Raw genomic sequence first — 64,616 nt, forward strand, 5'->3', positions numbered from 1 at the left:
TCGTTATTCCCGGAACGGGCTAAACGTGAAAATACGAAACGGGAAGGACGTTTTGTACCGGGTTGAAGCGGCACGGAACAAACGAGAAGGTTGAAATGGGAACGGGTTCAAATGGGAACAGGCGAAATGGGAAAGGGCGAAAAGGGAAGGTCGTTTTGCGCCGGGTTGAAACGGGAGGGAACAAGCGGGAAGGATGAAATGGGAATGGGTTCAAACGGGAACCTCCCCCTTTCCTGAGGTACGCGAGCTCCTGCTCCCACTGTAGCAGAAACTAAGCTTCCACACCCGCCATGGATTCCGGTAAAGCGCCGTTGCCTCCGGTTGCTCTAATTTTTTTATTTAGGGAACTGCAGAAGCTACATTCATATTGAAAGGCAGATTCGAGGCAGCCTTTTATTTAGGCGATCGGGGCCGAAGAACACCAAATCACACGATGATGATGATAATATACAAAATGAGGAAGTGGCCGAGGCCGCTGCGTGATGATTAGGATTTACAGGTGATGCATAGAAATGCGCCCTTGTGAGAAGATTAGCCCTCACCCTAGTTCGTCCCTCCTAGTGAAGCAGCCGCCCGTCGCCATCAGTCCTCACCATATTTACAAAGATGGGTTGTAACGGCACAGATCTTCCCCCGCCGGAATGCACATTCCTACAACATGCACTAGAGTCTTCGCCGCGTGGAACACAAGACCCCCTGGATGGCAACAGAACTGCCTGCTCTCCGCACTGCATCGCAGCCCATCCTCACGCAGCCAGTGGAGGCTTGAACCATTTTTCCCGGACTCTAGTGCTGCCTTCCAGATCTGGATGTTGTTTTACTATAGTCAGCTCGCGCATGGCATCAACACCTTGCACAAGAAGGCATTAAATCTGTGCCGCACAATTGTCGTTGCTTCCGGCCCAATGCAGAATGATAGGCAACGTCGAGGCCGACCGAGCAGCCCTCTCGGTCCCCAACAACTCACTCGTCACACCAGTGCCTCTTACAAGACGACACGCCGCGACTCCCCCGACTGAGGCTTGCTGCAGTCGATTTGAACGATCCCAGACGGCGCTTACTAACCTGTGTACGCCATTGACCTTGACTGCACGTGCGGATGCCGGGCGGCATTTGCAAGATAGACGAAGGTGTTCTACATCGCATATATTTCAAACTAGCTGATACATACCCCTCACCGTTTAAAATAGGAAAGGCCTCCGTCCCTCTGTGGCCCAAGTGCTCAGGTCGCGAGGAAACTGAGCATGTCTCATGTGTGTGCCCCGTCATACGATTCCGAAAGCCGGCAAAGACAGCTTTCTTGCGTCTGCACTCTAACATAGCAAAAACACTTTCTTGGCCCGTGAACATTATCTGATATGGCGTCACGAGCAAAGAAAAAAAAAACTATGCTTTTTAGTTGGCAGTCGCCTTGTGAAGCTCCCGTAGATTCCAAGAGAAAGGTTGATTCTAATCAACGTTCGTTCTCGCTGTATTTTCTGATAGGCACCAAGGCATATAGGGTTGTTTTTATTAAACGTTTGTGAGAGAATTATTTTTACTGTTATTTTATAGCGCGACCATTCCGTCATCACCACCCCCCAAATGGTGTTTGAAAAAGTGAGGCAGCCGTCCCTATACCGTGTCATCGCTATACCTTTCTGGGCACGGAGGTATTGCGTCTTAACATAAAGGCAATGAAAAGGTTATTTTCATTCTGAATAGAAGGAATGATTACAGGGCGTGGAAATTCACTGAATCCGCCATCGTCGACGTTAGCATCAGAGCGCAAAATCTAAACGGGTGAGAATTGCTAACTAGAGTATTATTAAAAGTTTCCGCTCAAGAATTGGATTTTCTTACCAGCTGCGTTTCATGCAGCGTAGACGGGAGCCGATAAATTTCCGTGCACTCAAACATTTCATGGCTGGTCGTAGCTTTAAGTGCATTTGGTTGGAAAGGGGAGACCATATAGTTTGAACTTGGCTACTGGAGACGGTATATAACTTGCCCATGGGCATACGGCAAGTTGATAGACATACACTAGCGCACCTTAGCTTCTCACGCACGCCAGCTCATCCAATCTGGGCTACCGTGAAACGAGCTTGGGTTCGCAATTATGAAACTGCAATCATTTAGGTGCGCCTGGGAGCTGCTATCACAGGATCAGCAGCCAGATTACGCGAAAGGTAACCAAAGACACAGTTTTTAATACAGCCACTTTATTGGATCCCCTCATGACCCCGTAGATTCTTCAGTTACCAGTTCTGAAAGGGACGACAAAGCAAATAATGGTTAGACAGTTAAACATACGCTTTACCATTACGTTTGTCAAATGGGGGAGCTCTGTTCTTCGCTTTATATTACTGCACGGGGATTATATGGGGAACATGATGAGTGAGCCTGTTTACGAGCTTTTTCTAACCAAAATATTTCCGCAAGGTCCTACGCATTCTGCCGTCTTCACAGAGTCATTATGGAATTCGAAGCCTCCCGGAAAAGAAATGAGAGAAATAAGGAGGATGCGAAGGCGTGCAGAAAATCGTAGGCGAAATAATAATTCTTGCGCAATAAAAACTATTTTTAAAGTGGTCTCAGTACGGCATAGCCTATCTGGCCCGCCATTAGTGGCGTTGCTCAACAAAGAGCATGACAAAGAGAGGAAAACGAGCACGAGGAGAACAGATGGATAGACAGATAGATAATAAAAGGTGAACGCAACAGACAGCAGTGAAGAATGAACAGGCCCAGATATTAGCCCGCTGCTACGCCGACAAATTAGACTTCCATTGCGAACTCACACCAGTCATCCAGACAACATGCCTGCACGTCAAAGCCCCATCGGGAGGGTCGGTGGTTGACACAAAGCAGTGAGGAAACTAGACGCGTGTGTGTAACTTTTGCGGTGGACAGCCAACGCCCTTCTTGTCGTTTATTGACCTTGTCGAAAGTTCTTTTATTTTTAAAAATAACGGCGGGCAGAAACTAGCCTCAGGCATTACGCTTGTACGGCTCTCTGGTTCTCTGACGGGAACGTATCGTTTTTTGTAAATGCTCATCACATTTCTTGCCGAGCAGGGAGGTGTAGGTGAGACCGCCGAGTCCGTATCCGTAGCTGAGGCCGTAGGCTCCAAGTCCGTAGTCGTAATGGGGATATCCGTAGCTGCCATAGCTGTAGCCGAAGGTTTGGGCGTCTTGGCTAACAGCAGACACGGATGCCACGGGAGCGGCGTGGTAGGCGGAGTAGATGGGAGACCCCACGGAGTAGGGGTGCGGGTAGCCGAGATTTCCAGCGAACGCGCAGGCGGCCAAGGCAAGGAGGACGCAGATGCGGATCTTCGGGGAGACGGGAATGCCAACAAAATAATGTTTTCGCACTATGTTGCGTTTTGTATCTACAAGCTAATAAACGTTCCCACAACTCTTGCTATTCAACAGTCGTAAGTTGGGAATGTTAACGTGATCTATAACCCTGCGCCCTATAATGTTTTGAGCAAAAATTGTCGAATATCAAATATAGATGGATAATTACAGAAATAACCGAACTAAATAAAGAGGCTGCTGTTGAAACATCAAACCTACTATCCCTTGGGTCTCAGGCCTGCATTCCTGCGAAATGTTTCACGAGGCAAAGTGGCAGTAGTACTCATGTGACACACACGAGGGGGCAAAGGTACTCACTAGGTTAGCAAAAAATGTGCTACTATGCCCCTTTTTGGCACAATTGTCGTCATTATGTACAGCTCTGAATGAGCACAATATATGTTCTTTCCAACTGCAAAAAAAAAAAAAAAAACTCGAGATATAAAAGTGAGGCTGGTGCTAAGTAGAACATAATTCCTGATATTTCAAGGAGACGTTTAACGTGTGTCCAGATTTTGTATTTATTAAATATTTTTATACCCTTCATGCTCCCTCAGTTGCTCGTTAGAATGGTGCTTTTTCCGGGCCCTTCTATGTTTTGAATCTCGGCCCTGTTTCGCACAAAGAAAGTAGTTAATAAAACCTCACTTTAGAAAGTTACATGGTATACATGGCAAATAATTATGCATTGTGATATATTTACGCGGAAATAGTGTATGGATTATGTTTATAATTAAAACTGAAGATTATGGTGAAAGGGGCAAGGACGGAGCAAAAATAATATGACGGGCCACCGAACAAACGCGTTTGAGAGAAAGCTGCCAATCATCATATGTGTAACATAAGTATGAATACACGAAACCATAGAGTGGTAACTATTAAGTTTTGAAGCAAAGTAACTTAACACTTGGTCGATTTGTATAAATGCGCAAAACCTTTCTGGAGGGGGCGTTAACTGTAGAATCCGGCATGGGAAAGCCGTTTGACGGGTGTTTCACGGTTATTACTCGAGTAAATTTGGCTAATGTCGCCTCAGCCACCTAAAGCGCAGGCTGCCAACATCTAAAAGTCCTAGATCCACCGTAAAACAAGTTCTCCGTCTCTGCTTCGTTTACCTGCTTTTTAACTGTAGTGCATACCCCACCTTCCCCTACCGAGTTTTCGTACCACTTGGTCAGCTGTCTGGTCCTCCATCTCCACCGCGTGTCCATGCTCCTCCTATACAGGTGCCTAAAGGCGGATGGCATATACGGATTCACCTGCCATCTAGCGACAGCAAGTTGAACGAAGAGACGAGGCACTGCGATAATTAACAGGTTACGCTTTACCAGATCGCCTAAAATGAATTAACCATCAAACTGGAAGCCTTTTCATTGGAAAAAAATTGTGTCGGAAGATGCATCCATTAATTTATATCTAGTGGCTACATATTTATTTCATTCGCCACGGGTAGACGTCCTCGTACACAATGACGATACCATGATTTGCGAAGTACGTTTCGCGCATGCCGATAGCACATTTAGATGAGGAGTTCACGAGAGAGATATTTTACAATAAAAACCGAAGCCTTGCCGAAGCCCTGCTCACGGCAAGGCTTGCTGCGCCTGGTTGGGATTATTATAGTTGTGTGGAGTGATTGTGGGGACAGCAGGGGGATAAGAAACAAGAACATATTAAAATAATATACAGGAAATTACCCAAAACAAAATTCGCATAGGAAATGACAGAAAGTAAATAAACAATACAGAATGAGAACACATCAGAAATAGCGGAGAATAACAAACCGCCCCGACAACGCGAGCGAGTATACATCTGAGGTCCCTTTCGAGACCTGTGTCCAGCAGAAGGCTCATCAAAGGTTCATTCTAAAAGATGAATCGGAACTCTCAACCCAGTGAGCAACCAAGTGGCACCGTTGAAGCCTACCTTCATGTCGTTCACAAGGCAAGTAATTAGCTACTTTTGCTCGCACAACGGCAAATCGAAGACTTATGCACAGACGACATTCAATGTTCTCGTGCGCAGCGCACATCGAGCACAGTTGTAAATCTTTCGACACAACATATTAAACTTGAACCTTCGGGTATACGCCACGTTCAGGCAGCGCCTGTGCAGCCTTCTTTCAGCCCTTTTGATGACACCTTCCGGGAAGCAGAATTCACGGTGCATGAAATGGAATGCAGAGGTGTGTATCTGCGGTGAGGGTCCAGCTATCCAGTCCCAGCGACAAGTGCAGTGCTGCCCTTTCGAGAGAAAAAAGCTGGATCGTGTTGCACTGTGCAGACTGCGGCTGTAAACCATGCTTCACAGACATAAAAGGGCTTTTAAAGACGATAGTCTTTCTTGGGCTACCTAAACCCAGAAACTTTGGTCTGTCTGTCAGTCTGTGACATGATTCAGCCACCCAGCCAAAGAAAAACAATGCCTGCGCCATAGCCTTATATAGTCACAGCTAAATCTACCCTTCTAAATCCGGTGTAATGGTCATACTTGTCAACATTGTTAAAGAAGAAGACAATACGCAAATATAAGACAATAAATTAATACATAAGTGATATTTGCAGTGTTCCTTCGCCGTAACGTTGAAGTAGGGCGCTTCGATTCACGCGCTTCTCCGCCGTATAGGCCTCCTGCGCTGCCCAGGGGGCGCTCCGTAAGCGGCTTCCGGGCAGTACTTCCGGGTAGTACAAAGCTGCGCGGGTCCCATATGATCCCGTGTTGACAGAAGAAAAATGAAGTCGATGCTCCCGATTGTTTTGCGGCATGGTCAGAAGGTCATCCCCGACGCGTCCGATCACCTCCGGCGACCAACAGGAAAAAAAAGCTTTGCAGCGCTAAATACGTTTACAGCGCCGACGAAAGTGCCGGGATGGTGACGGCGCTCTGCCACTCGCAGGTTCACCGATCGATGGTCGTATGAAGAGAAATTTGAACTGAAACTTCTAGTTTAAACTAATACTCTAGGTGACAAGGACTTTTCAACAACAGCCGATCAAAAAAGATGTGACGCAGTCGGCGATGACCGCGCTTTAAAATGCCAGGCGCGCCGCTGTTTTGCGTACCTGCGCACTATCCGTGCACTTTCATTAAACAGTGCTTGTTTGCGTCACCGTTACGAATACATGGTGCAGCGTTAGCTGGCTGTTTTGTTGTGTGTCTCAGTGACAAAATGCAGCGAGCGTCAGAAGGGTGAAATCTGTTTGTGTGGGGCAGCAGTTGCTGTGCTAGAAATCGGCCGCGTTGATGCTTTTGTGCATTTTTATTTTTGCCAGCTTCCGGCACATCTGAATTATTTTGAGCTGTATCCCCCACAATTTTGCAACACATGGGGACAAAGAGAACAACTTTCTTAAGAGCATCGGTCAGAAGATCATGTGTAACTCGTTCTTTCTAGCTTATTTGCGAGGTCAAGCACTCAGAGCTCTTCGACGATTATGCAAAATGTGTCGGCCTCTTCAGAGTATTTTTGAGATTGTCTTATCAAGACACAACAGTCGAATGATGCCTACCAAGCAGCGAGCCTCTAACGCGCATTGCACAGCAGGAAATAAAGCGGCTGTCTTTTCTTTGTTTCGTTGTTGTTGGCTTGTATCAGATGAATGCTTTTTTTTTTTCTGTGCCCAACGTATTATTTTCCTGCACCGTCCCAAACGTCTTATTACTAGGTTTGGGCGGCTCACAAAGATCGTGTGGACATTCTCTTCACGCTGTATGGCATACATTGCCTTCTTCACAAATTGGCTTTCGTTATGGCTGCGTGCAAGAAGGTGCATATCCGTAGAGTACGTTGTCTACAACACCGCGATCGCGCCCCAGGCAACATTGTCCAGAGTACTCGAAGGCGGCTTTTGTGCTCCGAGTTTTTATCGTAACCATCGTTATTATAACGAACTGACTGTCAACCCAAACAATTATGACATGATTATGGTATTGAATGTGTGATATATTCGCTAACGAACGCAATAAATGGTATGCCTGCATATATTACAAGAATCGATCCCGATTAATATTGCAAACGGCTCTTTATTGTTTTTCAACCTTTCCAGGCGTAAAGAACAAATCCATGACTACTCGGAATGGCGTTCTATGACTTGAAGAAATTACTCTTACTCTCTTGTCTTGGACTGAGGACCCGGCCCACTAATCAGCTCGATTTTACTGTTAAATAAAGTTTTTTCCCTCCTTTTCCTCCTCTTCTGTACAGTTTTTCTATAACGCATATCTGCAATATTGGGAAGATATGGCTGTGGGTAATGTACCGAAATATCCCTCCAGATCTGAACAAACACAGTGCTACTGTATCTTTAACGTAAACGTGGCTCATTTTGCTTAATACACCTCCATACTGCTTAGAAGCCTGGTTTACACCCAGCACGTGCCTATAAACACAGTGGGTTATTTGGAAGTCAACTTACAGTTCTTGCAGCCCATAGTGAATGTTGGCATACTTTCATGCCATGACGACATATGTGATACAATACTTTTGATCGTTCGGCAAAGTTGCAAAAACTGTTTTACCTTGCATAATATTATGCCTTGAATCGTAGTGCCTTTTGCCAAATCCGACAGCCCCGTAGGCCTGGTATTTCTTTTGGTCTTGCATTCTTGCTGTTGGCGGTTATTAGCAAGTGGCTGCTGCCTTTGTTCTAAAGATTGCTGAACACTGAAGCTGGCGCTTACTCCGACTCTTTGCGCTCCGCAAAGGACCGGCTTCGCAAGGAATTGGGCGACACCGGCAATGTTTCTTCCGGAGCGGTATCAAAAACTATACTTTAACTGACGCCTTGAGCTAGTGTATGTGATTTTAAGTGTTCTATTGTGTTAAAAAGTTACCCACGCGCAAAATCTGGTGCGGACAAGCATCAAATGTCAACCGAGCGCAAAGAAACAGCGGGGAGAGTGAGCCAGAGTAAAGCAGACGACAAATGCCAGAGTCCCTAAGCCGATGTCACGGGGGCGTGCTTCACAGCGCCGCCCGTGGTCGCGCTCACCGCCAATACGGCAGCGTTGGCATCGAGGCAACCGGCCTGGAGCAGTGGAACGCGGTAAATTTAAAATGATTTAAGCAAACCTTTCATGTGTTTACCTTGGGAAGACAGTGACGCAAGAGGAATAACATGAGAGGTGAGCGGGAAAGCGAAGGGATGCATTTACTTGGCAAAAGTCGATAAAGACTATCGTCTTTTGTCGACATTTGCAACGATAGGAGCAGATACGCGGCCAATTTTTTAAACACAGAGGAGACCGTGCTACCAGAGAACTTGCCGAAGCCTTCCATATCCGGATTAGGGGTTCGGATTGTATAAGTCAACCGTTACTGAGCATTTTAGATAAGGGCCGTATTTCCGACTGCACAAATTGCCGGCAATTATGGAAATTTGCCGGAAGTCTTTTCTGATTGGCTTTCAATTTTGGTCACGTGCTTCCGGTTGACAAAGCAGTTGTGTGCTGTCGTCATTTTGACGTTTCAAGTCGTTTACGGACATCAGTTCTAAAGTTTGCCTTATTTCTCGTTACTAAAGGCGCATAATTATTGGCCAGCAATGAAAAACCAGACTAAATGCAGCGGACATGACAACGTAAGCCTGTCTTTGCTATTCAACAACAATACTGCTTGTAATACACACCCCGTCTGTGATCAGCTGAGAAGGCGTGACGTAATTTAAACAGTTGGCGGGAACGATTACGTCATGAATTGGCAACTTCAGCCTGCGTAAAAGTCACGTAATGTTACATAACAGCTTGAAAATGGCGGCTGTTTTTGTTGCAAAATACAAGCGAAATAGGGCAAAAAACTGCCCCCGGCTTACGGCGCCGCGAAATGTGCGGCAATTTGCAGCAGGCGCAGTTTCGTACGCGCGCAGTTTAAAGCATGTTTCCTACCGAAACAAATTATAGTTTTAACTGCTTCCAAGTCAGCGATCATGGAACATACAAATAACGTGCAGTATTTTGCTTTTATGTTTGGCAATAAAATAAAAATTATTTGTTTGGCGTAACCGCAACTTAAGAGGGCAGTACAAGCCTCTCTTGTCCATACTCGTCCTAGTAAGCTGCTGGGTCACATGATCGAACTCAAGAGAAAATTAACAAAGAAAATTGACTACTTGGTTCATTACAGCGCTGATTGAAGTCGAGCTTGACGAATGAGTGAATCGGCGACATCGGTGCGCTCCGCGGTTATCAGGCGTAGCGCTTCGCTGCTCTTATGTGTCATAGCAGCGATGGTCCCCGCCGTCTTTTTCTGTGATCACGCCATAAACTTTTAACATAGCAGAAGACGATGGCGTGGTGGCCGTGGTGGCAGGGTAGGTGATAACCCAACAAAGCTTGCATTGTAGCAGAGAGCTGAGCTATGTTACTAAAAGCGATTGAAATTAAGAAATAAATAGATACGGTAAAAAATTGTGTGATGTTCTTTAGCTCGACATCCGCCTTTCGCTCGCTTTTGGATCAACGTTACTCGATCGCCTTGTGGTGTTGACGCCTAATTTGACCTCCAGAAATGTGTTTTTTTTTGTCAGCCTCAGTTACCGTCTTAATTTTTATAGTACATGCCAAGTGTTTTCATATCTTCCTTGCACAATATTTGGTACCTTGGTTGTGATCTTTATGAGTGACTCGTCAAATTACACTGCATGTCGTCATAGCTATAGGTGCAGCACGTCACTGATTGCTTACGTCGTGCTTACGCAAAAAAAAAAAAAAAACATGGGCGAATTGCCGGCAATTTGTGCAGTCCAGAATAGGGCCCAAAGTGTTACTTCTTAAGAGGAGGGGTTGGAAAAAAAAGGAAACGAGAACAAAGGGAAGGGGGGGGGGGGTTCCACATGTATGGCCGTACGCATGTGCGACGATCACACGGGCTTGATTGTTGGGTCTTGGCAGGGTATATATGCGCTTTCGATTTTAATAAAACTTTCAGTTGGTAGTAAGCGCTGGTTTCGTTTCCCTTTCTCGTCCCTGTATCAGTTTGCGCTTAAGTTTCACTCATGCACATGGAATCCGGGCCTGAGCAGGCGACTCGTCAGAAGCGATATTGCAATTTATAGTTCCAATTTGCAACTGATCGCTTCTATCTTTGTAGTCCGTCTGGATTCGAAACATGAATGGCTGTAGAATGACTGCTGTTATATTTGTAATCCGTCTACAAGGGAAAAACGAATGGCAGTAGATTGACTTTCTTGTGTGGGGTGCGTTAGTTCATGCCTGCTTTGTTGCTCACTGACATCAATCATTTGTGTGTTTAGAGGCTCATTTATTCGAACTGTGTATTTAGGTGCAGTACACGCCTTCGTTTTATGCTGTCTAGTGCTCGACCGATTGCATGTCTGTCTGAAAGTATGTCATATACCTTACTGGAATTTTTGTTTGCGCTTTTTGGCGTTGTGGTTCAGTCGCTGACACCCCTTTTGCATTAAATAGCTTATTAGTACAGTGTATACAGACCTTTGTGCTTTCAATATGAAATCTTCCTCCCATATATGGCATATGCACAGTAAATTCATCCTTATTCAATGCGTGTACGTTCAAGATTGTACGTTCAACTCTGACTAGGCCTTATCGCCAGAAATCACGACGGACGTACTGGGATTTGTCTTGCAAGCATATTAAACCACCGCGACTGTAACTGGCCAGTCGTACTTGCACACTGCGTACTTCTCTTCCATCTTTTTTTTTAGCACAAAATATCTCAGCGCGTTCTTAAAACCATTATGTAGTGCCGCAATGTTTGTTTTCTCAAACGCCTTTACAGTAAGAATGCTTTGAATACACAGGTTTAGGACGCGTAACAGCACGAAAAAAAAAAAGTATTTGTGTGGATTTCTTCAGAGGGCGACTTTCGTCTCGCTCTCCGCGCCTTCCCGTTCTCTGCTATGCAGCTGTAGTGAGCCCCTCAAGCCCCCTTGCTGCCACCTAGGGCCCGCTTCTGCCGGTACACTCGTTATCCAACGCCTCGCGCTGCTACTTAGCATACGTCTTAGCATGCTGCGGGGTGTGTCACGAAGACAACTTACGGCCAGTCTGTCTCTCATTTAATTGCCTAAATCCGGTTCAACGCCAGACACGGCGCCACCGCCTCAGCAAGCGCGCGATTGCTCCTGCCACAGGCGCTTCTCCGGCGCCCAAACAGCGCGCGCCGTGTGGCAAGAGAGCGACTTACAATCTTTGAATACACTTATACACTGCACGCTTCGCCCCTTCGCTGGTTTCCCGTTAGTGGAGATGACCCGATAATTTTTTTTCGCGCCCCTTCACCGCCGAGTGGCATGATCTTGTCAAAGTTCCGGCTAATATATCGGCTTTCTCCTCTACTAGAGAGCTACATGCCATTTCCAACATAACATTCTCATTCCGTTTCTCCGATGCTCTGTGGCAGTACATCCCCATTCCATTCCGCGGTCGTGAAAAAGTGTACTGAATCCATGAATCCGGAGTCATTCCAATTCCGTGGTGGTGACTACGGAACTCTGGTTGCTACACATTTTGTGTTTTATTTTGATGAGCGGCTCGGGTCGCCGTTTTCTCCTTCATTCCTGCTGCAGTGTGGTCCTTGCAGATGCATCATTTCAAGGGCAAAAGCCTTGAGTGACTACTGTGCGAGAAACCTGAGTTGCTGTTGCTGTTGTGTTAGGTGTTGTACTGTACCGAAGAAGGACACCACATCAAAGAGTAAATAAATAACGCATTTGATTTCATGTGCAAACTGAATCCGGTTCTCAAGAATATGAGTCAGGTGCGCTACCAGAGTGTTACCACTGCACGTTGTAATCCGCGGGACAAGGACTAGCCTCGCGCATGCAGCAGGACAGCTGAACGTGACGGCCTGTGACTACAACAGGTGGAAAGATGTGGAAAAATTCGGGGAAAGATGTGGCGTGAAGTGTTTCCAGTCAGCCTGTCGAAGTAATTCGCTCCAAAAGACGAAGCAACAAAAGCGAAGAAAGAGACACAAACACGCTGCAGCAGTGAAGAAGTGATAAGTATCGTCAGCCTTTCGCTTTCAAAGCTCGTACGAAGATTTTAGTACCCCGAGGAATTTTTTGCACCATGTACCACATAATCTGGGAGTGTCAGCGAACCTCATCTCTTACCACCAATCCTCACCTAACTTAGGAGCACTGGGTTAGCCAGCTGGCCAGAATCGACCTCTGAATCCTGCGTGGCGTGGTCGAGAGGGCCAGGGCAGAAAGTGCAGGGCGGGATTCCCGGTCTACAGGAGGCCCCCACCGTGCCACTGCCCAACCATCCGCAGCTGAAGCTTGACCCAATAAAGTTTAATTAAAGTTTAATTCTTTGCCGAGCACCCCCACAGCCAGGACCGGGCAACGCCCTGCATTTCCACCAAAATTCGGAGTTTACGAAAGTTCTGACTTGAATAATTGTAATATCGTAAATGGAGATAATTGGTCCGATAGAATTTATGACACCAAAAAATAAGTAACAGAAAAAAAAATAGAGAACAGTGACGAGCCGCCTAACGCCCTGCTTTTCCACAAAAATGCAAACTTGGTAGTGAAGTTTCACCTGCAATCGTTATCACAGCGTAAATGAAGATAATTGGTGGAACGAAATTGTGAAAAAAAAAAAGAATGGTAGAAAAAAATAGCGAAACGTTGGGAACCGTGTAACGCCGTGCATTTCCACAGAAATGCACATCTGGAAGAAAAGTTCCACCTGTAATAGTTATAATAGCATAAAGAGAGATAATTTGTCGAACAGCATTTTCAAAAACCAAAGGAATGTGGCTGTAAAGACACTCCAGACAGGCAGCATAAGGATGCTACACATTAGTGGACAATTCTCTGAATTACCGCACATTTCTTCACTCACTGACGCACTTGCTGCCCTGTGGGGGCGTTAGTTCCACGCGCGGCTGGCGAACATGACAATCGAATGGCCCGGAATCACACTAATGACCTAGGTATGCGCTCGCGTTAATGAGTGTTTTGGTTTTCGCGTGTGGGCATTCCGTCATTTGCTTCCTCTGGCATCGCCAACGCTGCACTTTTAGTAAGGCACAAGAGCGACGCAGGGAATCTTCCCACCAATGGGCACCCCTTTCTTTTCGAGGTCAGGTGGATGTACGTATCGCATTAACAAAAAATGCGAAGCCTTAATAGCTTAGACGCTTCTCAAATACTTGGAGAGTAGAGAGTAGTCGGTGACCCGCTCTTCTGCCAGTCGCAAAAATGAAGTGCGTTCAGGGTGTATGTTTCTAAATCAGTGACCATATTTGAATGGGCATAGCTTTTAACCTTTGCCGTATAAAGTGGCCAACCCAGGTTGGAAGGTTTAGTCAAATATTTCGACAACAACACAAACACGCACTATGAAGGAGAGCTACCCCCTCAGACATTCACGAGGATTTGGGTATAAGTGTACGCCGGTCTATGTATGAGTTATAGCATCCTCGATTAACCGCACCGGTGCACACCGGTGCGCCTTTTCATCCTCGATAAACCGCACCGGTGTGCAGCGTCCGTCCTCGATAAACCGGGGCGCACCGTGGCGGGGCAATTTTTCGTTGCACCGCCGCGCACCAAGAGAGTCCACGGTGCGCCGGGGCGCAATCCCGAGATGCATCGCGGACGACGCCGGCGAAGGGGCTTCCTTTGCCGTCTGCTGCAGCGACGGCGCATCGCCGCACTCGTGTCAAGGCGAGAGGAGCTGTGTATTGTTGCTGACAAGGATGGCGTGCTTGTGAATTCATCGGGCAACGATGCGACAGGCTCCTAACGGGCGGTAACAACGGCCAGAGATTGTAAATGAGGACGCGAACTTCGTGTACTTCAAAGACGGCTGCATGCATTGCCAGACAGTTGGGGATTGACATTCGTTCCGTTCGATCGAATTATCATGAACTGCCTAGACGACGAAGACCTACTTGTTTTGCTGTAACGGAAGGGCGGAACAAAACAGGCACTCGCATTATGGCTCAAACGAAGATGAGAAGCAGCTTGTATGTAGCTGTTTAGTGGAAGCGGTGGCGGTACGTTGTTCCGAATGTGTGACGGATTTAAGTTGTGCGTACATATAATCATTGGCCTTCAATAAATACCACTTTCTAATAGCGCTGTGTCTCATTACAGTGCTGTATTGCTACTTGTGAACGTTTTTATGAGTTGATTTCTTAGATTAAGAGATGGCGCCTGGGTAGAACCGCCCCGTTTGTCCTCGATCAACGCTCCGTGCCGGTACGCACCGTCGTGGGGCACTGTGCACCGCGCCGGTTTTGGGGGCAACACCGGTGCGTGTTTATCGAGGACGCTATTACCTGTGTTGATGCAACAGTTTCCTACCAAACACCTGGTGTGGGCGATTCTTGGAATGTTTTTAATGAAACACTGCCAAGAACGTGTGAAAAAAAATGAGAATAACGCGAAAGTTGTCATCAGATCGCAAACGTGTCTGCGTACGTTTCCTTAATACTAACGCGGCATTCAAATCAGATTTGTAGTCAAGTGCTCGACTTGAATATTGCTAACGCAGAAAAAGGTGAACAGAAAGTTTAACTATTCCTAGAAGGCTGGAAACGTCGGTTTTAGTTTCCACTATCTCTCGGACGCTCGGTCTCCTTGATGGCCTTGCGAAACTGCCTTAGTGGGAAGGATCTTTGAGCTGCTAATTTAAAGGACAATTTTTTTCAGGAAGGCGAATTATGCTGGCACCAATATCTTGTATTGCGCTGGCAATCTTTGGGTTAGAGAAATACGCACGCTATACTGGACGAGTGTACGGTACGCTCTCTTGAATACCAATTCGATTGCGTTGGGCCCAAATACCGAGGTCGCTTTCTTTAGAGGCTAAAAGTTACTTTGTACACCTTGGGTTTGTTCGTTTTTTGTTTTTGTTTTTTTCACGCTCGTGCCATAAGCAAAAATTTAAAATAGCTTAACGTTGACTAAGGCATTCATCGGCTGGGAATGTTTGGGCAACTTTGCTCTCGATAGTTTGCACTGGAATAATCAATAATAAAATAATACCGTGTTTCCGGTAGCGTTAGCTCAATATGTCAGCACCAGTTTTAAATAAATTCTATAGTATTCATGATGTACGCACTTCTTAATCTGCCGTTACAAATTTAGAACTCTGTTATGCAAACATCATTTTCTCACGATTAACGTAATGTTTTTGTTCACTTTCCTTACAAATTTCCTGCAACCATTTTAATGGCACGAATGAAAATTCTAAGCACATTATTTACCTCCGTTCTGCTCTGTAGGAAACGTCAATACAGGGATTCTTAGAAGTATCCCGTAGAGCACTATATAATCGAAACTACATACGCAGTAAACTGTGAAAAGAAGTCTTCTGTTTGTAAATTGCAGTGGGTAGAATATAAATCTACCAGTTGTGGCCGCAGCAGTTGTTTAAAAGAACCATGAAGACTGCATACAACTTTGCACCAGCAAACAAAAGACTATGCAGTTGGATGTGTTAAATATAACTCAGTTCAACTTAGGTGAACACAGTCGAAATGAGTAGAACCTAGTTCAACTAAACTAGGCAATTCTGACGCAGATGATCTTCAGGTAAAACCAATAAAATATGTCACAGACATCTCACCCCGCGTTCTTTCTATCATTGCCAACATGTGCTTTGAATCTGGAGTAGTTGTGCCTCTTGTGCAGATAGCCAAAGCATCTTCTCTGCATAGCTAAGGTGGCAGACATTATGTGTCTAATTACAGGCCAGTATCTCTACGGTCGATCTTTTCAAATGAGCTTCAAAAAGGTATACACATTCCAGTGTCTAGTTTCTCCCAAAAACGTAATATAATTTCAAATGCACAGTTGGGTTTCACAAAGCATAAATCAACAGAGACGGCCTCACTCATTTATCTTTTCTTTTTTCTTTTCTTTTTTATTACCCTAAAGGCCCTTGCGGCCATTACATGGGGGGCGAGGGACCAAGAGATTTTCAGATATGCATTCTGAGCACCAGAGTACATTCACTAAAGGTGCTACAAAAAAGTGCGCAAGAAATTGCGATAAACAGGTACGCATAAGAAAAACATGCAAAAGTAGAAAAGCAGGAGGGAATGGTGCAACTCTGATGAACAGAACAAATGCCAGGCTAAAGACACGGGGTAGGGTCTGACCAAATATAAGGCCTATTTAATTAACCATCGGGGCTTTTATTCCATGCACTGGAACAGTTCAACAACTTCCTTGGTACATTTTTCGGGATTAGTAGAGATAGCAAAACGCTTTGGGAAGGCATTCCAATCACTAATAGATAAGGGGAGGAAAGACAGGCGGTGCAAATCGGTACGCGAATTGAAGTTCGGGATATAATTATTATAATAGAGTAAATGAGATAATTGGAAAAAAGAAATAGTGAAACACTGCAAAAATCAGAAAAATATAAAAAAAACGAAAAATGGCGAACAGTGTAACGCCCTGCGTTTGCAAAATAATGCAGATTTCGCGAAGGTTCCAAACGTAACCGTTACAACAGCATCAATGAACCTAATTGGTGGAACGAAATTTCGAAAAAATAAAAAATAAAAATGTATAAGCAATTACGGAAAATGGCAAACCGTATAAGTTCCGGCATTTCCACAATAAGACAGATTTCGCAAATGTTCCATTTCTAATCATTATAATAACGTAAATAGAGGTAATTGGTCAGACAGGATTTATAAAAAACAAAAAAATGGCTGTAAAACAGAGGAAGTAAATACAAACGGCATAACAATGCTCCGCATTAGTAGATAATTCTCTGAATTTCTGCTGAATTGTTTTATCAATGTAATGCTTGAATGTGGTGAGTGTTGTCCTCAATGTACTGAGTATTGTTTTACATTCTTTTGAAGAGAAAAAAGTTGTTTCGGGGTTTTTTTAGCCTTCACTCAAGCGTTTGAATACATAGACCATGGTTGGCTACTGAATAAACTGAGCTTATATGGTTTCAGGGGCGCAGCTAGCTCCCTTCTTTCTTAATATGTTAAAATAAGTCAATGAAACTCATCTGTAAAAGGCCGCCTACGGTGTTCCCCAAGGCAGCATTTTGGGCAGCCTCCGTTTTAATTTATATATTAATGATATTGTAACGAGTTCAAAGTACGCAAAAAATGTCATGCACCGTGATTACGTAACCTTATTGTTTACATGTCATTCCGTAGAGGCTACTACTGATCATGCACATAACGCAATGAAGCAAATTAGGCAATTGTAACTTATAAACCAACTAAAAATAATCGTAAACAAAACAACTGCTATGATGTTTGAACCCAAGCATAAAGTGCTTATTATACTGGACGGACTTTTTCAACTACTGCATCAAGTCCATAAAAACCACTAATGGGTTAGGGGTCACATACAAAAGGCAACTTGGTTGAGAGGATTATGTTGAGGTTTTAGGAATAAACTTGCTGGATTTGGAGGGTAATACGTTCTTCTCTTTACTTGCTACCAAGCAACGTAGGGCTTTTCTTGCAAAGTTCCTTTTGGTGACGCGCCTAAATTACTCCCCACCAGCTTTGGGGTAAGGCCCCAGCTTTAAACATGTTACAGATTTTTTTCTGCAGAAAAGGGCTCTGCGTGCAATTTACAAAAAAAAAATTGCGCCCACCTCCCCGCGAGGGCAACCATGTGTAGATGCGACGCATCGTGGGGTTCACTTGGTTTTTCCGTTGGATTGATTCTGAAATCGCGTGAAACGTGTCGGGAACGCGTATGATTATGATGTTTTATGATTATTATTATGTTTTATTGGCCAATCTTGGTCAATCTCTCTAAGTGGTATGCTTGGGGCTTCGCTGTCGCAACGACCTTTACTCCATCATTGTTGCTGTAAGTGGGAGCTTCTTTTCTTTTATTGCAAGTGTTAATCATTGCCCCACCATGCGTTGTATCAGTAGCTTCTTGACGTAGTTTCCTTGAGTCAAGGATATAAGGCGCGTTCGTAGCATTTGATTCTGTCTGGGTTTTGTGGCGCAGTGAGAAGAGCACCATGTACCTCGCGTTCCGCCCACAGGGTCGTGGGATCGAAACCGGGCGCCGCTAACTATTATTTTTTTTTATAGTGTAGGGGAGGGGTGTGGACGGACAACAACGCCGTATGGAGGGACAAGGCGAGTGAATGAGATGCAGTCGCATCTAATACTTGAACCAAGGCCTCCGCGATCGGCTGCCGGCGGCGCGCCGTTGCAACGGCGCGCCGCCGGCAGCCGATCGCCGAGGCCATGCTTGAACGATACAGCTGACCTATTTTCGAAATCCCGGTGGGTAAGAATATCTCATTCATATAATCTTACTGTCATGTGTCAGGGCACCCCCCCGAGAGGGGATGCATGAAAACCCCGGAAAACCAGGAAAGAAAAGAACAAAGAAACGGCCACTTGAAGTGCGCGCCAGGAGCGCGCCAATCAGCAAGCGCCAGCGCCGACGCACCAAGGAATCCTGGGAAAAGGTGGCAGCACACGGGTCGGCCAATCAGGGAAGGCCACGCAAGTGACAAGTGGAGAGATGGCCATATAAGGACAGGGAGGAAGCAAGAAGCCAGTGGGAGTGCGCTACGGGAGAGCCCAGAGGGTATAAAAGCGGGGCGCACAAAGAGAAGGGGGAGGCAAGAAACCGAAGAAACCAGGAGGCGGCCGGAGCACGTGCGCTTCAACGAACGAGCCAGGGGGACGCGGCCAGGCCATCGACCACGCCATCCGAGCCTGGGCGGGAGCGGGCCGACTTCGCATCGGCACCGTCATCCTAGGTGCACCACGAACCTGTGTCTTCGTGGCCCCAGCGGCATCGGTCGGGCACCATCGGCCATCGTCCACGCTCCGTGGACGTTCGTCTCGACGGCCCCGAAAGGCTACGTTCGGGCTGAGCCTACCTGGAACCTCCAGCGGGAGCGGCTACCAGGGGGTAGCCACCGAGGAAGCACGCCGCCCGAGGGATGACCGCGCGCGTCGAACGCCGGCATCAAGAACCCCCAGCGAGAGCGGCTACCAGGGGGTAGCCACAGAGGAAGGAAGTGAGGACGCGCGGAGCCCACGCCGTCCAAGGAGTGACCGCGCGCATCGAACGCCGGCACCGAAGAAGAGAGACGAGGACGGCTACCACCGAGTCGCGGCCACGCAAGGGTGCGACTGCGACACGTCAGCGCCGACGACAGGGGTAGGCCACTCCAATAGGGACGCAGTATTGAAGTCGAGGGTTTGACGGAAACCCGTCTGGTCGGGAAACATGTTGGAGTAAAAACGGAGACACCGACCAAAAGAAACTTAAAAACTTTAAAACAACAACAAGACTTTGAACAAGGCTTCAGTAACGAAGCCGAAACGTCTTGTTGTTGTTTTAAAGTTTTTAAGTTTCTTTTGGTCGGCGGACGCAGTATTAGGACACAACTAGGGAGTTGTGGTGTAGTGAGATCACCTTGAGGGTGATGGAATAAGTTGATTAGGACGAAGTGTGTAGAACTTTATATTGTAGAGACCTTTGGGTTAGAATCGAAGTGTATGTTGGGGTTGTTAGAGATGGGAGTGTTTATCGTTTGTGTGTAGTTTAATTATTGAGTGCTTTGTGTTAGCTTTTCAAGTGTACATTAAATGTATGTTGTTAAACGCGTCAACGGCTTCCCCGTGTCCATTGCTCCGAGCTGGTGAAGACCACCCCACCATCCGTTCACGTGACACTTACAATAATTGAAAGGTTTAAAAAGGGAAGTAACAGAACGTCTCAAACCTGAAAGATTTAGTGGCTCTCCACTGTAGCCACCATGTCTTCCCTATCAGACGAAGTTAACCCTGGAGCATCCCTACGTTCCGAACAACGTATGGTACCCAGAAACTATCGAATAGATTACCCCGCATTTTGAACGCGGTAGGTTTATTGGAGACTGATTTACCCACAGTAACACGCCGAGAGCTGCCTCAAATCGTTTTGTTAATTTCAACCTTGGCCAAAGCTGCTGTCCTTTCTATTACTGAATAAGCGGTCCTGCGGTATACGGACGCACCACTAAATTGTCACATGCGTGTGATTTGTTTGCCGTCTGTAAAAAGTTTGCTAAATTGGATACACATTTATTCAAAGCAAAGCTGTTTACCTCTAACCCCCAAGGGTTCTTTCGCGACCGCTGGTGTCAACACAAAACTCCCGCGAATAAATAAAAGAATTTACTGGCACCGTTAGGAATTGAACCTGGAACTAATAGAGTAACAAAGCGAGAGCACGTTGTCTAACCGATTAAGCTACGAGCCCACGCGGAGACGGTGAAGACAGGTTGTGAACTCACCAAGCACATCTACAGGTTTGCCCGCTGCATTCTCTCTGAATACTACGTGATAGCGTCACGCGACCTCTCACACCGCTGTGCGCTCCTACCAAGGCGCCTCTAGCGGCCCGGTGCGCGCCTTTCGCATGCGCTAGGAGTTACAAAAATTAAAGGAAGCTCATACCAACGCATAGAATCTCACTTCTAGTACGCCAAGTGCTAAAGCCTGTGACCTCCAGTATTCACTTAAAAAATCACAGCTTCTTGTCGTCCGCACTGACTCCAAACACACCAAGAAACACATTCAAATACTCCTTGATGGCCAGGTCATAACTTCAAGCCCCAGCATCAAGTTCCTGGGCTGCGTCTCCAGGCCAATACCAAAAGGGACGTATCCTTGCAGCGCCTCAAACACAGCATCAATCAAATCATACACATGATCAGGCGAGTTGCCACCAAGAAGCGAGGCGTCAAGGAAACCGATAGATTAATTCAAGCTTTTGTCCTCTCGAGACTTACTTGCGTCAACCCCCTGTCTTCTTCTCGGCAAGGAGGACAAAGATGCTCTTTATAATTATTAGAAAGGCGGTTGAGCAGGCCATTGGTATTCCCAAGAGTGCGTTCACAGAGAGGCTGCTTAGCACGTGGCTCCGCAGCACGGTGCAAGAGTTGATAGAGGGCCATCTAACCAGAAGCTCAGAATGAGCAGAACTGCGGCGGGCGGATCGCCGCATCCTTCACCAGATTGGCTGGGCAGCACAGATTGTCACTCCGCTTGATGTACTCCCGCACTCTTGGCGACAAGACCTGAAGATACTTCCTTTGCTTAGAAATATGAACCCCTCACACGACGAGAGTCACTGACAAGTACGGGCTCAAGCGCTCAACACCACCCTCGGTGGAGACCATGCAGTTATCTACACAGACGGCTCCCAAACATCGAGGGCAGCGGTACGCCATCGTCGTGGCTACCTCCTGAACCGACCTCCTAGCGTGTGCCTCACTCAAGAACCAAGACATGACGGAAGCAGAAGAGGCAGCCATCGCCTTGGCTCTCACTCAAACAGGGGTTCGGGAGGTAGTCACCGATTCCCAACAAGCTTACCAAAATTACCAGTCGGGCTGGGTTTCCTGACCTGCAATTCGTGGGCTAAAAAACCACTCCCCAAACGGTTCCATTCAGCTCCTGTGGACACCCGCTCACGCTTCCATGGAGGGCAACAAAGACGCCCACCAAAAAGCCTGCACTTTTACCCCCTAGAATATGGAACTGCACGAGGACAGTCCCCCGCTTGTCTCGTTCAGGGATACAACCTAGCATTATTGCCTTCAGAGACAGACCCTGTTTTCGCCTTACCCTGTCCTTTCCAGAGAACAAAAAACTAAACCGGCTCACACAATGCGGCTCCTCCCTACGCCCGACGCGTCTTCACTTAATGCACCCGAATCGCTACGACGCTGAATGTAAATTTTGCTCATAAGCAGGAACAATCTGCCCCATAATCGGGGTGTGTGACTTTAGCCCTGAGCACCCTCCTCGCTTTCCCAACTACCCAACAAGAGCAATGGAAGAAGCTGCTGTCCACCCCGTCCCTGCCTACCCAGCCTCAGCTGGTGGACAGGGCACAGGCGGCGCGGACTGCATATGGGCTCCAGTGAAGAAGGAACCATTCCCCTGGGTCGTGCTCTGGGCCGTTCAGAAAACTGAATAGAAGTATTTCTTCCTACTCCTCCTCCTGCTTCTGCTCCTCCGCTTCCTCCTTCTATTCCACCTCTCTCTCTGCCGCCGATCTTGTCGCCTGCGTCGGCGGCGGCAGAGACGGAGAAGTGAGATCGTCTAACACCGGGTTTGAGCTTCCTTTAATTTTATAAAAACGAGTTTCCATTTATGTGCTACACCAATACAACTCAACGAACCACCATTCATGTATCATGTATTGATTTAACCTTACCAGGAATATCTCGTTGAAGTAATAAAGGGTGCGGTTAAGTTCATTTTACCTCTCTCTAGTTTCACTATTTGTAGAGCGACGTGAGTGAATTTAAGTGACGTCGCATAGGTAATCGTTGTGGGTGCCGTTTACAGTTTTGCTTTATACCACATTCACCGGGTGGATTGGCGCGAACTTTTTTTTTTGGAGGTAGAGCCCAACTGCACTCGTTGATGTATCTGGGCTGGATCACACACCACCGTGTTTAATTTGTGAAGCAATTTGGGAGTATTTCTATTTTTTTTTTACCCACCGCGGTGGCTCAGCGGCTAAGGCGTTTCACTGCTGAGCACAAGGTCGCGGGTTCGATTCCCGGCCGCGGCGGCCGCTTTTCTGATGGAGGCGAAAAGCAAAAACGCCCGTGTGTACGAGATTTCGGCGCACGATAAAGATCCCCAGGTGGTCAAAATTAATCCGGAGCCCTCCACTACGGCGCGCCTCATCGCCTTCGTTGCGTCGGCGCGTTAAACCCTACAATCAATCAATCAGTATTTCTATTTTTCAAAGCAAAGCTTTACTAATCTAGGCCAGTGGTTTCGCCGCAAATGCGCAAGTTCACCTCTTGACGGCAGACACACCCCCTGGAAACACCGCTTGAAGTGCATGACGTGACTCGCCGGCCCGTGTTCGGCGCTGCGCACAAGGCCCCGTTTCCAACCGTTCTGCTCAACTAGCGGCAGCGGCTGTGGCGGATGCGGCCGCTCAGCTGATAGCCAGCCTTTCAACTGCGCTGCCTCGCACGCATGCACCGCTGGGTCGTCTCGGGCTATACGTGACTCGTCTTGCGCCCGGCGAAGAGAACGCCGCGTTCGTCGTGAATGCAAGCGAGGCCGAGCCTCCTTCTGCGAGCGTTGCACGGGACTGAACGGCTTTGAGCCGTGGTCGGCAATATTTATTATTTTTTTACACACACCTTACAGGCCCTTGGCGAGGGCATCGAGTAAGGGGGGCTAACAAAGGCATGGGTACTAGTTTAGCAAATGCCCCAAGTAAATGCGTAAAAGGAGCCAGGAGCACAAGGTCGCGGGTTCGATTCCCGGCCGCGGCGGCCGCTTTTCTGATGGAGGCGAAAAGCAAAAACGCCCGTGTGTACGAGATTTCGGCGCACGATAAAGATCCCCAGGTGGTCAAAATTAATCCGGAGCCCTCCACTACGGCGCGCCTCATCGCCTGCGTTGCGTCGGCGCGTTAAACCCCACAATCAATCAAAAGGAGCCAGGAAGTAAGCGCGAAACATAACATGGAAACCAGAACTAAACGTCTACAAGTGAACATGACATATAATCACCGAACCACGTAAACGTCAGCTCACGGCATATAGCATTAGAAAAACTATACAATATCTGTAACTGGCATTGACAAAAGAATGTAGCATAACAAATAGGAAATGTGTAACAGCGCTTACAGGAATTCTGAACAGTTTGTTCAGATAGGGTTTTACAAACAAAAATGAAGCAAGAAAGATCATTGGGCAGAATTATTTGCAAAAGAACTTTCGCAGAGCACAAAAAATGCCATATACAATCAAGAACAGAGTGCTGAAATTTTTAGTTATCAACTGAAGTGCAAGACCAATTTGTTGCGGAAGTAAACTGGGTTGGGGTCTGATACCAAGTTATCGGGAAAATTATTCCACAACGTGATGGCCCGAGGCAATGCGGATGCGTTAAAAGAGTATGTTTTACCGTACATCTGGGAAAAGCTAAGCTGGTTGTGTAGCCTAGTTGATAAGTAGGAGGGTCGTTCGATATGAAGTCCGGTCGTTTTAGTACTATTTACGTATTTAAGAGACATAAAACAGAAATATTGCGGCGAGTGGCTGATGATTGAAGGGAATAACCCCTTTTAAGTTAAGTTACACTGCAGCAGAAATCGTAGTTACGAGAGATATATCGGACTGCCCTATTTCGGACTGCCTCTATAATGTCAGTTAAGTAGTTTTGATGGGGGGACCAGATTGGTGAGGCGAATTCGAGTTAAGTTCAAAGAAAAGTTTCCTAATCCAATTGAATGTAGAGCCAAAAGAATGTAGGTTACGACGTAGGTAGCCCAGTGATCTCGTGGCATTCGCTCAGATATTAGTGATGTGAGCGGACCACGAAAGATTTTGTGTGAAGTGTGCGCCCAAATATTTGTACGTGGAAACATGAGAGACCACTTCGTTATTTATACGGTAAAAGAAAATAGAGGTGTCATGCTTACGACTGAAAGGGGTTGTTTTACATTTCGATGCGTTCAAAACCTATTGTCAAGTTTCACCAATTGATAATTACGTCTAGATTTTTCTGTAGGGTGTAATGATCGTTAAAATTTTTCATAGGATGTTGATTATGCAGTCAACGGCAAATACTCGTATGGACGATGTAATACCATTTGCCAAGTCATTAATATAAATAAGAAATAGCAGCGGGGCGAGCACACTGCCTTGCGGCACTCCGGAAGTTACATCACGCATTGGCGACGAATCATTCTCGATGACCTTGAATTGTTGCCGGAGGGACGAATATTCTAAGCCCGGATAAGGTTAGTGAGTCTAATTGAAGAGCAGATAGTTTTGAGATAAGTGGACAATGGGGCACCCGGTTAAACACCTTCGAAAAGTCGAGAAAAATGCAATCTGTTTGAAGATAATTTTTGATGTTCGAGTGAAGGTCAGTCGTGAATTCTAGCAGTTGCGTCACATCAATGCTTAACCAAGCTAAACCAAGTTTCAACCAGAATAAGCCAAGCTTTTGCTTTGCATATTCAAAGTTAGCTGAGCTCAGCCGCAGCCATTTTTCTGTAGATTTGTTTCCTTTTGCAATATAAAACTTTTGTTGTTTGCTGTTCTTGGCTATCATTTTCTTTTTGGTAGTACACCGGAATTACTGGTTTGATATCTATGCTTGCGATGCGTGCGTTTCACTTTTGTATTCGCAGTTCAGCAATTATGATTGTATTGTCGCTTGCCCATGCTGCAGCCTTGCACAGTACGGGCCGGGCAGCCGCAAAGCTGCGCTTGCAGCTTTTTTACTCGGTCCTATACCCTCAAACTGGTCAAAATAAAATCTTGAAATGTTTAAATATCAAAAAGTTCGGAGATAGGCGTGTAAAACTAAAACTATTCAGTAATGAAAGCTCTCTTATTCACCGAAGAAAAGATGTATAATTTATTAACTAGTATTTGTCGCAAGAGCCGATTATTGTTCCATGCCTATGTCCCAGGCTGCACGATCGACCCCGTTAGGTTTCTTTGTGAAAAAATCGCAACGACCCACAAAACTGGTTATAATCCAAAATACATAAAATTTGGGTTTTACACACCCAAGCTACACCCAGGCTTTTAGGCTCACCGTAGTGGAGTGATACGTACTAGTTTAGTGTGTAGAAGTACCATGGAGACAAAAGCTTTGCATGGCTTACTGGAAGGTTGATCTTGAAGGACCCAGGAGTCGACACGAGTGGAACAAATATCAAAGAAATGCCGGAAGCGAACCAAAAGCCTGTCAGCTGTGTATGAAGGATTATAAGGATTACCAAAGGTGATAAGAATTGATTAAGTTAGCATTATAAAATAGTATGGCGGATTACGGTGGGTTGACTTGATTACTAATTATGCGGTTTATAACGCGCCGACGCTACACACGCGATGATGCGCTGTAGTAGCGTCGGTGCGCCGTAGTGGAGGGCTTCAGATTAATTTTGACCACCTGGGGATTCTTAACGTGCACCGAAATAGTAATAATAATAATGTTTATTATAAACAAATACAAAATACACATGCGGGCCTGCCAAAGCCACAGTAGGCTTGTGGGGCAGTGCCCGGCAGCTGACAACACTCATACATAAAAGATAACCGTGATGGATAGAATTCACTACTCGACGGGATTAGTCATACAATTCAAAGGGGATTCGTCATACAATTCAACGGGATTAGTCATACAATTCAAACAGTACATACTTTATTTGTTTACGACTGCTTAACGAAAAGATTTCATCCAATAAGGTGTTTAGAAGCGAGGGGACATAGTGAATGCGAAGGCGTTCGCCATGTCAAGTGCGCACCCAAGGTACATTAAAGCGGAACCGCGGGCGAAGTTCGCGTACAGTAACATAGGCCGAACAAAACACCTTAGACCAAACATAAGTAAGCACAACAGTCTGCTTTAAAAGGTGCGAAAAATTGGGCATACGGGGAAAGTGGAAAATACTCCCACTTATATCATACTGCACCCCATGAAGAACAGAATTCAGTATAGATTTGAGGATGGCGTCAATCTTGTTTTTCTAAAACTATGAACAAAAATAAAAGCAACATCAGCCATATCGCACTACACTGTAGGCCAATGCGTGAACAATTTGTTTGCGTACATGTACCAGGCAGAGGGATTTTACAGAGTATAACAAACAGGACACTTTTCGAAGCTGTGCCCAAATAAAAGCAGCATGGCTGTTCCAGGACAGGTCACAATCAAAAAGTACACCTAAGTACTTCACGGTTGATACAGGTACTATAGGGGAACAGGCGCAGTCTACGCAGTTCGAGTCATGCAGAAATATAGGACAATGATGCGGGATCAGTTTGAGTGGATTGTGAAAATAAACCAACTGTGTCTTTTTATGATTGGCCGCTATTGCATTGCTACTGAACCAATCCAGATTTTTTCAGTGTCATGTTGTACTGTTTTTTAATTCATTTACCCTAAAGGCCCTTACGGGCGTTACATAGGGGTCGCAATGAAAAAAAAAACACATTGTAACATTAAAAACAGCAACACCCATAAAAATGCGAATACAAATACATTCATGTCGAAATGCATAGTTTCAAAAAAAGGGTACACAAAAGGCGCACAACAGTTATCCAATTCCTAAAATGCGAGGGTTAAAAAATGACCCAGGTTCAAAATAACACAAACATCGAACATTGAACCAATCGAAGAGGTTCAAAAATGACACAAACACTGAAAAATGATTTATACATTGAGGAATAACTGTAACTCTTTGATAAATGAGTCGTGATTACTGAGGGTGACGATGTTAGCTGGGAGCTGATTCCAGTGACGAATAGCAAGTAAGAGTGGCGAGAAGAAAAATAGGTTGGTACGCGCGAATATTGGTTGAACTTTGAATGCATGATCTAAACGGGGAAAAACGCGACCAGCGGGTCTTATGTGCGAGGCAGCGAAAGAAGACTGGCTGTGGTATAGCCTATGAAAAACCGATAAAAGACTATGAAGCCGGCGTTGTTGTAGAGGTGGTAAGTTCAGGGATTGTTTCATTTCTGTTGTACTGATGTTCGTGAGTAGTTCCTGAGAATGAATCGGGCAGCTTTATTTTGGAGTGCCTCAAGCTTATTTACGAGATACGACTGAGGGGGGTTCCAGATTAGCGCTGCATATTCAATCTTTGATCGAACATGCAGCGCTAATCTGGAACCCCCATCAGTCGTATCTCGTAAATAAACTTGAGGCACTCCAAAATAAAGCTGCCCGATTCATTCTCAGAAACTACTCACGAACATCAAGTATAACAGAAATGAAACAATCCCTGAACTTACCACCTCTACAACAACGCCGGCTTCATAGTCTTTTAGCGGTTTTTCATAGGCTATACCACAGCCAGTCTTCTTTCGCTGCATCGCACATAAGGCCCGCTGCAATTGCCTTTTTAAAATCAAGGTGTCGAGCCAGTAACAACGTATCATCTGCGTATTGAAGTAGGCGACAGTGAGAGGATACATTGCCCAAATCGTCGACATAAACATTAAAAAGAATGGGAGCCAAAATGGAATCCTGAGGGGCACCTGTAGTTAAATGCTGCGGATTACTTTTGACCTTATCGATAACAACAACCTGCAAACGGTTAGAGAGATAATTAGTTAATAGGGACAAAAACGGCCCTCTAAATCCGTAATGAATTAGTTTGTGAAATAATACTTGATGATTCACAGAATCAAACGCTTTTGATACATCCAAAAATAAGGGACATACAAATTCATTATGATCAATTGCAGAATTGAGAACATCACAGAGTTCCTGGAGAGCTTTCTGGGTACCGCGACCTGGTATGAAGCCGCACTGGTTCGGCGCGTACACGCTATGAACATCAAGGAAGCTCTGCATTATGGTGGAAATATGCCTTTCCAAGATAAGAGCAATAACAGGGAGGATAGAAATACCTCGATAATTCTCTATCCTATTTTTTGTACCATTATTATGTAGGGGGATGACCAGACCATATTTTAAGCCATCTGGGATTATTTGAGTTTCTATTATGAAGTTAATAATGGCAAGAAGGACTTCTTTGAGACTATCGAAATTCCTGCAAAGAACCTCGACAGATATGCCATCGGCACCTGCAGTTTTGCGCCTATTAAAACCAAACATAATACACCTAAGGTCATCCATGGTGCACAGTGGTAGAAAGTCCGATTCCAGTACAGATTGCATACTGTTTGGCGTGAGACCGGGTACCAGCGAAGACTGACCAGAGGAAGAGAATAAGTCGTTAAATTCATCAGCAAGTGTGATGGAAACGGCACAAGAATTGTGCTTTAGAACAGACGAAGCATTTTTACGCTTACCCCCTCGGAGTTGATTACTATGACCTAATTCTTGGTTGGACTGTTATCTGATGTGCGAAAGAAGTCCTGGAAATATTTCCGCTTCTCAGAGCTCAGTAGTGCGTTAGCCTTATTCCGAGCGCTTTTGTAAAACGATCTTAAATGATTGTTTTTAGGTGCACGTATACTGCGAGCCCAAGCCAACTCACGTTCAGCAATCACTGATAACACCGCTGTGTTAATCCAGGGGCAGCCCGTTTGTCTTTGCTTTATTTGCACAATTTTTTTCGCCGACTCTAAAAACTGCTGATACACCGTCACAAAGGAATCGTAAGCCACTTCACCTGTGACACCACTTAAAAACGTGTTCCAGTCGTAATTTGCAATGGCCGAATCTAATCTTTTCCTGCCGACAATTGTAACAGCTTCATATTTACGGAGAGTGCGCGGAGCTCCGAGGGCTTGAGGGAAGATACTGCACCCGACAAAAAAGTGACCTGACATTTTACGTTCAATTACAAAAGAGCTACAATCTTCTTGATCAAGCCGTACGTTAACACGGTCTAAACAAGAGGACACTAGACTATTTCCCAATAGTTCTACTCGAGTAGGAAAGTTAATCAAAGCAGCAATACCGGTATCGGCCAAAGTATTTAGATACTCAACGGCCACTTGTTTTACTTTTTAAAAGATCTATATTTATGTCGCCGATTAAGCAGATTCGACCAAGAGGCAACGAGGCCTTACTGAGCTCCTCAATAAAGACGTTTATGTTCTGCCTGGGTGGGCGATAGATAACAATCAGGGTCAAGTCAAAGTCCGCAGAGTAAAGGGAAACAGCTACATGCTCGGCACTAACAAAATACATCGATGCGATGGAAGAGGCCCAGTTATTTTTAACAAACACTGCAATTCCACCCCCACGGCCAGTGTCACGAGTAAAGAAGAAGCTACGATACCCATAAATAAAAAATTGCCGAGTAAGAGGCTGCGTAATATTAATTTCAGTTAGAGCAAAAATCACGCCCATCTTCCCGCGAGGGAACCCTCATGTGATGCGACGCATCGGGGGGGTTCAATTGGCGTTTCCATTGGGTTGATTCTCTAAATCGCGTGAAACGTGTTGTGAACGCGTATGATGCATTCCATCACATGCGGGTGTTCTCATACGCGGGAAGATGGGCGTAATTTTACTTTTCATGCACATGCATACGCGACATGAGAGAGTTGCCATCAGCGTTTGGATTGACGCTAGTACTCGATTGTGTCAAACCACTCGCTGACAGGACCGTTGCTTCCATCGCACTACATCGGAAGAAGCAACGGAGTCGTCGTCGTCAAGCGAAGCACAAACAAAGTCAAGCGCAGTCAAGCGAACACACTTGACTGAACCGGTGCAGCGCGCTCACCCCTTTATATTCAGCACTTGAAGGAGAGGAGACGAACGGAGGAGAGTTGCGCATGCGCAGCGAGAGCAAATGCGAGAGAGAAGCGTCAGCGAAGCGCGCGCAGCTGTTATGATAATGAGACAGAGAGAGCGCGTTGCACCCAGCTGTTGGCGAGAATAAGAACGGAGGAGAGTTTGCGCATGTGTAGTGAGCGTGGGGACAACCGCGCGACAACGACAATGGAGGGACATACCCCCGAGCAAGAGATGCGTCGCATCTAAAACATCAACCTTATCTGCCAATACGCTCACAAGAGAACAGAATTCATCCCAGTGCTTTCTAATGCTCCTGATGTTTACGTGCAAAACAGTGAAACTGACATGAGCAGTAGCAAGGAAGTCATCATGGAAAGTGTCGAAATCTCGGAACAAGACGGTGTCTGAAGACATGCAGAACAAGGAAGAAAAAAAAGAAAATACGAAGGAAAAGAAGAAAAGGAAGCGAGTCCAAGAACGAGGGCAGAATTAAGCAAGGCTATCTAGAGCGGAAAGATACGGTACGCGAATTATCGGGTCCGCTTCCTCCTTTCGTACGTAGATGTGGCCGTTTCTAACCCAGAAAAATTGGTAACCCTTTTCCTTGGCAGTTACTTGGGCGCCCCAGAACAATTCTTTATTTGCTCGGGTCAGATTTTCCGCAAACAAATGTGTCTGGTAGATCGCTTCGTAGCTTTGAACGGGCACTCAACCACTCGTCACGAACAGCTTTGGAAGTGAACTTCACCAGTACTAGGGCTGGCTTATTTTTGCCGGTGGGCAGTCTATGAACGGCTATCACTTGGCTCGGGGAAAAGGAGTTGATTTTAAGTTTACGACCGAGGTCTGTGATCACAGCAGCCAAGTCCTCGTTAGGATCGTCGGGAAGACCTCGAATTTCTAGGTTACAGGACCTGCTGTACTGTTCTGATTCGTTCAACTCTGCTTGCAGACTTAAGATGGTCGAGGCCTGCTTACTTACGCATACCTCCAGTGAGCGCACTTGAGCGTCCAAAGTATCAAATTTAGAGTCACGCGCATCAGAGATAGACTGAAGTGAAACGTAATTTTTGTACAACGTATTCAAAGACGACTGGACATCACTCACGACAGAGTGCAATTGCTCTACCTCCGGCTTCAAGGACAGGAGCTCATCAAGTTTCCCTTCTAGTGTCACAATCGAGTCTACACGCTCCTGGATACCTTGCAGCAGGGCTAGTTTCTCATTAATAGTAGATAACTGAGCAAGGGCCGAGTCAGATTCCGCTTGTGAAGAATGGTTAACGCGACACTGCTTGCACTTCTATTTGTCACGCATAGCTCCCATGGAAGCGTAAGTGCTCTCAGCAACCCTGGAGCACTCTTGATCCAAATTGTAGTGACTAGAACAGTTACAGCACCTGATGAATCGAGCATCTTCAGAAAGGGGCTGGGAACATTGAGAACACTGTGAATTTGCCATGGCGAACACTACGTAGATTGCAGTTGGCGGCAGTTGGCAACTCAAGTCATCACGCAAACATGTGTCACCAACTCCTCACCGGCGGCAACAGCGAAAAGTGATCAGATTCGGTCCGTGAAGTGCCGCCAACTGCACCGTACTCCAAGTTCCTGTGCCCTTTTATAGCTTGGGGCCCTGCAGTTCGCCACCTTGCACCGCCTGTTGAAGACACACTGGACGATTAAAGATCGAAATACTTGGCTTGTCGATGGGTAGATCCAAGATGACCGCGTAACTGCAGCTTGAGTTTTACGTGATAACGTAAGGCGAGCGCATGCGCTCGACCTGCGGCAACAGCAAAAAGGGATCAGATGCGGTCCGTGCACTGCCGCCAAATCTTGAACGCATAGGAGTCCGCTTTTCTCCTACATCAGAGCAGGAATAACGGGGGGGATAATTGGATAAAGGGGAATCAAGATGAATTAAGGTGGCCTAAGATGAATTAAGACAGATGAATGATATGTTAGGTATTATTAGTAGTGACAACTAAAATAGGATTACGGTAACAAAAAAGGAGGAAGCTAGATTAAAAAATTGGCCGCGTATCTGCTCCTTTCGTTGCAAATGTCGTCAAAAGACAATAGTCTTTATCGGCTATTGCGAAGTAAATGACTCCCTTCGCTTTGCCGCTCACCTCTCATGTTGTTCCTCTTGCGTCGCGCTCCTCCCAAGGTAAAGACGCCAAAGGTTTGCTTAAATTATTTTAAATTTCCCGCGTTATACTGCTCCAAACCGGGTGTCTCGATGCGAACGCTGCTGTACGGCGGAGACGCGCGTTAATCGAGGCGCCCTACTTCAACGTTTATAGAACCGCGTTTCCCTACTCCACGTGCGTTGCAAGCAGAACGTGGAACCTATCTAGTGGAACCTTGCGTAACTGTTGCCGGTTGATTTCTTAAAATGGCGCAAGAAGCTATAGTGGCGCGGGCGACAGTATAGGCGACGGCGAAGTGAATTCTTTTTCTGCAGTTGATGAAGTACTTAATTTCGCAAAAGCAAGCATGTTTGAATTTTTTATAAAGGAACACTGCAAGTATCACTTCTGTATTGATTTGCTGTCTCATATTTGCGTAATGTGTTGTTCTTCTTCAACAATGTTGACAAGTATGAACCTTACACCGGACATAGACGGGTAGATTTAGCTGTGACTATATAAGACTAATGGGCAGGCATTGTATTGCTTTGGCCGGGTGGCTGAATCGAGTCACAGACAGACAGACTGACAGACAGACATACAGACATACAGACATACAGACAGACCAAAATTTCTGGGTTTAAGGAGCCCAAGAAAGACTATCGTCTTTAAAAGGCTCAAGATGGGTTGAGATTCATTAAGTTGGGATTAAGGACAATAAGCGCAAACTTAAGGTGCATTAAGGTGTATTAGTGTGAATGAAGCTATACGATGGATTAAGTACGATGCATGGCGTGGTGCCTGTGTAGACGGGAGGACGTTTTTATTTTAGTTACCCGTTCGCCTTCAAAGGCCTAAGCAGACTTCAGTTCCCCGATAAAATTTTGTGGACAGAAATATGAATATAGGCGTTTTCATTTATCGCCCCCCAAAAAGAGTTAGCTACCTCGGCCGAGATCGCACGGGCGTCTTGGTTCAAAAAGATTTGTAGGTCACGTGAGCATCATTCAAATTAAAATTGGTGCCCAGAAATTCCAGTGTGAATAACAAAATCGGTAAACTATTTTGGAATTTGGTGCGAAACTTTTCATTCTGGCAACCAAAATGCGTGGCCCTGTGAAGTAGATTTGATTTCGGTTGCAGACTATTCGACGCCGATTCATTACAGTAGTTGCTATGCGCTTAGGCTTCAATTTAGGTTTTCTTGCTATTTTTTAATGAAACCTAAGTACATAGGAACTGGACCGTCACAATGCGCGTGCTCATTGTGCGCCTGCACGGGAAGTATGACGCAGCATGTAATTGACTACTTAAGCAAATGGCGATTCGAGCATTGCAGTTGAGTACAAGGTCACTGGTTTGATTCGAAGCCGCGACAGCTGTTTGTCTATTGGAGGCATTAAACACAAGCTCCCATCTTGGCAAAATTTCGCTGTACGTGGCAAGAATTATAGATGCCCCTATGGTCTGACTGTATTCGTATACGTGCCCCTCTTGCGGCGTAGCTCATAAGGCAATATCTAGCTTTCCGGCATCAATACTTTCTCCCCCTTCTTCATCCTCCTTATTTCTAAAAGGCGGGCCATGTCGTGTGTGAAGAGGGTTGGGCGGCTTCTATTTTGAGCTGTATGCTTACGCCGAAGGCCTCCCATCTGGCCCATTTCCTATCACCAACCGAAAACAGCAATTATCAGAGTTCGCGTGACAACTGCAAAAGCGGCATATTGCATTTCAGCGCCCTTCGCGCACCTTTCAACTATCCGCGATAAACGGGGGGCAGAAGTCTTATTGATGGTGGCCTACTTGGCACAAGCCGGTTTTTTTTTAAGAAGCGACGAAAGGCTTTTGTAGACATGCGAGAGTCGGGGAAAAATTAGTTCGTGATAACTATTCAAACGCCTTGCAAGTTTGTGTACTGTATACCGCACTAAAGGAGAGGGAATGGTCAAGGTTAAGGAGGTCGCCAGCATCCGGCCTTAATTCGCGGCTCTTTTCGGTTTACACCACTCTTTCACAGATGAGATATGGCACGTCCCGAACTTTGGCGGTGTCCTTCGCGATTTTCTCTATAAAAGCACCGCTTCGTTTGGGTGAACTCATCTGCTAGATCGACTTCGGCCCATCCAAGCTCTCATCATGGTAAGCGCTCCCAACGGGGCCGTTGGCGCCGCGGCTTCTTCTTGCCCTAATTCTGCACATAATAATCTGTTCATGCACATTTTTTTTGCCGCTGGTATTGAGGTGAGATTAACGATTGATGGTACCAAACGACGTTTTAAAGATGAAATCAGGGTATTCTGTTAAAAAGAAGCCCTTATCTAATAACGCTGAGTAGAAGTTTTTATAATAATTATGGCAATTAGAAATCATTTATGGCAATTTATGCCGGAGAAGGCAGGCTATGCATTGAATAACAGAAGAAATGAAATATTTGCTAAATTCCGTGAATCTCCCCTCCCTTTTCGGCTCCCCACGTGATCGACCGTGCAGTTCCGCGCCTGCCTGATCCTGGCCCTGGCCAGCTGCGCCTTCGCCGTCTACCTTCCGGCGTACACCGAGTACCACGCCCCGCTGGTTTCCACCCTGCACCACGCCCCCGCCATCGCCGCCATCGACCACGCCCCGATCGCTTACGGACTCTCCGGCCTCTACGGTCTCGGCTATGGACACGCACTCGACTACCATGCTTTGCTCCGCAAAAAATGTAAGCGAAGCCAATCAGGACAGGCCCTGAACTCCTCGCATCCGTTTGCTGAACTTGTCTCGTACGCCCTTTGCAGGCTGGAAGGGTAATGGAGCGATATAGATAATAAGGAATTATTTGTATTAGACACCCTATAGCAGCTACTAATTTGATGATTTCTGCAAATTATACAAAGGCACCCAAATTTAAAGTCTTGAAACAACCGAGGCTAATCACGGGTGCTAAAAGCAGAAAGTTGTCCTTATCTGACGAAGTGCTTTGATTTTAACGACGTGCGTGACCGGAAGGTGTATAAAGTAGTGCGTTCTTGTGCACATATGAGTTGCGCGGTTCATTCTGTCTCGTCCCCGAAAAGGGCCGAATACCTTGCAGGCTGGCAGATCGTGCGTGAGATAACGCTTCCGAGTTACGATCAGTGTCACGTGTTGCGAAAGCCATTCAGGAAATCCTCCAATTAGGTAAGGGCGGTCCGATAAGGAAAGCTGGTAATCTGATACCGTGTTTGTGTGGTGCAGCGTTTAGGAACTTTTTCCACTCGCTGAAGTGGCCGTCCCCACTCGTCCTAACATGCCACTGCGCTGTTGAGCAACATTCTGTGGCGGGGCGACCTTCAATTCAGAGCTTCGCGTCTTTTGCCTCAGCCGCCAATATGCATGGAAGATTCAAGATGGGGAAGCTTGCACAGCTTCGCCGTAATAGCACCCGTCTATACCATGATGAAGTAATCAAACAGTAAATCTTCTACGCCGTTAAAAGCATACCCATCAAAACTTGTATAGGAAGAAATAGTGACGCGTGAATGTTTCAGTGGAATCGCCCACTTGACATTGGGGATGGTGTTCCTCGTCATAAAACGCTGATCTAACGCTATGCCCCTCTATTCGTAGCTGTATCTGCGTCTTTGCATTCGCGAGACGTAAGCAAAGCGTTGATAAAGGGAGAAGCAAAAGGCATTCACTCAGTTTGCAGCTTAGGCCAACCGTACAAGTAGCGGAGGCATTTGGCCTTTCTTCGATGCATGTCGTTATCCTTCGTGCAGGTTAAACAGAAAAGTGTATGCGAGAGGCGTGCTGATGGTAGCGTAAGAATTATTTGTTTTAATTTTCGTGTATTTTTCTTTCAGGAGCCGGACATCCGCCATGTCTTCGAGCACATAAAATGACAATAAACATTTTACGTGTCACTGAAAGTGTTGCCTTTTTCCCTCATTTAGTTACACTCACGGGTAACTCTAGGCACCCTTAGAGAAAACGGGAGACTCTCTGAACGAGTGCTTCGCATACAGGGGCTACTCTGTGCCCGTCTGAGATTTGCAACGAGAGCGCTTGAACGCCCTCTAACTCCTAGCTCCTCCCCTTAGGTAAGCGAGCTCCTTCCCCCCATTGCAGCGGAAACTAAGCTTCCACACCCGCCATGGATGCTTCGTCCTTGTAAAGCAAATTGCGCGATTCCGGTAAAGCCACGTTGCCTCCGCTTGCTCTAATTTTTTTTGCGTCAGGGAACTGCCCAGGCTACATTCATATTTACAAAGATGGGTTGTAACGGCACAGATCTTCCCCCGCCGGAATGCACATTCCTACAACATGCACTAGAGTCTTCGCCGCGTGGAACACAAGACCCCCTGGATGGCAACAGAACTGCCTGCTCTCCGCACTGCATCGCAGCCCATCCTCACGCAGCCAGTGGAGGCTTGAACCATTTTTCCCGGACTCTAGTGCTGCCTTTCAGATCTGGATGTTGTTTTACTATAGTCAGCTCGCGCATGGCATCAACACCTTGCACAAGAAGGCGTTAAATCTGTGCCGCACAATTGTCGTTGCTTCCGGCCCAATGCAGAATGATAGGCAACGTCGAGGCCGGCCGAGCAGCCCTCTCGGTCCCCAACAACTCACTCGTCGCACCAGTGCCTCTTACAAGACGACACGCCGCGACTCCCCCGACTGAGGCTTGCTGCAGTCGATTTGAACGATCCCAGACGGCGCTTACCAACCTGTGTACGCCGTTGACCTTGACTGCACGTGCGGATGCCGGGCGGCCTTTGCAAGAGAGACGAAGGTGTTCTACATCGCACACATTTCAAACTAGCTGATCCATACCCCTCACCGTTTAAAATAGGAAAGGCCTCCTCCCCTCTGTGGCCCAAGTGCTCAGGTCGCAACGAAACTGAGCATGTCTCATGTGTGTGCCCCGTCATACGATTCCGAAACCGGCAAGGACGGCTTTCTTGCGTATGCACTCTAACATCGCACAAAACGCTTTCTTGGCTCGTGAACATTCTCTGATATGGCAGTCGCCTTGTGAAGCTCGTGTAGATTCCAAGAGAAAGATTGATTCTAATCAACGTTCTTTCTCGCAGTATTTTCATATAGGCACCAAGGCATAGGGTTCTTTTTAATCAACTCTTGAGAGCGATTTTTTTTAACTTTTATTTTATGGCGCGACCATTTCGTCATCACCACCCCTCAAATGGTGTTAGAAAAAGTGAGGCAGCCGTTCCTATCCTGTGTCATTGCTATCCCTTTCTGGTCCCGGAAGCTTTGCGTGTTAACATAAAGGTTTTCTGACCTCCGTTGTTTCACTTGTTTTTGGCAATTTCTAGCCAAGGTCAACGCGTCTCATCTGTGCAGCGGTCTCCATGAACACCAGCTGCATTGCGGTGAGCTGGGCCCTAGTCCCTTGAGCGAACGTTTGCGTTTTTGCCCGCGAGACTTTAGAGTTAGGCTTATCGTCACTGGAACGCCATTGCTTCCCGATCACAATAGCTAGCGGGTAGTGATGACTCACCACTCCTGGGACAATTTCATTAAGTTAAACAGTTCTCTATGACCGGGTTGCAAGTTTCTTCGCAGCATCTAGTATCTACTGACAACCTTGATTTGCAAGCTATGCAGTACGACGGCGCCGTGGCCCATAGCCTTTATGGTTTCGGCAATCACGCTGGGATTGACTCGGAGCATTTACCCGGTTCTGGGAATCATCATCAGAAAGGAGGTGCCAACCCTCTTTTGGCCAATAGGCCTCCTGCGCTGCCCAGGGGGCGCTGCGCAAGCGGCTTCCGGGCAGTACTTCCGGGTAGTACAAAGCTGCGCGGGTCCCATAGGATCCCGTGTTGACAGAAGCAAAATGAGCTCGACGCTCCCTATTATTTTGCGACGAGGTCACCAACTCATCCCCGACGCGTCCGATCTATTTCAGCGATCAACTTGGCCTTAGGGGAAAATTAGACAGTCAAAATTCTGACAATGTGGTCATTGCGGGCGATTTTAATGTGAGGAACTCGTTGTGGGGTGGTGATGTGGTGAACACAGGGGGGCAGCAGTTGGCGCAGTCCATTAGCTCGCGGCAGCTGCGGATACTGAATGACCCGAATTCTCTGTCTACGTTTGTCACCCACTACACAGAAACATGGATTGCGGTCACGTTGACTGCTGGACCAGTCTGGTTTTCTGGAGTTTTCTGGACATTTCGGGACACCCCGACCCTGTGGGATCACCGTTTCATCGTCTTTGGTATAGAAGACGTTCTAATTGAGCGAAAGAAGCGGTTAACCAAAGCTTCCGAGTCTCTTCTAGTCGAGGAATTGCTACAGGAACCCTGGTTCCACACTGTATCTTCTACTGGTATGGCATCTCCGGAGAGTCTGGATGGCATCGCCAATGTGTTTTATGCGAACGTCGACTGCCTGAGGAAGCGATTGGAGCGGCTGCCAGAACGTCACAGGGGAAATGCTTGGTGGACCGATGAATTGGCTCGGGAACGCTCGTCTGTGAGAGCAATGCGTCGGAGGTACCGGATGTGTCGTGATCCCCTCCTCCATGCTGATCTCAGATTTTGGTATTACAAGTTACTCGCTGAGTACAAAAGGCACATCGAGGGAGCAAAAGATGAAGCCGTCAGGAGAAGGTGCACTGCAGCCTCCCGTGGGGATTTATTTGGAATTCCCTTCAAAATTGCTTTTAAAAAGTTTTCGTCTCCTTCCGTTCTGCCCCCGCTTCACTCATCTGACATCTCATCCACTTCCTCCACTTTACAATCAGCAGCGTTACTGCTAAGAACTCTTCTGCTAACTGATGATTCTGAAGGCGATACCCTTGCCCAACGGCCTATGAGGACGCTGATACGCCGGACAGAATACGCGCAAGCAACTACGGATTATGAATTCACTATGAATGAACTCCGACTGGCTGCTAGGAATTTAAATTTAAATTCCGCGCCGGGACCTGATGGTATTACGGCCAGTATGTTGGCCCTTCTTGTTGGGCATGCTTTCCCGTTTTCGCTGTCCGTGTTTAATGCGTGCTTATCCCTTCGCCATTTCCCGTCGGTCTGGAAAGAAGCAAGGGTTATTTTTCTACTGAAACCGAACCGCCCGCCGCATGACCCCTCTTCATACCGCACCATTTGCATTTCATCTCTACTCGGTAAGCTACTGGAACGCATGCTGAATGGTCGACTTTACTTCTTCCTGCACACGTCCAGCCTACTGCACGAACATCAATATGGATTCCCTCAGAGACAGAGTGCAACATCGGCGCTGCACAACCTGCGCTCGCATCTCCATGCTTGCCGCCAAGAGTGATCGATGGCTCTGCTCATTTCATTGGACTTTAAAGGAGCGTTTGACTCAATTTGGCACCCTTTCTTGCTTTACTTCCTGCGAGCCCACCGCTGCCTTTTAACATTTGCCGCTTGCTTGAATCCTTCTTACTTGGAAGGTCGGTGCACTACAGAAGTCATGCGGGGACTGTGCGTGTCCAGACAACGATGGGCAGCCCCCAGGGCTCATCTTTGAGCTCGCTATTGTGGAACATCACGATTCATGACCTACTGTGCCTTCCTGTACCACCTAATGTGCATATTCAGGCCTACGCTGACGATACAGTAGTCGCAATCAAGGGAGGTACACGGCGGGCGCATGAGAACCTCGCCGACTCTAGAGAGAATATTAAAATGGACGCGTGCTGCGAAGTTAAAATTGAACCCCACCAAGAGTACATGCCTGCTGGTATTGAGAGGACAGAGAGGTGCACAGCGGAAGCCGACCATTAAGCTGGGCGGTGCGACTTTGCGGCAAGTCACTGAGGTGAAGCTCTTGGGTGTGGTGTTCGATAGTCACTTGACCTTTGTCGCCCACACGAATTATTTGCGGAACCGCATTGAGAAGATGTCTGCCGCCCTCATCGGTTTTGCGCGTCTTCATTCCTTTCTCGACCGCAGTCACCTTCGCCTTCTTTACCACAGAGCAATTCTGCCGACTGTAACTTACACTGCAGCGGCATGGTTGGGCGATCATCAGCACCATTTGTTAAAAGCTAAAATTCACTCCTTGATGCGTTCGTCACCGTTTGGGGTCACCAGAGCTTACACCACAACTAGAACCGCGGCGCTGGAAGTATTGGCAAACTCCCTTCCGCTGTCGATCGTCTTGGACATCGAGACAGGTCTTTTCGACTTGTTTCACCTGCGGCAGTCCACTGAGCTGCATGGAACACGCATTTTCCCGGGCGAGGTGGAACATCCTCTTCTCTGGACCAGCTGTCATCCCGCTCTGCGTTTGGCGATTCCACACCGCAGTATAGACTGCCGTACAGCTGCGAGGATAAAGTTGAGCCCTGGTTTACATGCGTACACAGACGGTTCTTTTACCACGACATCTGCCGGTGCAGCGTTCGTTGTGCTCAGCTCGTCTGATGAGGTTTTGGTGACGCAAAGGTTTCGACTTTTGCCACCGATCAGCTCTTATGGCGGAGAAGCTATTGCCTTACACTGTTTGTTCCTCTACCTTAACACCAACAAGCCCTCCTGTCCAGCTTTCATTTATTCTGACTGTCTGTCTTTGCTTTTGGCTTGAGGAGATCCTTTCAACCCCTCAGAAACTGTTCATGAAATTCAAGTAAACTATCAATCACTGGCTTCTTCCGTTCCAGTCTCCCTCTTGCACGTTCCCAGCCACTCCGGTGTGTGGGGCAACGAGCTCGCCGATCTCGTCGCAACAAGTGCGGCAACTAGGGGTGCAGAAGTAAAGGGGCGTACTTCGAATCGAATTGTAAGAGCACAGCTCTTGAAGGTAGGTCGGCTGGAGTGGCAATGTAGGTGGAGCTCCGACAACACAGACACTGAGTTGTTTCGATGGGTACCCAGTGTTCTGGCCATACCGCCATTCTTTCCTCCGCCCCGAAGACTCGCCCAACCTTAAACCGGATATGGACGGTTTCCCCATTATTTCCACCGGGTTGATCTGCTGCATAACAACACGTGCTTCTGCGGGCTCAGTGCTCCTTCCGTCAGCCGCTATCTCTTGGATTGTGCAAAAAGAGGGGACGTACAAATGACTTTTAGAGGACATATACAACAGATACAGAGGAAGGCTGGTCCTCCACAAAAAAACATCCCCCTCGCGAGGGGCACGATCAAATGCAGAGTATTTCCGCGGGGGGCGCGCCTGCAAGTTGTATGGATTACGTATTGGTTGTTGTTGTAATTGTTGTCTTCCAGAGTAGACATTGTCGATGAAGTCGGTGGTGAAACGTGAAACGTGCCGTGAACCCCCTGCCGCGGCTATGACGCAACGTGGAGCGGCTATGACGCAACGTGGCGCGGCTATGACGCAACACAATCCAACACAATCCACTTTAATCCAATCGAATCCAAATCCAATCCAATCCAATCCAATCCAAGCCAAGCCAAGGCAAGGCAAGGCAAGCCAAGGCAAGCCAAGCCAAGCCAAGCCAATCGAATCCAATCCAATGCCCCTTCCGAGAGAGTATTATAGCGCAGAAATCGCGCCACCACACGAACGCGTGATGTTGACGTCATGATCACGCCAGAGATGTTAGCGACCGGAGCGCGCGCGAACGACATATGTGGTTTAAGCGCGAACCGACCGCGGCGAGAGAGCGCGATGCGAGCGCCCCCACCTGGTGTTGCGCGCGAACCGACTGTTGCTCAGCGCGAACCCAACGCGACGAGAGAGGGTGTTGCGCACGTCCCCACCTGTTGTGCGCCCGAACCGAACGCGGCGAGAGAGGGCGTTACGAGCGGAGAGAAGGCGAGGAGGACGCGGGGGAGAGGGCGCACCTGTGGCCGACGGTTGAATGAGTCAAGGATATAAGGCGTGTTCGTAACTTTCCATTCTGTGTCGGTTTTGTGGCGCAGTGGGTAGAGTACCATGTACCTTGCGTTCCGCCCGCAGAGTCGTGGGTTCGAAACCTGGCGCCGGTAAGTATCATTTTTTTTATATAGTGTAGGGGGAGCGATGCGGACTACGGACGTCAACGCGGGTGACATCGTGAGTTACTGAAATGCTCTGCATTTAAAGCCGTTCCCTTTGTGTCCAGATTAATAGCGCTTTCCATTGGGCGAACAGGAGCACTTCTAACTGCACCCAAAGTGCTCTCGCGAGTTCTGGCGTCTTCCAGTGGTCGGGCAGGAGCAGGGGCGTTGTGTTTCATTGGTCGATGAGGAGCACTTTTTTGGCGCCGAGAGCAGTTCTCGGTGCTCCGTCGCCAGCGGCGGAGTAACAAGGAACGCCGAGGAAGTCACATGACCTCTTTTGCGTCACTTCTGGTTTTATCCCCGGGTGGCGGAGGAAAAATGGCGGAATCCAGCAGCCGCGGTAGTCGCTCAGTGCGTACGGCAGCAGCTAAGCGCGGCCGTCTGGACAAGGAATTGCTGCTACTTCTAGGTGATGAACGCACCACAGATTCAAGCGCAAGCTTATCATCGGACAGCAGCAGCAGGGACGACGACGACAATTTGACATTGCATGAGTTTATGTTCGAGCCACTGTTCACCCCGCCGGAGCAGCGACCGAAGGTAGAGTCGTATCTGGAAAAGACGGCGGACGCGGTTATCGTTCGCAGCTAATTTTTGGGAGACACGATGGTGACCCCTTTATCATGAACATGAACATCCGCTCGTTTTCTTCATTCGTCGCCATGCGGAAGGCAGACACAAAACCACCGGCACGTATCTGGCAAAACTGGCGAGGAATAACTGCGTGCGTGCATCGCGAGCGCGCGAAATGCTCCGGGAAGCGAGCGCGAGAAACGTTTGGTCACATGACTCTTGACATCTCGCCCTCCCCCTCTTTTCACTGCTCCCGGAGCAGCGAGAACGTTTCATTCGCGGAACGAAAGCACACGTCCCCGTTACTCCCGTGTGCTGCTCTGGCTGCTCGTTCCACTTGCTCCTGTTCGCCCAATGGAATTCGCCATAAGACGCCTCGTTCGCCTCCCACTGGAACCTCCTTATTTGCGTCAGGCACTGGATAAAGCTGAAGCGGTGAAAATTTTAATAGGACTGGTAAAGTTTGTCGGTAACAGCATGCCGGACTTTTCGCAACAGTGAATCTGGCATCTAGTAGCCGATACCTGTTTGCTCTGCACATGACATCTGCCTTCCCCTACGACCTTTTGGGCGAAGCCTGAAGGCAAAGACTGTGAAGAAAACGGAACTCAAGTTCTACAGCTTCTGGGACTTTCGTGGAGTCAACTGTGTCTGTAAAGTCATCCGCTGCTTAATTCTTCCGGACGCTGCTCCTTTGTGCTGTGCTCCTACTGCTGTGTGTTCAAACAGTGCGTGCCGTTCGCGATTTGACGGTGGCGTTCCCGTGCATTCGGATGGGCACGGCAGGATTGGTGACCCGCTCGTGTCCTAGTGGCATGTTTTAAGATGTTTTAGTGTGGTGTACGCTCAGGTTTCGTACGCGTGTGGACGGGCCAGTGGACATGCGTGGCCGTGCGAGTACAAACTGGCCGAACTGCTATGAACTGGCTGAAAGTGTACCACTGTGTGGGTGTATTTAATTTTGCATTCTACAAATTGGATTTTACTACAAAAAGTATGTTTGGGTTATAACCCCTGTTCATTTATTTTTGATTGGCTGCAAACCTGCCATAGCGTTGCTGGAGCGGGTGTTGTTCCCCAGGTCATTCTTTTTATTTTTGGGAGGGGGGAACATTGAAAAAGAATAGGAAGAATTGGGCCCGGTAGCTTTGCGTGTTAACGTAAAGACAATGAAAAGGCTATTTTCATTCTGAATAGAATGAATGCTTACAGGGCGTGGAAATTCACTGAATCCACCATCGTCGACGTTAGTATCAGAGCGTAAAATCTAAACGGGTGAGAATTGCTAACTAGAGTATTATTAAAAGTTTTCGCTCATGAATTGGATTTTGTTACCAGCTGCGTTTCATGCAGCGTAGACGGGAGCCGATAAATTTCCGTGCACTTAAACACCTCATGGCTGGTCGTAGCTTTAAGTGCATTTGGTTGGAAAGGGGAGACCATATAGTTTGAACTTGGCTACTGGAGACGGTATATAACTTGCCCATGGGCATACGGCAAGTTGATAGACATACACTAGCGCACCTTAGCTTCTCACGCACGCCAGCTCATCCAATCTGGGCTACCGTGAAACGAGCTTGGGTTCCCCATTATGAAACTGCAATCATTTAGGTGCGCCTGGGAGCTGCTATCACAGGATCAGCAGCCAGATTAAGCGAAAGGTAACCAAAGACACAGTTTTTAATACAGCCACTTTATTGGATCCCCTCATGACCCCGTAGATTCTTCAGTTACCAGTTCTGAAAGGGACGACAAAGCAAATAATGGTTAGACACTTAAAAATACGCTTTACCATTACGTTTGTCAAATGGGGGAGCTCTGTTCATCGCTTTATATTACTGCACGGGGATTATATGGGGAACATGATGAGTGAGCCTGTTTACGAGCTTTTTCTAACCAAAATATTTCCGCAAGGTTCTACGCATTCTGCCGTCTTCACAGAGTCATTATGGAATTCGAAGCCTTCCGGAAAAGAAATGAGAGAAATAAGGAGGATGCGAAGACGTGCAGAAAATCGTAGGCGCAATAATAATTCTTGCGCAATAAAAACTATTTTTAAAGTTGTCTCAGTACGGCATAGCCTAGCTGGCCCGCCGTTAGCGGCGTTGCTCAACAAAGAGCATGACAAAGAGAGGAAAACAAGCACGAGGAGAACAGATGGATAGACAGATAGATAATAAAAGGTGAACGCAACAGACAGCAGTGAAGAATGCACTAGGCCCAGATATTAGCCCGCTGCTACGCAGACAAATCAGACTTCAAAGAAAAACTCAAAACTGTTAGACGGGCAACATGCCGGCAAGTCAGAGCCCCATCGGGAGGGTACGGTGGTTAACACAAATCAGTGAGGAAACTTGAAGCGTGTGTGTAATTTTTCTCGTGGACAGCCAAAGACCTTCTTGTCATTTATTACCCTTGTCGAAAGTTCATTTATTTTTAAAAATAATGGCGGACTGAAACTAGCCTCAGGCCTAACGCTTGTACGGCTCTCTGGCTTGTATATTTCTCTGATACAGAAAACAATTGTTCTTGTCCGTCGTTACTGAAGGCTGCTTATAAGATATGGGGTGCTACAAAGGTTTCGAACGACGACGAGTAACTAAGTGAAGGCGGAGGACCGAACATAATCATTCGTGGAAGAACGGATAACGAGACTTAGGTTGATCGAGAAATTAGGTTTAGTGTTCCTGGGCCACAGCGGCCTAATCGCCAGGATGGCTACGATGCAGCTAAACCCATCAAATTCTAATTGAGTGCGCTTCCGCAGAAGAAAGAGTGTGTAAACTGCTTGAAGTTACAGTTAGGGGGGCTAAAGAGGGGAACTCATAGCTTTTTGCAAATGCTCACAATTCTTGCCGAGCAGGGAGGTGTAGGTGAGACCGCCGAGTCCGTATCCGTAGCTGAGGCCGTAGGCTCCAAGTCCGTAGCCGTAATGGGGATATCTGTAGCTTCCATAGCTGTAGCCGAATGTTGGGGTGTGGTGGCTCACTGTAGACCCGGGAGCGGCGTGGTAGGCGGAGTAGATGGGAGACACCACGGAGTAGGGGTGCGGGTAGCCCAGATTTCCAGCGAACGCGCAGGCGGCCAAGGCAAGGAGGACGCAGATGCGGATCTTCGGGGAGACGGGAATGCCAAGAAAATAATGTTTTCGCACTATGTTGCGCTTTGTATCTACAAGCTAATAAACATGACCACAGCTGCTGCCATCAATTTTTCGTACGTTATGAATGTTAACGTGTTCTATAACCTTGCGGCATATAATTTTTTGAAAGCAACGTTTGCCCAATATCAAATATAGATAGATATTTACAGAAACAACGGAACTACATCAAGAGGCTCAGGTTGAGGCATCAGGCGTACTTCCCCTTGGGTGTCAGGCCCGCATTCGTGAGAAATGTTGCACAAGTCAAAGCTCTCGTGCAGCATAGCTATTGAATGACAATCACTGCCCACCGCAGAACCGCAAGACGTTTAAAAATCTCAGTGGCCAAAGAAATGCGGCTCCGTATCAGTTTGAATACGGTTGGCCAGGTCACGGCCTTCAACTTTCTCCACGTAAGAGCGTGGCCATGGCCTTTACCCGGAAAAATATGGATCGCTGTCCATTGATACTGGGCGGGCGCATACTTTCGCATGCATGAATTCACAAATATCTAAGACATCACTGGAGGTCGTGCAAAACAACGCGGCACGCTTTATTCTTGCAACTTTACTCGTGCGGTCGTGCGGCAAGTGTAACGTCCACTAAAAATTGCTTCAACTACCCTCTCTAGCTTCCCGTCACAAGCACTTTTGCTTCTGCCAGCTTCAGAAAACTTACTACCATAATTCATATCTATACAATGAGTTAATTACTCCTAGCTCGTATATTTCCTCTCGTATTGATCTCCGACATAACGTACGAACAATATCGTGGTACCCCAAAGCCTCTTTTCCGTCATTTATTTCCCGCACGTTACAAAATTGGAACTGCCTCCCTGGACTGACCGCGCAAACGAAGACAACCATTATTTCCGCGCAGAACAAGCAAACATTGTATAATTAGGGCCCATCCACGCTTGTACTTATCTGGCTACTACTGTTGTTGCTGTTGCTTATATTTATGTACAACTTTTTTGCCCACTCCCCTCTGTAATGCCTGTTGACCTTGAGCGTATATATAAGTAAATAAATAAATACCTTTAAATTCTTGTTCGGGTTCACGTAATGAGATGTGACACACAGCAGATCGAAACGAAGTGCGTTGGCCAGGGGCTCGCATGCTTGGTGAAAGTTGGTTGTATTTCCCACGACCGCTCGGGGCTCACCCTGACCTCACAGTGAGGCAAGACGCCTAATAAATGCAGCTTACATTATTTGTGCAGCCAAATTGCATCCTTGTCTGGCAGGACGCAATAGTATGCATCCATGACACACGATCGATGGAGGTTGGTCAAGAATGGGCGGAGTTCGCTCGGCCCGTCAACTTTATGCTGTTCCTGTAAGTGCCACCATCCAGTAAAACCAGTTAAGTTTGCTCTCGGCTCTTTGTTGTCAACACCAAGGCAGCTCTCTCCTCGCCGCTCCTCCACCACGCTACGACTACATGGCGAAGGCGACGGAGCTCTTTACGGGCACTCCTTCGCCAATGTATCATCTGTAAAGGTTCACTTCCTCATTTTATGCGGTAGTCGCGTCACGTACATAATTGCAGTGTGGAAAAACTATCGGACTACTTCGACCGATTTCGCGGATGTGGAAAATCGCTGATTCAGTGAAGCCTCCTTTCTCGGAACATTGCTGGCGCTAGGCGGGACAAGGACGACGAAGTACACACAACTGGAGCGCACACTACCAACTGATTTATTAATCACAACAAACACAACTTATAAAGGGAAAATTCAGATGACGTGAAAGGTGGAGTTGATCAATCTCGCTGAATTCATCAATCTCGCTGAATTTATTAATCACAACAAACACAACTTATAAAGGGAAAATTCAGATGACGTGAAAGGTGGAGTTGATCAATCTCGCACACGAGTAAGTTTGTCGCATGCTGCTCGGGGGTTGTCTATAGGATACCTTTGTCATGCAAGAAGGCATACATTGGCCAAACTGGACGCTGCGTTAACGAACGACTCAGAGAACACAACAATATGTGCAAGCAAGTCTCAGCCCCAGGGCACTTGGCTACCCACTGCGCCAGACATGGGTGCTCTGCGAAATTCGAAAGCACCACGATCCTCTTTGAATCTTCAGAAACGATCACCCGCGAGATATGGGAAGCTTACACCATCCGAAAAGAAAAAGACTGTATCAGTTCGCCATCAATTGCACTGTCGACAACTGAGATGGCACTACTTGACAGTTTGTAGGCAACCGCATGCGCATAACAAATATTGCATTAAATTCAGCGAGATTGATCAACTCCACCTTTCACGTCATCTGAATTTTCCCTTTATAAGTTGTGTTTGTTGTGATTAATAAATCAGTTGGTAGTGTGCGCTCCAGTTGTGTGTAATTCGTCGTCCTTGTCCCGCCTAGCGCCAGCAATGTTCCGAGTAAGAAACCAACTAGCCCCATTTCAAGCTCTGGTTAAGCCTCCTTTATCAGGGTTAAAGCAATAAATGACCCATTGAGTAGAAAAGCCGCTGTAGTGTATCTGTAGCAACGGAACGGCTCGTAAAATGGCTGACGGTGGAAATAGAATGAAGGTTAAGTAATTGAGTTGAAAGTGAAATTAAGAAAATTGGTAACTCGATGGGAATCGAACCGAAGTGCTCCGGGATGCGAGTAGAGCGCGCTTCCCCTACACGTCTATGGCTTTTTTTCATTGTACGTACGAAATCATGGCTCGTGGCCCTTGGTGACGAAAGGTACCCCGGAGGACCAAAATTGGTCGAAGTAGATCTTAGAAGAATTTTGCGACGGGTTCAGGTCTTTTGTACACGGGAGGCAGCTGCAAGAGAGATTCTGCATGTCACGAATCGCTGCCTTCGAGTTGATGATGACGGTGTTCGCTCGTGTAGATGTTGCTCGGGCAGATGTCTCTCGGGTAGATGTTCGCTTGTGGTAGGATTTGTTTATAGAGCTATGGCCATCCCATCCCTCCACCTGAGTTGTATCTCTGGCCGCTGTTGAGACTGACGTCACTGCCACTACATCGTTTTCGGGGAATGAAACTGCCATGGCGTCGAGGGTCACAACGAGAGCCACATTCTTAGCAGCCGGCAATGTCTACGACGTGATTTCCCGTGGCTCGACGTGGTTACGGAAATGTTTGTCTAGTGCTCGTACTCTGCTGTGTCTTCTATTCTTTTTACGTTTAGAGCTGGGTGCATTTTATTTAGTGCTGGCAGTATGTAAATATGCTTCCGCCATTCATAGGGGAGACCCACCTCGTATGAAAGGAAACTTCTTTCATTTTGAGAGATCGTAGAATGTGCCTACCCGTTTTGCCTTTGGACAGGCGTGTTAATAAAGCTATCGGGTGCGTTTCAATTTTTTTTGCCCGAGTTGTATATATATATCGAAGGGCTCGTATTGTTCGTTGGTCGTAGTTATTGACAATACCTTCTTTATGCACCGTGTAATTAAACCGTAAATTTTGACTTCCTCGTCCTTTCTGAGTTGCAGTACATGGAGACATTGTGTGCTTTTGCTTGTCACGAAGGCCTGCACGAGTAGTATATATAAGGGTGTCTTTTTTTCATACCTTTTCCTTGTTTGCTACTCTGGAAATTGCTTTCAGTGCCAGATGAGTGAAAATAAAATGTTGCTTCTTTACAGATGTTCAGTTGTCATCGCAGGCCCAAAATTCTAATGCTGTGTATAATTGGGATCATATTGTTAGCATAGCCGCAGATGTCTGCATCGGACAGATCTCTTCCGTGTCCCCTACTGGTAGGTCGGTAAACGAGTAACACCGATTTTGGGGACAACAGTGAAGTCCTTGTGACTACTGCCTCTTGTAGGGTGTCCTGGATGCGTTATAGTTGCCGCCACCAACAAAAAATGTTATATTGTCAGCGCAAAGTTTGGTCTTTGATCTTGCTAACTCGGTCCAACAGGTGTTCGAGTGGGACGTTAAAAGCAAAAGAAGAGAACACAGAAGCTTATTTCGGGCGCACCAAGGCTGCAAAGTCATTCGACTGCAAGTGCAGACGAAAACAGAAGTGGTCTTGTTCGTAAAGAAGCCCCTGCTGTAGTTGTATACTCAATTCCAGAGGTAGTCTAGACTGGTCCTTCCACTAGAGTTTGTGTTTCACATTATCGAAGGCCTTGATGGGGTCAAGACGTAGAATAGCTCTTGTGTCTAAGGAAGAGAGTCCCTTTTCAGGTTTGTTGATGTTTCATTTGTAGCGTAATGTCAGAAGGTCGGAAGCTTTGCTCTGCGCCTGGGTGTGTGGGTATAGCTCGTCCCCATTTTTGAGGGTGTTGGTACGGCCGAGGAAGACGCGATCGAGAAGTTCGCCTATGCATGATTTTAGAGAGGTTCATTTTAGGTTTTCCATGCAAAATATTTTTTTTCCAGTTTTGGTATTATTACCATTCAATCATATTTCCAGAGTGAGCGCTGGGGGCTAGAAATAATATATTTATATACATTGGTTTTTTATGGCCTCCACATATATTTTTGCCTTCTAAGGTCATTCCTTTGGAGCGCTGAATTTTTCGTTTGCGCACACTTGATCGAAAGGGTTGCTCGACTGTGTGATGCCTTTCTATGAGCGACCAATTACCTTACTGTTGCATTTGTCGCTATGCTAACAATAATTTATTTTATTGATAATGAGGGTTAATGCACCGACGGTGCACAGGCCATGAGGCGCGCGGTAGTGGAGGGCTCCGTATTTGTTTTGACCACCTGGGGATCTTTAACGTGAGCCGAAATTTCAAACAAATAAGCATTTTCGCTTTTCGCGTCCATTAGAAAAGCGGCTGCTGCGGCCAGGAACCGAACCCGCGTCCTCGGGCTCAGAAGCACAGCGCCCGAACCCCTGAGCCAGCGCGGCGGGTAATGCTAGCTATAGCCTTGAGCCGAGAGGGGTTGCCTCGATTTATGCTCCCTGCTGCGAGCAGAGATTTTGCAGCTATATTTCTTGCTCAAAAAATGAGAGTAGACAAGAAGATTTGCTTTGCTTTGCTGGTGCTTTATTTCATCACGAAATCTTGTTCATGAAGTGGCAAGCTCTGCAACAAAAAGAAGAAAAATTAGAATACAGTTAAAGGTGCACATCAGCTTGCCGTCACAAAAATAACGTAGGTAACCATTAGATTTTTCTTTTTTTTTGTTTTCCATACATTTCTCCCAAAAATATAGCCCGTAACAAGTTCGCAGGGAGGCTCATATAATGTTGTGTAGAACATTAGAACAAAATCTCAGAACATTAGCATATCCATTGTGGAAACAACGGACGAAATTACATCTTAAAAAGAGAGGTATGATGACAAACATGTCATTAGCAGCAATATCCTAAACTGAATTGGCGATTGAAGAAACTGAACACTAATGTGCATATCTAACGTGGAAAATTTGTAACAGTCGGCCAGAGTATTTTTTGTATGCTGACGAAACAGGAAGGCGGAGCCTGTGTCCCATGCTCAACGTTTTTTGGGCATTGGTTGGTTACGTTTCATGCCCAGTATGATATGTTTTGTAAAGACGATGTTCTCCATAACGTCAGGTATCACCTTGAATACTGACGTTGCTAGAGAGTTTTGTGGAAACAGTTAGTCTTCCTGTGTTTATGACCATAAAGTTATGACTGAAAACCCTCATAATTCTGGAGCCTCGCAAAACCACCATGTATTAATGGTGACGTAGACGCAAATAAAGGTTTTATATCTGATTCTTAACTTTGCGAGAGAACCTCTGCAAACACTCAACAATTCTGGAGCAATTACTTATAGAAGCGGTGCGCTGCGCCAGAACGCTGCGCGTGAACACTCACACTTCTTGAGGATGTGAGGGTAGCCGAAGGCTCCGAGTCCGTAACCGTAGTTGAGGCCGTAGGTACCGAGGCCGTAACCGTAGGCGGGGTATCCGTAGCCGTAGGTGAAACCAGGGGTGTGGTGCACGGTCGACACCGAGGCGGCCACAGGGGCGTGGTAGGCGGCGTAGGGAGCCGCCACACCGTAGGTGTAGGGGTAGCCGAGGTAGCCAGCGAAGGCGCAAGAGGCCAGGGCCAGGAGAACGCAAGCACGGAGCTGCGAAAAGAATGGTGCCAAGGGATTCCTCTGAGTGTCTTGCTGCTTAAACACTTTCGACTCATGCCAATTAATTCATTTGAAAACTGTAATTAAAAAATTATTCCTGCATCCATTAAGCGTATTTAACCGAATGTTTGGGGTGTTTCGCTTGCGTTTAAAGGTCGCCTTTTCACTTTCACAATTATGTCCATTGCGATATTTGTTCTTGAAACTGCTACAGAATTTCCCGGCCTATTCTCTAGGAGAGATCTTCCAGCTTAAACTAGGAAACTTATCAATACTCAAATAAAAATAAAGACTGTGGAAATTAAATTCTAAAGGCGGTTGAAATGCGATTATTCAGAGATTCTACAAGTTGCATATATACTTTCAGTAAAAAAGGCCATTGAAGAATATTTTGAACATCCGCTCCTCATTTGCTCCTCATGCACACTGAACACAACAACGGAGAGCACCTGGGTTAGACGCGCCGCTAAGGTTTACAGACAAAAAGACACAAGCTTGGCTATTACTTGACGTGAATTGTTTCCAGAGGATTATAAAGTTAGCAGAACCTATTATTAGGAAACTTTATCGACGGATGCGGCTCTACTGACACAGCCTCCTTGTTTTGCGACAGCAGTTAAGAACTAAATATTCACAAGAAAGGATTCGTTACCATGATGAGGGTTTGCAGGAGCTGTGGTGCAGAAGCAACTGATGCTGGGGCAGTGGTTTGCAGTTCCTTTTATACCGATCCCGCCCAGAAGCTTACCTTTTGGGAATGGTGGTGCCACGTGGAAAGGAGAGGCCAGAGGAGGTGGCGTGCGCTGTAGCGCCAACAGTGCTAACTCAGGAGTTCAATGCGTCGGGCAGCCCCTCCTCGCCCATAGATGCGCCTCCGATCATGCCTTATGGGCGTTGGTGCATATATTTGCGATCACTGCGCTTGCTGCTGATCAACCTTATGTTTTTATCCCCACGCATAACCAGTTCCGGCATGCGCGTTCTCTGGAAATCGCGGATACTTTCATCGCCCCCGTTCAAGGTCTCGGAGCCCCTGACCATGGAACCGCGCACCTGCGTTGAGCGACCCCGTGCTCGCCACGTGCAGGCAGCGCCGTGGGTGTGCAGTACCGCCGTGCCCGAGATAAAACCAGATTGACCCCGTCCAGTGACTCGCGTGCGTCCCCAGCGAACCAGCAGCAACAGTCGCAGCGGCAAGGTGCTCCTCTCGAGTCTTGCACACGGGTCACGTAGCGAACGCCATCCCCCCTTTATCGCCCTACCTGCTTTTCGCTCACTGTCGACTCTGTAGAGCGCGAGATCTTGCCGCGACGACACCAGGCGAGGGTTGTGTGCCTTTACATAAACAAGCCGCCGGAAAGCAAAAAAATTTAGGCGGCCAAGGTCGTCTCGTCTTTGCGTGCTAGTGAACTGCCGGGAAGTCAGACAGTCGACTACACGCAAAACTAGACGTACGAGGTCGCATCTCATTTCTGTTTTGTATACTCTCTACTCTCGAGACTTTAGACAAGCGGATGCTGCATTGGGTCACACTGGTGTCCCAACCCTGTACTTTTTTTAAATTTGGATGGTATTGTCAGTGAGCTCGTGCAAATAACTTCACTGCATTTTTTTTTGGCACCAACGCTTCCTTTACATTTTAGTTCATGTAAGCAATGGGTATTGCTTAAGTGGCTTGCGACTGTGCAGTTTCAGACAACCACATTTGTGAAGACTGAGGCTATGTTGAAAGGTTTTTTCGTCTTTTTGCTTAAAGAGTTGGGTTGAAAGGTTGGCTAGCATTGAAGCTTCAGCGTAAGTGCTGCTATTATTTAGCCTCCTCTTTTGGTTGTTTTCCATTTGATATTTAAAATAAATGTCAAACATGAAAAACTGTGCATTTGCATGGGAAAAGCTGGCCTCTTTGCATGTTAACGCCTCCACCATTTACTTTGTTTTACTTACCCGTACTACAAAACTATATTTATTTGCTTGATAAGGTATAGGTTCATTTAATGGCGAGCTAGCAAAACTCCATTATAACCTGCAAATATTTTAAGGAAATAATTCCAACGCCTAGAAAATGCAACACCACAAATGTATCTATGATGGCGAGTGCATTGTTATACCAGACGTGTTTGCTTACTATTGCGCAATGCCGGACTCGGGCCGACAGCTTCAACAGACAGATAAGCCCCAGGGGCGGTATTCTCGTAACTGTCCCTTTTGAAAACGTCCCTTTTGCGTCCCTTTCCTCGTGACGTACTTCCGGTTAAGAAGTGGACGTTGGCAGCATAGAGGAAGGTTGGCAGTAGGTTTGCTACGCTTGCGTTACGTCACTTCCGGTTGTTTGCTTTAGCCAGCCAATCAGGGCTCGCCAAAAGGGACACTTTTGAAAGGGACGCAAAAGGGACAAAACTCGAGAATACCGCCCCAGAAAGATAAGCCCATATTCAAGCAAGCAGTACGTCTCTTGTGTTATGACAGTATGTTTAATCGAGCTTTGAGCGAGATAGAAGATTAAACTCTGTCTTTAAATTTAAAAAAAAATATGATGTCAAGATGGCCCTCCTTAATCATGTTTACTTAGAGTAATTTGTTGTGGTTTTTCAAAGAAAAGGGACATGTGTTAAAAAGTTTTCGAGATTGTCAAAATTAACAATATTAAACGGTTACGTGGAATACAAAAGTGTTGCTCATTGAGGTATTGAAACTATATTTTTGAAATTCCTAGACCATTGGAAAATATGTTTGCAACTTGAACGTATTAAATACAATGAACATGCATTTAGAAGAACATCCGCCGTATCTTAAAAGGAAGGCCTTATGTATATTCGGCCGGTACTTGATAGGCTCTTTAGTTTTATTTCTTGAAATCTACCTGAGTTTTGTTCGTAAATAACCACATGTTAGAATTAGGACTAGAATTGGACGTGAATATAATTAATTGATTCTCCCAACATACGCTAGTTCTTTAAAAAAATGCATTATACATGAACTCACTTGTATCCATTCACTGATTGAGGACGTTGGATGAGCAACGCCCTTAATATACGTTTTAGTGAAGAAGATAAGGCTCCGTACTGGTGTTTTGAAGACATATATTAGGTATCCCCTGTACATTTATTTGGTACTAAGTTTCTGTAAAAACGGTCGCGGAGATGTGCACCCGTGATTCATTTACCAATGACAGCAGCGATGAGGCAGCTATAGAGAGTTTTTTTTTTTTTTCGAGCTATTTCTCTCATAAAAGTCTTCATAAGTACAGAACTGCGTCCATTTTGCGCAAGAAAGCGAGAAGGGACCGGTGCTGGGGGCCCCGTATGCACAACTGAAGATGGGTCTACCAGGATGGAGTCCTGTCTACCGGAGGTGTTGCAGAATCGCGGTTCAGAATGCGTTGCCATGGATACCAAGAAATATGCAGAATGAAGCTCTAGATGCCTTATTCGCACGTTTTCAACTGCTCATTGTGAATGTCTTCATTAGAAAATAAAACATAATAAACTGTAGATATGCTAAGAATTGTTTACTTATGTGTAATTTATTCGTGCGCCTCCTCTTCGTTTCACGAACATTGCGTTGCCCCGGTGACCTTCAAGGAAGAAGTGGACCCAGACGGCGTCTTTTGGAGACGATAATCTGCCTGCCTGTCTTTCTTTTCGTCCGTCTGCGTGCCCCTCGATTCAGCCAACCGACCAAAAGGTGTAAATATTTTGAAACAAGAAGTTTATATATTGGCGAAACCTTTCAAACTACTATATCTTGGTAGCCTGCTTTATATTTGTCAACATTGGTCAGCAAAAAAAAGAACGAATTTGGCATACTTGAGGCAACGTATAAATAATTTACACTAGCATTGTTATTTTAATTAAAAACAGACGTACGCTTGATTTTTAAACAAAAGAACGCGTTTAAATAACGTTTTAATAAACAGTTTGTAAGGGGATAGCGCTCGAGCGTCCAGCTCGAGGAGCGGCAACAAATCCAACAATCCAATCGCAACAAAAGGTCCCAGTAGATGGCACGCGAGCAGGGCGAACGCGGGAAAATTGAATTGGGAAATCCATTTCGCTTATCATGGCGGGAACGCAGTGGGAGGGGAAAAGCTTGAGAGGCGGGAAAGGCAGAGAGGAGAGGCAGTTGCGTGGCTGAAGCGGCAGAAGTCTGTCGTCTTTCAAAGACATTAGCAAAAACGCCAAAAGATGCACGGACAAATATTTTAGTTCATTTTTAAGGACAATAGTGTCTCTCCGGATACTTAAACGTGAAAATTTTGGTCTGTGTGTCTGTCAGTGCGTCTGTCTATCCTTGATTCAGTCGCCCGGCTAAAAGCTAAACGAATTTGTGAAGAAGACGCTTATATATGGAAAACATCTCCAACTTACTAAATCCGGTAGCTTACTTCAGGCATGTCAACATGTTCAGCAAAAAGAAAATAGTAAGCATATTCGAAGCAAAACGTCAATTCCTAACCGATATTAGCGCTGTTATTTTAATACAAAAATGACATGGGCGTAATTTTTGCGATAGCGCACACAAAAAGACAGGTTAAAAACAATATTTTAACCAGTACATACAAAAGGAGCTCGCGCTCACGTCTGGAGCTCGCGGCTAGTGCTCTAAGCCAAACAGTAACCAAATGTCCCGACAGGCGGTGCGCAAGCTACGCGAAACCTGGCAAATTGACTTCAGCTCAGCAAACCTCTATCGTGTTAATAACAGGAGAACCGAGACAAGACGGAAACCGCGGGAGAGGTGTGCGGGAAAAGAGGAGCGGCTATTACGTGGAAGCGGCTGCAGAAGAATAAGGTCTTTCGACGACATTTTCTGCGAAGCCATATCTACGTTGACATTTTTTTTTCAAATATTCGCTTGAAGGTGCTGAATTGAATAGGCCTTTGGTATTTCTTTTACAGGGGCCATGAAAATACAAATTATGTTGATTAAAGGGCCATAAAAATTAAATGCAAGTTTGATTCATCCAAAAGATTGCCTCGTTAGAATAAGGTCTTTCGACGACATTTTCTGCGAAGTGGGCTGCTACATATCCATATCTACTTTGACATTTTTTTTCAAATATTCGCTTGAAGGTGCTGAATTGAATAGGCCTTTAGTATTTCTTTTACAGGGGCCATGAAAATACAAATTATGTTGATTAAAGGGCCATAACAATAAAATGCCAGTTTCATTCATCCAAAAGATTGCCTCGTTAGAATAACACTGACACAAATCTTAACACAAACCTCACCCTAGCTACTCTTCCACCCGGAATTGATGACGTATTTCGAGCAGGTCATTGCGATTGGCTGAGGGTGACGAAATCCGACGTAAATTAAACACGGATCATAGGCTTGCAGAACGATATATTTGCGCTTAAATTTAGTGCACGAAACGAGTACTATCAGCCATGATAAAAATTAGCCTGGTACAAGTCAGGTCAAACACAAAGTGAGAGCGGACAGCGGTCCTGAGTGGTATCGTTGCGCCATCTAGGAGGACTGACGGTAAAAAGGCGTTTGGCCGTTAGCTGCAACCCTATTCACCATACTTGCATTCGCTTCAGTGCCTTACGTTGATACGTCATCGCAGAGGCTACGAGAAACAACATTCAGTGAGCGGGAGAATTGAAATGTTGGCTCAAATTGTTCAAGTTCTCAATGAATAAAGCGCCGTTTGCTGCCGGACAAGCGCTGGGAGGGCTATAAAACGCCAATTCTTTCGAATAAAACAAACGTAATTTGTCTTCACGGCCCTTTTTAAGCGCTTTCTAAAAATCTCCGTGAAGTACTGATTGGTATGGCGGCAAACGATAATTGCGTCAGGCCAACTGCGCAATAATCTAGCGGGGAAGTCTAGCGTCCTGCTCACTGCTCGAGGTTACCTTCACAGGACGAGGTCGCAGCTGTGTCAGGGAACCTGGGGCGGTATTCTCATGTTTCTCCCTTTTGAAAAAAATATCGGTTTTGCGTCCTTTTCATTGTTAATTACTTCCAGTTGTAGGTGGGCTTTGGATTGACTTTTGCGTAATTGTTCTTGTAAACACATTTTAAGCGACTAAATATATTTTAAACTATCTTTAAGGTGTTTATTGTTCCGCCAGCGAACCAACAACAAAACGACGAGTAATCGGCTGCTCCTAATCGTCTGTTCCGAGAGTCCGCCGCTCATAGCCCCGCCGTGCTTGCATGGCGTCAAACCCGGGGGTTCGATTTTAGCCGACCAGACCTTGCTCAAATTGGACACTTTGGAAACGGCCACAAAACGGACAAAACACGAGAATACCGCCCCTCGTGAATTTTTGAGAGATGCGGCGATACCTTAGCTTGTTTCCGGCAATTTTTCAATGACGTGGCAGACCCTTACTTTGCCACTGGTGGCGGCCCACCTTAGCCACCGCCAAAAACATGACTGGGATATTGTAGTGGGGCCGGTAGTTCCGTCTGATAGTATCGCTTGAATAGTAACACGCAGTTGACACACTGATAAAACTGTTTTTAGTGCCGGTTCATAGCAGGTCACTTGTTCCCTTTTTACGTAACTATGCCCCGAAATTTGACGGTTGTTCAATATTGCTTGCGTTTTGAACACGAAAGTGTTTTATTCCCGGATACACCAAGATTTCACTGACGTCATATCCGTCCCGGAAATGACGCCATTACAACAAAACAAGCGGCCTGTAAAGGGTGCACCCCTGCAGACAGCGTGTTCTAGCGGGGAAGCAACCTTTAGTACTAAGGAGTAGGTTATACTTTAGGTTGTTCGTTTTCGGGTTTTATGTTTCAACACGAACGTGTTTTATGTGTTTTATGCCGGGATACACCAATATTTCCCTGACGTCATATCCGTCACGGAAATGACGCCAGTACACCTTTGCCGAAGTGACCTGCCAGAAGGACGTCGCTCGCCAAGGACACTCACAAGACAGCCGCCGACCCGCAAATCATGCTCAGCTGCAGATTTCACTGCCCATTTGTCTTTCGTGTTTTACCGATTCCTAAGGCAGAGAAGTCAACGACACTTTTTTCGGTTAGAAAATGTCTTTCGACACTGGAGTGGAGCTGAGTGAGGGGCCAGATTCTGGCTCTTTCGAGTGGGACGAAGCTGTATTTGCCTTCATAGCCCCTTTAGGTCTATCTTCGGGGCTTCTAACTTTTTAATTAATCAGATGGGGGCGCTGGAATAGCCAACGATTTTGTATGTTCATGGTTAACGATTTTGAGTTGTTTCTTAATTTTTATTGTTTAGTTAATCTTGTTAGGGCAGTGGACCTGGCAGGCATTCGAGACTTAGGAACTCTATAATTATTTCTACGTTAATTTTATAACCAATTTATTTTTTTTTGCGTTTGGCTGTGGCAAATTATGGCCACAAAAGTTTCTTAAATATCCCAATTGTCACATTTGACATTCGGAGGGATGGCTCAGAGCTACAGCACCCGCCGCGCATGCAAGTTTCTACGTTAATAGGTTGGCTGAAGATCAGAATACTTTGGACACTGTTACTGCAAAGGCTAGCGCAAAACATTAAAAACGACCCGCGCCAACCTCGGAAACACGCAAAACGTTACCCCCCGCGCAGAAGTGTGACGACAAGTTAGGGCGTTAAATTGTACATTATTGCTTTCACATTTACGGTTCGTAAGAAGCGCTTTGGTGGCCCCGGATTTTTTGCTCAATTACTGTTTATTGTGTCCTCATGAAGGGGGGTTATTCAGAATTGACAAAAAACTTGCTCATAACAGATGCGTCTATATATATTTTTAATGCCTAGCATTTTTTGCCGACTCAGTACCACCGAGCCGGGACCGTGTAACACCCTGAATTTTCACAAATATGCAGATTTGGCAAAAGGAACACCTTTAATCGTTATAACAGCGTAATTGGAGATAATTGGTCGGACAGAATTCTGAAAAAAATCGAGAAATAAGAAAAATAGAAAAAGAAAAGGCGAAGCCTGCACTACGCCGCGCTGGGCTTGAACCATAGCGAAGCTGGAGGATTTTTTTTCTATGTAAGCACCGAAGGACACACCACCACGCATTTCACTATAGGTTTGAAATCGTCTATTTGCATGCTCCACCGCCGCTTTTCACTGTGGTAGTCATCGTCATATCCGTGCCATCGTCGTCTTCCTTAGGCATAACTGGCGGGCCCGGATTGTTTTGTCCGCAGGCTTTCACATTTCTCCCACTTTCGGGCAAAATAAAGTTATCATCATCATCATCCCAAAGTGGAACGCGCTAGCCCGCGCTAGAACGCGCTAGAACCCGCGACGACGTACCGTCTTCGGGAACTGGGCGTCTGTAGCGCGAGCTGTCTTGTGCTTTCCTCTTGAGGCGCGCAGTCGCGGACGCACGTGAACTGTTTTGTTGCCATTTTTTGGCGAGCGCCACTCGCGAGTCTGGACGACGCCGGGCGATCCTCGTGAGGAGCGTGCTCACGTGCCCGGTAGACGGCGGGAACAACACTGAGCCGGTGCTTTCTGACGCCGCTGCACAAATTACGGCCAGCAACAACAGCTCCGCTCTTAATTAAAGAAATAGTGATTGATTGTGGGGTGTAACGCGCCGACGCAACGCAGGCGATAAGGCGCGCCGTAGTGGACGGTTCCGGATTAATGTTGACCACCTCGGGATCTTTAACGTGCGCCGAAATCTCGCACACACGGGCGTTTTTGCTTTTTGCCTCCATCAGAAATGCGGCCGCCGTGGCCGGGAATTGAACCCGCGTCCCCGTGCTATAGCAGCACAATGCCGTAGCCACTGAACCACCGCGGCGAGTAATGGTGAAACTGGCGAACCGTGCAACGCCCTGCATTTCCACTAAAATCCAGGTTTGGCGGACGGAAATAACCCCTTTAATCATTATAATAGCGTAAATGGACATAATTGGTGAGCCAGAAAATAATTGATTGATTGACTGTAGGGTTTAACGCGCTGACGCAACGCAGGCAATGAGGCGCGCCGTAGTGGAGTGCTCCGGGTTAATTTTGACCACCTGGGGATCTTTAACGTGCGCCGAAATTTCGTACACACGGGCGTTTTTGCTTTTCGCCTCCATCACAAAAGCGGCGGCTGCGGCCGGGAATCGAACCCGCGACCTCGTGCTCAGCAGCACAACGCCTTAGCCACTGAGCCACCACGGCGGGTGACCAAAAATAAACTTTGAAAACCAGAAAATAGTAAAATTACATAAAAATAGCGAGAATGAATAACCGTGTATATAACGTCCTTCATTTATAAAAAAATGCAGATTTCGCGGAAGTAACACCTGTAATCGTTATAATAGCGTAACTGTAGATGATTGGTCGGACAGAATTAAAAAAGAAAACAAAAAGAAATTGCTGTAAAGTACACACTCTGGAAAAGCGGCATATGAATGCTACGCATCAGTTGCCAATTCTCTGTTTTTCTGCGCGTTTTCTTATTTGGCGCAGTTTCTTATCAGGCTGGTGTATTAAAAGATAAGTGCCTGGGTTCGGCTCCAGAAAAATACCGGCCCGGGTCCTGCTTTCTGTTCGTTGCCGGATTTGGTTCGGTTTCGGTTTGGCAGCCCCTTGAAACTTTACCTTTCGCGAAGACCCAGATTATATTTCTTTTTAACGCTGAACAGCTTTTTAAAACGAAATAAAACCCGCAATAATTCGTACAATCACGAAATGTATTCAGGAGGAATAAAAATGAATTCGTAACCTAAGTAAAACAGCGCGTAGCGCATGTCCCACTGCGCGTTAGGTATGCAGTATATGTATATGTACCAATTCTTTCCGGGTGTGAATAATAATTTTGCTTGCATCATCCAACAACTTTTCATTTTTATATTTTTTTCCTGGCCAGCGCGAGGGCTCGGCTAACGTCGCCATGTTTAATTAAATTTATTCCCTATTCTCTCAATAGCGGTAGATGAACTGCATACCATTTGACTTTACTTGTCTGCGAACGCAACTATTGGCTTACACATACATTCACTGCTTTCACCAAGCATATTTTTATGTTATTCGCTTGACACAGCGGTAAAATGATTAAATAAAAAATTATAGCAGCTCGAACTAGTGTAATTGTGGAGAAACAGCGGAGCTCGGGGTCTTTCTATCTTCTACCGGTTCTGCTTTGTTTTGGTAGGCTTCGACGCTATACTTGGGGTTGGATCGTTGCTGTCTCATTTCTTCTCGATCATCGACCTGACGGCGGTCGTGCTGCGCTTATTCTTCCTCGGGAGTTAGATACTTCGTCTGCCGACCCATGTTTTTCGGGAGTGTAAAGCCCGTTCTACATGGCACGATTTTCTCTGCTCGCAGATGCGGCGCTGCTCGTGCGGCAAAACGACCTTTTTTCACGAGTACGGATTCCTGGGGAGTTGGCGTTGCATTTCAGAAAAAATTAGCAGTGGCTTAGCTCGGCTATGCCAGGATATACGTAGCGTGAGCTACGGTTCAGCTGATTATTCTAAGGTTTCCTGGTGTTCTAGGATTAGCTGATTATCATGCTTACTGCTGCTAAAACGATTTTCAATCCAATCCAATCCAATCCAGTCGCGGAGGCGGCGGCTCCGGCGTGCCATCTGTACGCCGTGAGACGTCACTGCTCCTTGCGGATGCGAAGCACGGCTCTTCAGGAGCCACGCAAAACTCTCAACCTCGGCCAGTGCAGCTCACGCGGCAAAATTCATAGCGCATGCGTACAAGGACAAGACCAGAAAACAAAGAGAGACACGGAGTGGGGTCTCTGTGACGATGGCGTCGCGAAGGAAGACGACTGTGAGTCATCGAACAAAGCAGAAGATGCTGCAGCAAAGTGCCAAATATTTAAAAAGTCTAGCACCCCCCCCCCCCCCCCGCGAACGCCGCTAGTGCGACGTAGAGGCGTCGGACCTGCGGCTAATGGGAACAAAGCTAGGTCAACGTCACGGTATCACCATCTGCGTGCTTGGAAACCAAGGGCGTTGTTTGCATAAGCGCGTAATAATCGACGCACCAAAACAAAAAAAAAAATGGCCCCGTATCTCCGCCTTTCGTTGCAAATGTCGTCAAAAGACGATAGTCTTTGTAGACATTTGCGAAGGAAATGCCCCCCTTTGCTTTCCCGCTCACCTCTCATGCTGTTCCTGTACCGTCGCGCTCATCCCAAGGTAAACACACTAAAGGTTTGCGCTAGGTGATTTGAATTTACCGCGTTCCACTGTTACAGGCCGGGTTCCTCGATGCCATACGCTGCAGTATGGCGGAGACGCGCGGGAATGGAGGCGGCCGACTGCAAGGCCGACTGGAACGCGTGGCCGTGCTCCACGTGCGTTCCAACCAGAACGTGGAACCTAGCTAGTGGAACCTTTCGTTGGTATTGCCGCGTGATTTGTCATATGCCGCCAGGAGGCGGCGTTTTAAAGACGATAGTCTTTCTTGGGCTACTTAAACCCAGAAATTTTGGTCTGTCTGTATGTCTGTCTGTCTGTCTGTCCGTCTGTTTGTCTGTGACTCGATTCAGCCACCCGGCCAAAGTAAAATTAATCTTGCGGAATAGTCTTATATACTCACAGCCACATGTAAACGTCTAAGCCCGGTTTATATGTTCATACTTGTCAACTTTGTTGAACAAGAACAAGACATTACGCAAATTTAAGACAGGAAATTAGTACACAAGGGATACTTACAGTGTTCCTTTATTTAAAAAAAATTATGGATGCTTGGTTTTTCGATAGCAAATGATATTCTACATCTACTGCAGAAAACCGCCGCCTCCTGGCGGCATATGAAAAATCACGCGGCAACAGCAACGAAAAGTTCCACTAGATAGGTTCCACGTTCTCCTTGCAACGCACGTGGAGCACGGCCACGCGTCTCTATAAACCTTCAAGTCGGCCGCCTCCATTCACGCGTGTCTCCGCCGTACTGCAGCGCTGGCATCGAGGAACGCCGCCTGTAGTAGTGGAACGCGGTAAATTCAAATCGCCTTGCGCAAACCTTTAGTGTGTTTACCTTGGAATGAGCGCGACGGTACAGGTACAGCATGACAGGTGAGCGGGAAAGCAAAGGGGGGCATTTCCTTGGCAAATGTCTACAAAGACTATCGTCTTTTGAAGACATTTGCAACGAAAGGAGCAGATACGCGGCAAATTTTTCTGCAGTAGATGTAGAATACCATTTGCTATCGAAAAACCAAGCATCCATGATTTTTTAAATAAAGGCACACTGAAATATCCCTTGTGTACTAATTTTGCTGTCTTAAATTTGGGAA

General features: G+C 46.6%; 1 protein-coding gene and 1 long non-coding RNA gene across 2 annotated transcripts; one reads left to right on the forward strand and one right to left on the reverse strand.

Annotated features, from left to right (window-relative positions):
• Positions 1–34,638: 34,638 nt before the first annotated feature.
• LOC144146959 (uncharacterized) lies at positions 34,639–36,548 on the forward strand. Its single transcript, XR_013317782.1, has 3 exons — positions 34,639–34,794; positions 35,146–35,359; positions 36,483–36,548. It is a non-coding gene; the product is annotated as an uncharacterized LOC144146959 (long non-coding RNA).
• A 14,770-nt stretch (positions 36,549–51,318) lies between these two features.
• Positions 51,319–53,209, reverse strand: LOC144146960 (uncharacterized). The gene is made up of 3 exons (XM_077678942.1): positions 53,058–53,209; positions 52,141–52,396; positions 51,319–51,379 (listed from the first exon to the last, which is right to left on the reverse strand). Coding segments are annotated over exons 1-3 (261 nt in total). The 5' UTR covers positions 53,061–53,209; the 3' UTR covers positions 51,319–51,377.
• Positions 53,210–64,616: the final 11,407 nt, after the last annotated feature.

The sequence above is a fragment of the Haemaphysalis longicornis genome, unplaced genomic scaffold (genome assembly GCF_048455015.1).
Source record: "Haemaphysalis longicornis isolate Haplotype H1 unplaced genomic scaffold, Haemaphysalis longicornis Haplotype H1 scaffold_7, whole genome shotgun sequence".
NCBI lineage: Eukaryota > Metazoa > Arthropoda > Arachnida > Ixodida > Ixodidae > Haemaphysalis > Haemaphysalis longicornis.